The 72,089-nt window shown below is 43.4% G+C and overlaps 1 protein-coding gene, 1 non-coding gene and 1 pseudogene across 2 annotated transcripts; all 3 read right to left on the bottom strand.

The window, feature by feature from the left end:
• Positions 1 to 14,983: 14,983 nt before the first annotated feature.
• On the bottom strand, positions 14,984 to 21,458 carry LOC134452326 (heat shock cognate 71 kDa protein-like; annotated as a pseudogene).
• LOC134453369 (small nucleolar RNA SNORD14) lies at positions 18,078 to 18,173 on the bottom strand. The gene has a single exon (XR_010035570.1). It is a non-coding gene; the product is annotated as a small nucleolar RNA SNORD14 (small nucleolar RNA).
• A 9,898-nt stretch (positions 21,459 to 31,356) lies between the features above and the next one.
• Positions 31,357 to 38,772, bottom strand: LOC134452327 (cell adhesion molecule 3). The gene is made up of 6 exons (XM_063202675.1): positions 38,698 to 38,772; positions 35,261 to 35,407; positions 34,159 to 34,314; positions 33,258 to 33,377; positions 32,183 to 32,341; positions 31,357 to 31,494 (listed from the first exon to the last, which is right to left on the bottom strand). Exons 1-6 carry the CDS (start codon positions 38,741 to 38,743, stop codon positions 31,379 to 31,381), a joined length of 744 nt encoding a protein of 247 aa, XP_063058745.1. The 5' UTR covers positions 38,744 to 38,772; the 3' UTR covers positions 31,357 to 31,378.
• Positions 38,773 to 72,089: the final 33,317 nt, after the last annotated feature.

The following is a 72,089-nucleotide window of genomic DNA, read 5'->3' as shown; positions in this document are numbered from 1 at the left end:
TGGATGTATTGGAAAGTGCAGTGCCACTGCCACCCTCTTCGCCTGAAATCAGCTGTTTCTCCATGACATTCACGTCATTCAGTTATTGATTAGTTCAAATAATGAATGTGATTGAATAGAAATAAAAATGTAAACAATGTGTGTGAGGTCATCATATTCCCATACTGAAACATGTGCCCATTTAAAAAATATTTGCTCTACTGTGTTGTTTCTTTCGATGTTGTGTGAGAATTGGACCATGATTATGTCCTTGATTGTAATTCGCTTTGGTTAACAACTCTTTAAAGTGCTGCTTTCGGTGCATATTCAAAAGGAAAGTTTTACAGTTGGCATGATTTAAGATAAGAGATAAGAGATGACTAAAGGTGTCAAAAGTAGACGGAAAAATGCATGTTGCAAGCACAACACCAGCACATGATATTACATAGCTGTTACACCATTTACTCCATTGTACCTAATGAGGTGGATAGATTGTGTTATTACTGAAACTCTAAAAACCTAAACAAGAGCCCACCATCCTCCTCCTAGCAGCTGCTACCATCTCATCTTATTATATCATTATAAACCTCTGCCTATGGGGCACCTAAGTCACGCCCTTCTACTTCCGATCTGTGGGGCTGGAGCGCTCAAAATTTTGAATTGAAGTTAATGGAGCGAGTCAAGCTAAATCCTCATCCCGTTTGGCATGTGCTCCGGATTTCACATATGATGGCAGTGAATTTGAAAGGTTTGGATTTGCGTCGTAAGACCACTCATTTTCGACACGCAAGAAACGTTATTTTAGCTTTTGTGCAAAACTGTGTTAGAGACTACACGTGCGCCTCGCATATTTGGCGTGAACCGAGGCACAGCCAACCCTACCGCTGCACCATGGCTTAAGTGGCTGCACGTCGGACATGCAACGTCTGTTTTGTAGGCCAAATAATTGCACATTTTTGCATGCACACAACTAAAGAATCGCTTGCCAAGTGAGGTCAACAAGCACACCATTGGTTGTTATTAATTCTGAGGTACAGCACAGCATATGTGTGATCGACGGGGTGGATCAGAAAATAGCTTTGATCACTCCGTTACAGCCCAGTCAAAAGTTTTTGCGTTCCCAGCCCCATGAGGTGCCCGGAAGGGGTGGAGACTTAGGTGCCCCATACCCTCCTCCTCCTCCTCCTGTGGTTGTTCTCTCCTCCTGCTATGCCTCCTGAGGTATGACCCCTGCTACTGCTAACTGCCATAATAAACCATAATAAACCTCATCTCATACCCACCTCCTCCTCTTCCTCCTCCTCCTCCTCCTCCTCCTCCTGTGGTTGTTCTCTCCTCCTGCAGTGCCTCCTCAGGTAGGACCCCTGCTACTGCTAACTGCCATAATAAACCATAATAAACCTCATCTCATACCCACCTCCTCCTCCACCTCCTCCTCCCTCTGCTCCTCCTCTTCCTCTTCCTCTACCTCCACCTCCTCCTCCTCCTCCGTCTCCTCCTCCTTCTGCTCCTCCCCCTCCTCCTCCTCCTGTGGTTGTTCTCTCCTCCTGCAGTGCCTCCTCAGCTATGACCCCTGCTACTGCTACCATCTCATCTTATTATAGCATTATAAACCTCATCTTATACCCACCTCCTCCTCTTCCTCCTCCTCCTCCTCCTCCTCCTCCTCCTCCTCCTCCTGTGGTTGTTCTCTCCTCCTGCAGTGCCTCCTCAGGTAGGACCCCTGTTGCTTCTCCTGTTTCCCCAGTGTCACCTTATTCTGCTGCACCAGGTCCCTCTGTGGCCTGGACACACGGCCCTTAGACTGCCTGCACATACACAAGCACAGTAGATGAGGAAAATAATGTCATGTTATGTCTAGAGATGAACCGGATCCTGATTTTTAGGATCCTGCCGGATACCGGATCCAAAGGGCTTTCACTCCGTGCAGCGATTGGGGTTGTGAAAGACTGACTGAAAAGCCTAGGCTACGTAAAAAGTAGAGATGCCCCAGATCCTGATTTTTAGGTAACTGCCAGATACCGGATCCACTGCTTAAGATCTTGCCGGATCCGGATAGTCTGAAAAACCCTATTATCCTGCCGGATCCGGAACCGGATCTTGGATCCTGTACATCTCTAGTTATGTCATACATGTAACATACAGGTAACAGACATGCAGCAATATGTACAGGATCAGTGCCTGTGTACAGTATGCCTCTTTCATACAAATATACAACGTATGAGAAATTCATACACAACCATGTGAAATGACATGGTTGTATAATATATGTAATTCATAATTAAATGGCATATAATATTTAATGTATATTATGATTATTACATGTTAGTGTGTGTGGGTAATATTTAATGTATAGTATGATTACATGTTAGTGTGTGTGGGTAATATTTAATGTATAGTATGATTATTACATGTTAGTGTGTGTGGGTGATATTTAATATACAGTATGATTACATGTTAGTGTGTGTGGGTGATATTTAAAGTATAGTATGATTATTACATGTTAGTGTGTGTGGGTAATATTTCACGTGTAGTATGATTACATGTCAGTGTGTGGGGGTGATATTTAAAGTGTAGTATGATTACATGTCAGTGTGTGTGGGTAATATTTCATGTGTAGTATGATTACATGTTAGTGAGTGTGGGTGATATTTAAAGTATAGTATGATTACATGTTAGTGTGTGGGGGCTGCTGGTTCCTCTGGTCGTGTCGTCGGGGCCTCCGCTTGCCTCGGGTCCTGACCCCACCTCCATCTCCCCTCTCCAGCGAGTCACTGCGTCCTGGGTCGGGGTCGGGGTCGGGGTCGCGAACCTCTGGGATGGGGACTCTGCGATGCGGCCTCTGCCTGGGTGGCCTAGTGTCCCTGGGGTCGAGATCTGATAACCCTCCGGTGTCCGTCGCTGGAGAGGCAAGTGGGGAGTGTGTGATGGTGGTTCTGTGACGTGGCCTAGGTAGCCTAGAGTCCCTGGGTGGCCTAGAGTCCCTGAGCAGCCTAGAGTCCCTGGGGTCGTGATCTGATGCCCTTCTGGTGTCCTCCACAGCAGGAGAGGCCAGGGGTGTGTGTGTGTGTGTGATGGTGACCCTGCGATGCGGCCTCTGCCTGGCTGGCTTGGTGTCTCTGGAGTCGTGAACTGATCTCCCTCCGGTATCCACAGCGGGTGAGGCAGGAGGGGAGTGTGTGCGGCTAGATGTGGACGAGGATCCGAGCACCGCTGCCTCTGCTGCCACCTGGCGGTCAGGAGGGTGCAGGTGGAAAGAAGAGGAGGATTCTGGGAGATCAGCCTGGGCGTCGTCGCTGCCGCCGCCGCTGCTGGTGATGCTGCTGTTGGTATCCATGGTTACCTGCTCCTCGGCGGGCGACTTGCAGGATGGAACGACCCTGTGCCCGATCCCGTTGGCATGACGATGGCCTCCTCTCCTCCTCCTCTTCGTCGTCCTCTCGGTGCGGCGGTGCTCGGGCCCCTCAACGCCGCGGTCGTGCTCCAGAGAGAGACGTGCGTGCAGCTCGTGGACCAGACACGCCTCCTCGTAGTGTTTCCTCCAATCGGGATCGTAACGCAGCTCATGGTACTCATCATCATCGTCATCATCTTCATCATCATCATCATTACTGAGGAGCACAACAATCACACGATTAGATAGATAGATAGATAGATAGATAGATAGATAGATAGATAGATAGATAGATAGACAGACATTTGCCTGATTATCATAGACTTGCAATCGTGATTCGAAGGTGTTGCGTCACTAGGAGGGCGCAGCCTGGCTAGACAGACATAGCCTTTTTTAGATAGATAGATAAGTAAGTGTATACATCTTTTGATTTTATGACAAAAGTAAGGTCAATAGTATAGCATAAATTATATATTTGTCCATTTTGTGAAATTCTGCTGGTGCAATAGTGAGTACACCCCTATGTTAAACTCCCTAGTGTCTGTGCTGGCCCGAAACGTCTTGAAATTGACAGGGATTAAAAGGGGGAGGTCATCGGTGTGTGCATTTCATCCTTGCCTTACATTGAAAATCACATTTTGGGCCAATATGGCCCCTTCTCACACATTATGAGAGTTTAACATTATTTTATTATTACATTATATTGCATTTGGCAGACGCTTTATAACCAAAGCGACTTTCAAAAGAGGACATATTCAAGCCAACATCACAAGCAAATACAATGTGCACAGGAGATATACAGAACAACAAGTGCAGTTGCAGAGGGGTTAGTTTTTTTGTTTGTTTTTTTTAATTAAAGAGTAAATAACGAGTACACACACACAAACTAAACTAAACTAAACATCACGTCAGGAGTCTGCCCTGGGGCAAGGCCAGTTCAAGCATTAGTCTAGTAGATTCTCTCGAAAGAGGAAGGTCTTCAGTTGTTTCTTGAAGGCTGCAAGAGATGTGCTTAGTCTTGCTGCCTCTGGGAGACCGTTCCACCACTTGGGTACCACAACGGAGAACAATCTTGACTGGGAGTACCTAGAGCGACTGGATGGCAGAGCCAGACGGCTTGTGCTGGATGAGCGCAGTTCTCTTCCAGTAACATAGGGCGTTAGTAGGTCCTTCAGATAAGCTGGGGCCGTTCCTGTGATGGTTTTGTAGGCAAGGGTCAATGCCTTGTGCTTGATCCGGGCGGCGATCGGTAACCAGTGCAACTCAATAAATAGAGGAGTAACATGGGTCCTTTTGGGTTGATTGAATATCAACCGTGCCGCCGCATTCTGTATCATCTGCAGAGGTTTTAGCGCACAAGCAGGTAGGCCTGTCATGAGTGAGTTGCAGTAGTCAACGCGGGACAGGACAGTGGCCTGCACCAGTCGTTGTGTAGAATATTATGTCAGCACAGGTCTGATATTCCGTACGTTGGACATCTGGAATCGACAGGTCCGGGTGACTGAGTCGATGTAGTTGGAGCATGACAGCTCATCATCAATCATGACGCCAAGGTTTTTGGCGACTTTGTTTGGGGTCACGATGGTGGAGCCTATCTTGAGGTTGATGTTGTGACTGAGCGACTCTTTAGCTGGGATCACCAGGAGCTCTGTCTTGGCCAGGTTCAGCTGTAGGTGGTGGTCCTTCATCCATGTTGACAAATCGGTGAGGCAGGCAGAGATGCGTTCCGAAACCGTGGTGTCATCTGGACGGAACGACAGGTACATCTGGGTGTCATCAGCATAGCAGTGGTAGGAGAACCCATGTGTTTGAATGACACGTCCCAGGGAGGAGGTGTATATTGCAAACAGAAGGGGTCCCAGCACTGATCCTTGGGGTACGCCTGTGGAGAGAGGGTGTGAGTCGTAGACAGTTTCCCTTGCCATGACACACTGAAGGTGCGTCCAGAGAGGTAGGAGTTGAACCATGAGTGGACAACGCCTGTGATTCCCATGGCTGTGAGTATCCTCAGGAGGATCTTGTGGTTGACTGTGTCAAAGGCTGCAGACAGGTCTAGTAGGATGAGGACCGAGGATAGTCCTTCCGTTCTTGCAGTCCTTAGAGCTTCAGTCACTGAGAGTAACGCAGTTTCAGTTGAATGTCCGCTTCTGAAACCAGATTGTTTTGGGTCCAGTAATCCGTTCTGGTTTAGGAAGTTGGTGACCTGCTTTGCAACTGCCCTTTCTAGCGTCTTGGATAGGAAGGGAAGCAGTGAGACAGGTCTGTAGTTTTCGACATGAGCAGGGTTCAGTGTAGGCTTCTTCAGTAGTGGTGTCACCCTTGCTTGTTTGAAGGCGGAGGGGACAGTGCCGAAGGAGAGTGAGGAGTTCATGATGGATGTGATTGCTGGGACCACTGTTTGGGCAATGTCTTGAAGAAGGTTCGTGGGCACTGGGTCCAGTAGGCAGGTAGTGGGACGGCTTCTTGTGATGAGTTTGGAAACGTCTTCTTCAGAGAGCAGAGTGAATTCTTCAAGTGTTGCAGGAGTCGGCGTGTTTCCCACGGGGGTGTCTTCTGGGCGGAAGGGTGTACATAGGGGTGTCACTTTTCCACCAGCATTATTTCACAAAAATGGACAAATATGTAATTTAAGTTATACTAATGACTTAACTTGTATGTCGTAAACTCAAAAGATGTTGAATTACACTTACTCTATGAGCATTTTGGGAATAACTTGTGCTTTTATTAAAATATTGTTACTTTTCAACAGGGGTGTACTCATTATTGCTGTGCACGGTAGATTCGTTTTCACCACCGTCATAACTTGTCACAGCCAATGTTGATGAAGGCCTGAGCGGCCAAAATGTTGTGCCGTATTTGAAAGCATATGGGTCATTTCACGTGAAATCAGACACTTTGGGACCCGACCGACACAGATCTCAATCATACTTGCTGTGCCTGTTTAGTAGCAAGGTAGCACCCCAGAATTGCATTTGTGTGAATCTGACACTGATATTAAGGGAGAAACAGACTAGCAAATGTTTACATATGAGGGTAGGACACCATACATTCAGCCTTGATTATATCAGTCAGTGTAAGTGACAAAAATATATCTGCGGTGTTGTTTGAAAGCTAATTTCTGGCTCTACAAATTATATAAACATCATGGAATACAACAACCTTCAGAATATGAATTATGATGCATTGAAAAATAAAAAATTGAATATCTTATTTCTAAATGGCTGGTTTCTTACATAGCCTGTAAGGCCATAAACAACACCTGAAATGTGTTTGGTTTGGTTCTTTATTCATTTCAGAAATAATGGGACATAAAGGTTGAAATGAGTTGTAATGAAGTAGTAATAGAGTAGTGTCAGGGACAGGACTGGACTGGCTATCTGGCATAACGGGCATTTTCCCGGTGGGCCCTGCACCCTCGTTGGTCCCTATTCCAGGTACTCAAAAACTACACAACTTTTGCCCATTGTCAATGCACACAGTGGAAGCTAGATCGTTGTCAGCATTCAGAGAAGGCAGGTTTGAAAGAATAAGCTCAGTAAAGGATCTTTTTTAATGTTCAAGCATCAAAGGGTATATTTGTAGCTGTATATGATGGCAAATAGTGTCTAGCACGTGTTGAGGAATGTATACCGAGCACTGGAGAGGTGAAACTGAACTTCCTGCATCCTCGTGGACCATCTCCATTCTTCACATATTCCGATAGACATGCTGTCATGTGATATTACTATGGTATTGCCATATTATTGTTAGGTGATCTGTATGATGCCATATTTTTGAGTCCCATTATCTCTGAAATGAATAAAGAACCAAACATCAGCATTTCAGGTGTCGTTCATGACATCGCAGGCTACGTTTAGACAAGGAACTGGCCATTTTAAAATATACGTTTTTCAATTGATCATAATTCATATTCTGAGGGTTGTTGTATTCCATGCTGTTTGTGTAATTTGTAGAGCCAGAAAAGAGCTTTCAAATAACACCTCAGACATCTGTTTGTGACTTACATTGACTGATATAATCAATTCTGAATGTATGGTGTCCTACCCTCATATGTAAGCCTTTCCAAGTCTGTTTCTCCCTTAATATTGGTGTCAGAGCCACACAAATGCAATTCTGGGGTGCTACCTTGCTACTAAACAGGCACACCAAGTATGATCGAAATCTGTGTCGGTCGGGTCCCAAAGTGTCTGATTACACATGACATGACCCATATAAGTGTTACAGACATTTATTATTCCTTTAAGTTATCTTGTTATCTTGTATCTTGTTATCTTATTCCTTTAAGTTATCTTTAAGCACTTGTGTCACTGATGTGTGCGTATTCTCTGCTTTTATTGCCAGTCCCTCTCTGCTTAGCCTCCAACATCTCCAGACCTGAATAGCAGTTGAGGCAGCACTAGGCTGTTCTCTGTTTCAAAACCAAACTGAAATAGCCCCAGTAATCACCAAGGAGCTCTCCTCCTCCTCCTCCTAAATCCTCTCCATACCACCTCCTCCTCCTCCACCTCCTCCTCCTCCTCTCCATGCCTCCACCTCCTCCTCCTCTCCATACCACCTCCTCCTCCTCCTCTCAATACCTGCGTGATGACGATGGCAATGAGGTGGTCAGGTCACCCACCATGTCCTAAAGCTCAGGCGGTGACGACGAGCAAGGACAGCACAGCTTTCTTTCATAAGTAGGGTCCAATTAGTAAGTAAGTAAGTTTTATTTCTAAAGCACATTTAAAACAGTACAAAACTGACCAAAGTGCTGCTTAGAGGCTGGTTAGAATAAAACTGGCAAGATAAATAAAGAAAAGTAAAACATAGTAGCACATAGCATTTCAATATAAAGGAAATAAAACATCTGCATACAGTGTACAGTTGCAGCACTGGCAGCATTGACTATATAAGACACATAAAATTAGGAGTTAATATTACACAGGGCTATCATCACAGCTATCTACCTATCTATCTATCTATCTATCTATCTACCAGGGCTATTAGCCTACTCCCTCCTCAAGAGCATACGATGAGTAGTGTCTAATTAGGGCCTCGTTTGTCTTGACTGAAAGGCCCAGGGTGCTACTGAGACATCTTTAACATCCCTACGTGCTCTTTGTCAACATCCCTACATGCTCTTTGTCAACATCCCTACGTGCTCTTTGTCAACATCCCTACGTGCTCTTTGTCAACATCCCTACGTGCTCTTTGTCACCCAGATGAATGCAGCTGGTTAGAATAAGCTGGGGGGTCATTATGAATAGAGCTGGTTAGAATAAGCTGGGGGGTCATTAAGAGCTGTGTCAATGTCATTATATGCATAAGTAAGTAATACCATTGAGGCCTGCAGAGGGGCAGGACAAGCTATCTGGAGCATTTCACACCACAGAGAGAGGAGGAAGGGAGAAGAGGAGAGGAGAGGAGAGGAGAGAGGAGGAAGGGAGAAGAGGAGAGGAGAGGAGAGGAGAGAGGAGGAAGGGAGAAGAGAAGAGGAGAGGAGAGGAGAGAGGAGGAAGGGAAAAGAGGAGAAGAGAAGAGAGGATAGGAGAGAGAGGAGAGAACAGGACAGGACAGGAGAGGAGATGAGAGGAGATGAGAGGAGAGAGGAGAGGAGAGAGGAGAGGAGAGGGGAGAGAAGAGGGGAGGAGAGGAGAGGGGAGGAGAGGAGAGAAGAGAAGAGAGGAGAGGAGATGAGAGGAGAGAGGAGAGGAGAGGGGAGAGAAGAGGGGAGGAGAGGAGAGGGGAGGAGAGGAATAATTGGGACAGGTTATGAACAGAGGGGCGCTTCAAAGTTGACACACTAGTGCCAAGTGAAGACCTGACGAGGCCCGCTAGACGAGGACAAAGGAGTCATAGATTCCTAATTACACCTGACAAGGCCTGCTAGATTCCTAATTACACCTGACAAGGCCTTCTAGATTCCTAATTACTTTCTCACCAAATTGTTCTCTATTGCTTGCTCACTCATTCACGCTCTCATCTCTTTCTTGCCCTGCTCTCTCCCTCACTCCTTATCTCAGGTTCTCTCTCTCTCTCTCTTCCTCTTCCTCTCTACATCTTCTCCTCTCTCTCTCTTCCTCTTCCTCTCTACATCTTCTCTCTCTCTCTCTCTTCCTCTCTCTTCCTCTTCCTCTCTACATCTTCTCCTCTCTCTCTCTCTCTCTCTTCCTCTTCCTCTCTACATCTTCTCTCTCTCCCTCTGTCTGCATGCATGTGTAGGCTAGTTCACAGTGCATCCCCAAAGTGTGGCCGATGATATGGGTATCATCCACCCATTCATACGGCTACAGACCAATGATGGAGGATGATGAGACTAGTCAGGTCTATTCTGTGCATTCACACACGAGTGCTTTTGTGGGGGTCTCGCCCCGTGTGTGTGTGCGTGTGTGTGTGAGAGAGTGGTTGTGTGGGGGTTTGCTCAGCAACAATATGGGTGAAGTGGCACTCTAGAGCAGCCTCATCAGCGGACACAACAACACAAGAGGACACAACACATGTCTGTCTGTCTGTCTGTTTTTAAAGCCATAACAACACAAGAGAACACAACACATGTCTGTCTGTCTGTCTGTTTTTAAAGCCACAGCAGCACTGAACTACACTGCAGTGCAGACAGGGCCAGCAGGCAGGCAGGCAGGGAGGGAGGGGCAGGGCCGGGTTAACATGGACTGGGGCCCTAGGCTGCAGGTTGTACCCTTTCCTAGCCTATCTAGCCTTGTCTATGGGGGCCCCTCTCCCTGGCAGGTGGGGGCCCTAGGCTGCAGCCATATCGAGCCTATCTAGCCCTGTCTATGGGGGCCCCTGGCAGGTGGGGGCCCTAGGCTGCAGCCATATCGAGCCTATCTAGCCCTGTCTATGGGGGCCCCTGGTAGGTGGGGGCCCTAGGCTGCAGCCTTATGGAGCTTGTGGGTTACTCCGGCCCTGGTGCTGCAACAGATGCCTGCATTCGAGAGCAGGGGGAGAGATGAGAATAACCGCCCTCTCCAATTGGTGGGTTTTTAATGGTGCACAATAGGTGCTTATTGTAATGACCTTAGACAAAAACCCAAATCTAATTTGTCCAGACGAGGGCAGTTAGATGGAAGGTGAGAACTAAATTGCGGTCTTTAGGCCAAGCAGGCATGAGCACGTCTCGCTCAAAAGGCCTTTCATTTACGCATTTATGGGGAATTATGGGAAAATGACAATGACACCGCACAGCGGAGCACGTTATTACCCTGTGGTGCCCCGACAGAGGACATTCAATAAAACAAACAAAAACTGCTTTCAAATGGGATTAAATAATTATGTAAGCACTTGAAGGCATACGAATACATGATGGTAGCCAAATGATATTATAAGCATCACAAAGCAGACACGTCGAGGGCCTGTTCTTTGTTGGACAAGATCTGCATTTGTCTGTTACTGTGGTGAATGTTGCCAGTAATTTGGTTTTATGTCTTTATGGATTTTCTCATTACTGGGTGTGAGTCAAACGAGTGTGATGACAGCCCATGGGGAGGGAGTGGCCAATGACTGTACCAGAGACAGAACATTCTCTACTTCCTCTATTTACTCTGACAGTACTTTCTAGAATTCACAATCACGGGGTGTTGACACTTCTTGTCTATAATCTAGGCCTGTCTTGGCCTGTAGCTGTTCTGAATAAGTTGACCTTTTAAATGTTCTGTTTGCTTTGGTTTCTATTAAATAATGAGATGGTTGTGAAGGCACTTCTGTGAAGGCCCTTGGAGGCATAGGCCTACTTCTATGGTTGTTTTGCAATAATTGGGCATTTTGCAATTGAGTTTAGCCTAGGCTTTGGGACCAAGAAGACAGGGTGCTCAATGACAGTTAAAGACCAAACCTCAAAGGTTTTCCGTTTCTTGTTTTTATTTTATCCATTTGTTTTGATGGTTTATGCATTTGTTTACTCTGTCCATAGGCCTATCATCTTATTCACATTTTGTGTTTGAATACACCAACCTTTGTTTTTAAGCCTACTGTTGAAAATGAACGAATGTGTCAAATTCTTCATAAACTTGCCTGGCTAGGGGCTGCATATCACTAAGCAGGCTATACTTACTTACCACAATGTGTGCTATATTTCTATTGTTTCAGTTATCTTTCATTCACAAGACATCATAACTAGGCTCTTTTGACTTTGGCAAAGTGTCAAGTGGACATAGCAAACATTGACCAAAGACCTACATGACAAGGCTTTGGTCAATGGCATGCAAAACGCTGTTTAAAAAAACAAGTGTATTACAATCTTAAAACCAGCCAAATAGCCTACCTTGTAAAATCATCTTCTGTCCCAGTTTGCTCGTCTTCGACTGCAACCGGTGTCACCTCCAAGCTATCATAAATTGTATTCAAACCATTCTCCTGGATTTGAACATCACCGTTACTGCCTATGCGTCTTTGAAGCTCCAACTGGTATGCCCTCTCTTGCACCAAGACGTCCGTGTCTGAGTCCAGAGAATCCAGCAAATTCAGGGACATCTTTGCACATTAAATGGTTTCAAAATAGAAAAGTCTGCTTTTCCATACAGTGCCTTCATCTCGGATTGAAGTTAGCATGTTCATCATGGTCGCCAAGCATGTTGGCCTAGGCCGAGTGATTGGCGAATGACCAAACAACTTCTGTCAAAAACACCGATATAGCACTCATCTACATTTTTAAAAGAATGATGTTGATGTAGTAACTCCATAAATCAAAAAACACAAAAGATCAACAAGTTCCTGGCAGGGACAGGCGACAAGGCACTTGACTAGGCTAGCTTCCCCCTCTAGTCTACACAAACGTTGCCATGGCTACCTGGAGGCCTGGGGAGAGGAATGCGCAGCGCACTCACACGCGCCTCTTCAAAGCTCTGCGCGCTTTTCATGAATTATGAAAGCCAATGCGTGCAACATCTTTCCAAAGTAGGTCAAGATATTGTCTGCCAAAGATAGCCAGTAACCTTACAGTATCGGGGGAAACTAAAAACACTGAAGACCCACACCACACGACCAATTACATCTACTGAACAGTAACATCATTTTGAATCAAACGCAGTTGTGCATTTTCCCTTTCCTCTTCATCGCCAGTGGCTGAATGTTCTCAGGTAAAATAGAAAATCACTGCCATATTTAGCAACGCTTACTCCCAAGTGTCAGGCCATGGAATGCAGGCTTTTTAGAGCTGATTTTAGAAACCAAATGGCATTGAGCTAGTAAATACATCAGGCCCGACTTTAATCGGAGTGGGCCACAAGGTGCAGCTGGTTTGCTCTGTCTGCTAATTTTGGAGGGTCTATGAGTGCTTATCATGGCCATCAGTAACTACAGACGAACCCAGTACTGTTTAAAAAGAAAAAGTGCTTATATTTCAAGATGTAGGCTATTTGATTTACAGCCCAGTGAGGTTGGGGTGTGTTGCCCCCGGGCCTCCAGTTGCCCAATCCTTAACTTAGATGACAAGCTCATTCTGCGCCACAACCAGTTCCAATAACCCAGCTTTATCGAAGCCTTAATAAGGGCCCGATCAGTCAAATTCAATATGCTGGTTGTATAGACCGCGGAACGTATTTGAACAAGGGGGGGCCGCAAGGGGGGGGGGACCCATTGTAGGACGGGGGGTTTGGGGGTCCTCCCCCAATAAAAAATGCGTTTCTTGGATGCAATTTCATGCATTTTAATGCATTTTTGCGTGAAATCTCACGCCGGACAAGGCACTGAAAAGACGACGGACGGTCCATCCTACAGAAGGACGTCTAGCCACGCCAGGCCACAATCGCAAGAGGGGGTCTGTGTCACCAAAATGTTAGGTCGGACAAGATGCATAGCCGAGGCTATTCGCGGTATAGCCTACATGGACACGCATACATCACACACAGAACGGTGCAGAATAAAATTTTCTGCACCTCGTTGGTCGCTGGAAACGCAACTGAAAAACGGTGGGCTTGCTTGTACCAGTAGCCTACTTAAGCTATGAGAAACACTGAACACAAAGAAGTGAACCTTCTGTGGTGCTTGGTCAGATGAGTGCATTGGGGATAGGCTATGTTTGCTGTTTTATCGGAGCTGGGCGTGCGCACGAGAGAGAGAGAGCGGATAGCCTAGCCTACATCACATTGCCAGGATGATTTTACTTAGCCTACGTCCAAACAGCCAACAACACTAAAAGAACCAAATCCAAGTGTTTAATAATCACATCAGCATGACTCACCTACACTGCCCCTTACATTGGTGGAGGTTGCAAAGATAACTGTAACTTTCTTGGTAATCCACTATTAAAACCTTTCGATGGATAATGGTTGGCAGTATTCCTTGCTGTGTGTTCTTTTTTTATGGGCGGTGACACTACTTGGCAGCGGTGATTGTCAATAAAAAAAATAAGCAGAGCTTTTGTTAAACTTTCGTGTGTGCTCTACATTCCCGCGGCACGCTGCAGGGAGCACTGAAGCACCATTCTCTGCTGATCGAAGTCGGTGAAAGCGCATGCGACCCTACCCGCGCTTTCAGATGAATAAGTGGCAACGCTTGCTGTAGCCTACGTTCCCGCGGCAACCTGGCTTCTTTGCGTCGCTGTCTGCTCAGCGAAATGATTAAATGATTAACCGTTTTGGACGGTTTGGTGAGACCTTACTCAACCTCGGCTACTTCTTCCGCGCGATTTTCAGTGCTGCGCTGTTGCTTGGAACTCCAGATTTTGCAACATTCACGCGCATGTCAAATATTAATATTGGTCAAGGAAATATTGGTTTAGGGAAACGCTTTATTGCATTATTACAGCAAGGGTTGTGTTTAAGTTTGATATTGTCCACGGGTTTTGACTTGGATTTATTTTTCAAGTCCTTCATTCATTTATTTTTCAAAGTTACCCGGGCCACGGCCCCCCTGGCCCGGCCGTTTCCGCGGTCCATGGCTGGTTGTATTGCTCATGCTACCCTTGACTTGTCAGTACTACCCGGTGATGCCACATTTTTCGGCTCAGCCCTTTCCCCAAGTTATGAGCTATTCTAATGGGGGCAGCATTTGTATACATTTAAAAATGTAACAGACCTTCTCCAAATATTTTCCCAGAATGTAACGCTGTTTGCTAGTCGTCTGCTGATGTATAACCTTTCGGAGGTTTTTGGAAATGTTTTTAAAATGTAAACAAAGCGCTGCCCCCATTATAATGGCTAGGATCTTGGAAAAGGCTGGAAAAAAGAAAGTACTGACAAGTCCAGGGTAGTGTGAGCATTACAACTGCATGTTGAAATTGACTGAACTGGTCCTTTAATTCTACTTTTAAGTGTCACTTTGTACACTGCCTGCAGCCCCCAAAAAGTTGTGGTTTGCATTAAGTTTCGTTTCAAAAAGGTGTAGCTTCCATTTTTGACTTATGCATGTCATTATTGGAAATGACAGCTCAAGTCCCGTCATCGATGTTTGCATTCCTATTCTAATATTGAGAACATACAAAAACTCATTTTGCAATGGAAATGGAATCGTTCAAAATGAATATACACCGGTATGCAATGAAACCTCATTTCCAAGTAAAAAGTTTATTTGTAGAACTCATGTTTCGTTACTGGAAACAGAAAGTTCCCAATGAGAGGTCTTTTACACACACACCTTTCATATAACGACCAATAAATAAAGTGGACAGACAAACAGGTGTAAGAGGCTGAAGGAGTGAAGACTTTTATTCCAAAATGGTTGAGGTATAGCAAAGCAGTATAACCATATAAAGCTTCTTGACATTTAACATCTCGGTGCAACAGCTACAAAACCAGTTGTGAAAATTTCAAGTGATCTGACCCCTTGCAGCCAGGTGGGGGAAGGGGGGGGGTTGGAATCGGCCTTCTAGCGCCAGACGGGCAGACGACGTGCGTAGTAGTGGTAGTAACATTTCAGTCGTAACGCAGGGTGGTGTTGAGCATCTGAAGGCACGGCCAGTTGGTGAGGGGGGCGGGGCGGTGGTTTAGTCGACCTCCTCGATGGTGGGTCCAGAGGATCCTCCGCCTCCGGGGGCGGCTCCAGCTCCAGGGAAGCCTCCTGGCATCCCCCCAGGCATGCCGCCGGGCATCCCCCCTGCACTCTGGTACAGCTTGGTGATGATGGGGTTGCAGACCTTCTCCAGCTCCTTCTGCTGGTGCTCATACTCGTCCTTCTCAGCAGTCTAGAGGGAGGAGAGAGAAATATTCACTTTAATTACAAGCTCAAGCCAGACAGGGTCGCGATCATATCATAGAAATTACTACAGTACACTCAGCTGACTTTGTCCAAAGAGAGTTTTTAACTACAGAGTATTAGTTACAGCCCCTAGAGCAGTGTGGGGTTAGGTGCCTTGCTCAAGGGCACCTCAGCCATGGGCAGTGGAAGGGTGGGACTCTAATCTGCAACCGCTGATCTAAAGCCCGTCTCCTTACCCATTAGGCCACAACTGCCCCAATTCTAAAGCATTGTGACCATTCTGAACAGTTTGGTTTATGGCCGGTCTCTTTACATGTACCAGAGTCTAGACCTCCAAAGGAACTAGGGGTGTAAATATTAAAATGTAGCGATATATCGTGATAGATTCTGATTGAGTCGAATCGCATCGTACCATGGGGCATTCATAAGCATTGAATCACTGGGCCCGGCCCAATAGTTTAATAGAAGTGGAAAAGTAATTGGGAAAATAGCATTGTGGGGCATTTTTAAGTATCGAAAATAACCGAATTGCATCAAATAAGATATCGATATTGAATCGTATCGTTATGTAGGCTGTGATTTACACCCCTAAAAGGAACCTAATGAGTCTTGCTCACCGCCCCATATGGGAAGACTTCATGTAAATCAGGATCCTTCTAATCTCAAGTGGGACATGTCCAAAATAAGACACGTTTCAGTTCTTTGTTTAAATTTTACGCTGACTAAATCCAGTTAGTCTGCTCAACAGTCACAGGCGTGTATTGGTGCGTAGCGTACCTGGTTCTTGTCGAGCCAGCTGATGACCTCGTTGCACTTGTCCAGGATCTTGGTTTTGTCCTCGTCGCTGATCTTGCCCTGCAGCTTCTCGTCCTCCACGGTGGACTTCATGTTGAAGGCGTACGACTCCAGCCCGTTCTTGGACGACACCTTGTCGCGCTGGACGTCGTCCTCAGCCTTGTACTTCTCGGCCTCCTGCACCATGCGCTCGATGTCCTCCTTGGACAGACGGCCTGCAAGCACACACAATCATTAGACTATTCATCACACGAGGACAACAAAATTACTATTGAGACTGCCTAGAAGACATTGACTAGGACCAACTAGATCTTTGATATTCAGTTCTTAAGTTGTGCTAGGCCACCGCTCATCTGTTTAGAAGGTGCAGGATTCAATAGATATTACTGTATAAAAAGACAATCAGCACACTTCAGGTCTAGACGTCTTTGCACAAAAAATCTGCACACTTAAGGGCCGTACACACACGTCGCTGCTAGTTACTCGCTCAGCGGATGAAGTCAATAGAATGTCTACGTGTTCCAGCGAGTCTCGCTGGCGAGTAGGCGAGGAGAGTACAAGCGATGCGATGTGGGCGGGTTCCGAGATAAACTTATTTTATCTTCGAGCGACGCGAGTTAAGCGAGTAACCAATTGGAATGCAGAATACAGATTATTGACAGGTGACGTTGCCCCTGTGGTGTTCTGACCACCCAACTTCTGCACGCCATCACACTTTGGTTAAAAGTGTTGAGGAAAATACATACAGTGTACACCATCAAAGGCTCATATGCATGGTTGTGCACAGCACACGATCAACGTTAAACAGCGTAGACCTACATTTTGTTTCGTACGGACGTTATTGGCGCGGACAGCGGGAACCATGACAACCAGTAAACAAAATCACCCAGAGCGAGTGGCAAGTAGGCGAGTGAGCAAGTAGCGAGTAAATAGCAGCGACGTGTGTGTACGGCCCTTTCAGGTCTATTTTAGTGCATATATTCAGTTCCTAGCGTTTTAATGAGTAGGGTTGTCTTTGAACCCATTTCAGCTGTAAAATGGACTGTCTGCCTCTCCATAGATGCGGTTTTGTTTGCACTTGTCAACCATGACCGCTTGATGGCCGAGGGCCTGAGTGCTCAGCTCACCCTTGTCGTTGGTGATGGTGATCTTGTTCTCCTTGCCGGTGCTCTTGTCCACGGCGGAGACGTTAAGGATGCCGTTGGCGTCGATGTCAAAGGTCACCTCAATCTGAGGAACGCCACGGGGAGCGGGGGGAATGCCGGTCAGCTCGAACTTGCCCAGCAGGTTGTTGTCCTTGGTCATGGCACGCTCACCCTCGAATACCTGCGGACACAACAAAACCATCATGAGAAAACGCCCAAGTATTTGCGGACTAGCCTCTGAATTCAGGAAAAAGGTAAAAATCTCACTGTACTAAGCTCATTTATTGAGACTGCATTTCTACACAGAAGAAAAAACTATCAAAAACCCAAGTGAACGGACCTGGATGAGCACTCCGGGCTGGTTGTCGGAGTAGGTGGTGAATGTCTGGGTCTGCTTGGTTGGAATGGTGGTGTTGCGCTTGATGAGAGCGGTCATGACGCCACCGGCGGTCTCGATACCCAGAGACAGCGGCGTGACATCAAGCAGCAGCAGGTCCTGCACATTCTCTGACTTGTCACCAGAGAGGATGGCGGCCTGCACAGCTGAAGACACAAGGGGACATACAGGGTTAATTACACATCAGCCACCTGCTCAACACCACGGCAAGCTACGCTAAGGGGGAGGGGAGTTTAGTTAGTCGCTCAGACATCCAAGGAAGGTGCTTGGGCCATCTTTGGTCTTTCGACCTCTGGTGGAAACTACGAATGGCAAGGAATACACTTCATCACAGCGACTGGGGGAAAACTCCATGTTATTGTCACGTAACTTAAAATAATCGCCCACGTCTTAGTCATGAAAAAAAAAGTGTTCTTACAAATATCAAGCATCATCTTTGATGCATTCTTCACTATTGATACCATTAAAATCATTTTATAGCATAATTTTAACTGCATTTCCTGGAAAAAAATAAAGACTTGGGGCAATTATTTTAGGAAGACGTCGTAATCATTGAACGCAACACCTACCGGCACCGTAAGCGACGGCCTCGTCGGGGTTGATGCTCTTGTTGAGCTCCTTGCCGTTGAAGAAGTCCTGCAGGAGCTTCTGGATCTTGGGGATACGGGTGGAACCGCCGACGAGGACGATGTCATGGATCGCGGACTTGTCCATCTTGGCGTCGCGGAGTGACTTCTCCACTGGGTCCAAAGTGCCACGGAAGAGGTCAGCGTTGAGCTCCTCGAAACGAGCCCTGGTGATGGAGGTGTAGAAGTCGACGCCCTCGTACAGGGAGTCGATTTCGATGCTGGCCTGAGTGCTTGATGACAGGGTGCGCTTGGCTCTCTCACAGGCGGTGCGGAGACGGCGGACGGCTCTCTTGTTGTCGGTGATGTCCTTCTTAAACTTGCGCTTGAATTCTGCGATGAAGTGGTTGACCATGCGGTTGTCAAAGTCTTCTCCGCCCAAATGGGTGTCTCCGGCGGTGGATTTCACTTCAAAGATTCCGTCCTCGATGGTCAGGATCGACACGTCGAACGTGCCACCACCAAGATCGAAGATGAGGACATTCCTTTCAGCGCCGACCTAGTAATAATAATAAAATGATTAAGATATGCAGGTAGCAGTTTCTCCTCCACAGTACTACATGCCATCCTGTATACCAGAAATGTTATTGGTAAAAGACAAGCCTGTTGTCTTATAAATGTGCCATCAGATGAACAAGTCACCAATGTACCTTCTTGTCAAGGCCGTAGGCACTATAAACTAGTAAATGGCCAGCCAGGGGACTGGGCAATGCATCTGCAGATTAACAGGTCAGCCTGTAATGCCATGTACCTTCTTGTCGAGTCCGTAGGCGATGGCGGCAGCTGTGGGCTCGTTGATGATACGCAGCACGTTGAGGCCGGAGATGGTGCCAGCATCCTTAGTGGCCTGGCGCTGGGAGTCGTTGAAGTAGGCGGGGACGGTGATGACAGCGTTGCTAACAGTCTGCAATCAACACAAATGCAAAGGTTACACATTTCACCCTGGACTGTAAGCAATTAAGACAATAACTTCTAGGAAAAAAGTTTGACTTGTTCTTTTGACTTAACTTTTTTGTTAAGTAAGCTTTTATAACTTTAAAGGCGTTGTGGGACAAAATGGAAAAGTCGAATTCTACAACCAGTGCTCATGTTACATTTAATAGACATTACAGCATCAATACACTACATTTCCAAGAGGGTGGGTGGGTGTCAATTAAGAGCCATGATTGTGTGGATGGGCGCCGGTGGTTAGTGGGGTCAGGGGCCTAATGGAAGGACACCAGTAGTGAAATTGAGAGGTTGCAGGCTCAAGGGACCTGAAAAGCTATTGGTCAATGAGTCAGGCCAGTCCAACGTAATAATATGTACTCACCTTTCCAAGATAGGCTTCGGCGATCTCCTTCATCTTGACAAGCACCATGGAGGAGATCTCTTCTGGGTAGAAGCTCTTGGTCTCACCCTTGTACTCCACCTGCACTTTGGGGCGCGTGGAATCATTGATGACCGTGAATGGCCAGTGCTTCATGTCGGACTGGACAACGCCATCGTCGAATTTGCGTCCAATCAGTCTCTTGGCATCTGGAAACAGAAAAGGATTATGAAAGTTAATTTAAACAATAAGAAATCATTCATATTGAAAGCTTAATAAAACACATTTTTAAAGCAACAATGCATGCCAAACACCCAGTTGTATACGTATTGTATAATGAGGTATGAGTCTGAACATTTAAAACTGAAAAGAATTAGTAATTTCAGAAGGCAATATGAGCAAGGTCTGAAGGCAAAAGTCCCTTACCGAAGACTGTGTTGGTGGGGTTCATGGCGACCTGGTTCTTGGCGGCATCTCCAATGAGACGCTCGGAGTCAGTGAAGGCAACATAGCTGGGGGTGGTCCTGTTACCCTGGTCGTTGGCAATGATTTCTACTTTGCCGTGTTGGAAGACTCCCACACAGGAGTATGTGGTCCCAAGATCAATGCCTACTGCTGGTCCTTTAGACATGGTTCCTGTAAAAAAAACAAATGGGCAAAAAAACAAAAACGATTAAAATGGATCTTTTGGGTAAATAACAAGTTGCCGTTACAATGGTTACTCAACACCGTTCTGCTGAGTATAAGTTGTCATGAGGCAACACCATGCACTGGGCTGGAGGCACATCCTGTGTACGTCAGGGTTCTAGAAGCTTCTTCGTCGACGTCAGGTCTCGAGAACATTCTATTCCTAAACCTCCACTTCCGTTTCAGTTCCCATGAGCCCGGCACGTGCCAATTATAACCCTCAACGAGGTTTCAACGCGTTTAAACGTTTGAAATGCTGAACTTAGAATACAACAAACATCTGAAATTAATGTCCCATCACGAACAAATATTTCGTAAGATTTCGTTAGCAGTTAGTCTTCGTCCATTGTTACAGTACAGCGTGTACTGGTTAGCATGTTAGCAAAATATTTTAACGGTGTTCCCCCATCACTTCATCGTGTTATATGAGCCATTTGACTCCGTACCAAATAAAACAGACACGGAGCCGAGGCGGTTATAAAACAGCATCATCAACTGCAAAGATGGCAGCAGTGGAAACCCGCCAAGCTAATTAGGCCAACACCGGCTTATTAACCCGGATTTTACATTTGACGGTTACGGACATTAAACGACCATTTAATCAGCTACAACGGATCACAAATGACCTACATGACTAAATATCACATATGGGGAATGTAAAAATCCCAAACAAGTTCAACACTTTTGAAGAATAACGTTCGTTCGTTTGTTGCAACTGACATACATGCTAACACAAGCTGGCTAGTATAGCTAACCATCAGTTAACAATGGGCAGCCATAGCACTTGTCAGTCCTCTCAGATACGTCCTTAGTCTCAATTTAACACTTAACGATGTACACAAAAATCGTAGAAACAGCTGAAGAGAAGTCATCATATGATGGCATCGTAAATCTTACCTTCTTAAGTTAGGGTTGGTCTGTGAAAAATGTATGTTCTGGAGCTTTGCCTGTGCCGAATTACACTGCTCCGCCGCGTGAGAGAGAGAGAATACACCAGAAGCTGACGGGAGTCTTTATAACAACCAGGCCAACCAATCAGAATAGACCTCCAGGCCAGCCCAACCAATCAGAATGGACCTTGACCGCGCCAGGCCAACCAACGCGATAGCTGGCATTCAAGTCTCTCTCATTCATGTCAATGGGCCTACGACTTGGTTATTTATTACACTTAAGCAAGAGATAAAGGATCACATGTTGAAGAAAGAGGTCAGCATGGAAGGAAACTCAAACATGTAAAGGATATATTTCTTGCCCGAAAACCTTTTGTTAAAATGTAAGAAGTTGGGAAGGCTTTTATGTTTACTTTTTAACACATTAGGCTAGCTCCTCTCCACCAATGACGTAGGCCTATAGAGGTCAGTGGTCTCCACAGATGTGTCTGTCAGTCCAACATAGCTTGCCTGTAGTGAAAAAAATCCCACTAGTTTCTCAGAAAAGGAAACTATACAAGCATATGGCTGCGTTCACCAGTAGAACTGAAATAGTACTTACGACTAAGTAGAACTGAGCCTAAAGTAGCTAAGTAGTATAAAAGGCACCCGGCCTAAAGACTTCAAACTTAGCTGTCAACTGAACTGATAGACTTGCTCACCCAAGCATCAAGTATCAAGTGCTGCAAATTCAGATGTCGATCATTAGACTTTAAACGTTTGCCTATAATCTACATATCAGCAACATAATGATATGGTCCTCCATTCTACAAACACTTCACTGGCTGTCATGGCTATTGCAGGATACGATAAACTGCAGCAGGCAGCCTGGCCTATATAGGCCTATTATATACCTGCCATGGCAGATTGGCACCAGCTATGAGGTCAGCTGTGTGTGTGTGCGTGTGTGTGTGTGTGTGTGTGTGTGTGTGTGTGTGTGTGTGTGTGTGTGTGTCTCACGTTGGCACCAGCCATGAGGTCAGGTGTGAGGGGAGCGGAGGACTCAGGTGTGAGGGGAGCGGAGGACTCAGGTGTGAGGGGAGCGGAGGACTCAGGCCTACTGAGTGCCAGGGGGACTTCCTGTCTGCACAGGAAGCTGGCAGGTGGCGGCGAGCTGACCAAGGGGTCAGATGTCCCGGGCCCAGGGAGAGGAGGTGTTGGGGCAAGATTGGGTCCTCATTATTTATTACATTGTACTGTATCTAAATCAGTGTCAAAATCTAAATCTAAGTCAGTCTTTCACAACCCCAATCACTGCATGGAGTGAAAGCCCTTCGGAAGCGGCCGTTGCAGGCAGTTTATCAGTAAGCCAATGAGTCTAAAAAATAGTTTGAGCCAACGTAATAAAATGGGCCCACTTGTGCGAGTAGACTATGTGTTTCAACCCTTTCGTAGGATCCAGTATCCGGTTCCGGATCCGGCAGGATCTTAAGCAGTGGATCCAGTATCCGGCAGGATCCTAAAAATCAGGATCCCGTGCATCTGTAAAATAAATGATGTAATATAATACGTATTTGTCTAAATTGATAAGGTAATGTTAGTCAGTGGAATTTTTCATCTGTCATTTACGCACAATTATAAAATAAAGTAAATATAGGTCGCCCCAGTCAGCTGCAACTTCCAACGTAGGTCGTGTGACGTCTCCAAATGTGTTACTTTTCTAAGCTTGTGTGGTATCGGATGCAATGCCATTTTACGGCTTGTTGGTTTGGGGTGCCTTGAAATTTTTCATGAATTGAAAGGGTGCCTCGCCTAAAAAAAGGTTGAGAAACACTGGCCTATAGTAGGCTAATCTCTTCCCTTTATCACCTCCTCCCTCCCACACACACACACACACACACACACACACACACACACACACACACACACACACACACACACCTGGCCGGCAGGCACCACAGAAACCTGCATACCAGCATGACTAGTCATGGCACGGCTTCTCCCACTTTCATTTCACTACTTTCAAAACCAACTGAGTCACGCAGGCCCGCCCACATTGTCATTTACTCATAATCAGGCCCGCCCACATTGTCATTTACTCATAATCAGCACACACAACACTTTATCATTTACTCATAATCAGGCCGTCCCACATTGTCATTTACACTCATAATCAGGCCCGCCCACATTGTCATTTACGCTCATAATCAGCACATGCAACACGTGCAGATACAAAGTGCACAGGAAATATTCAGAAGTCCACATATTTCCACATATTCCAAGTCCACATATTTCATGTGAAGCTGTATAACAGTAAAACTATATCGGGGGCCGGATAAAACGGCCCTCGAAAAACACAGGCTCCCCACCCCTGGCTTAGAGCGAGCAGGGGTCATGGGTTTATGTTGGTAGAGCGTAGCTCTCTGGCAGGAGCATACGGCCTCAGTATGTGCCTCAGATAAGCTGGAGGGACATAGAGCTGGACAATATGACGATATATTGTTATCGTGATATAATGTACTCCATATCGTGATATAATGTACTCCATATCGTGATATAATGTACTCCATATCGTGATTAAGGGTTTTTTCCATATCGTCCAGCCCTAGCGGGACATACCCATACACAGCCCTGAGGAGCTGCTGTTGGCCTTGTACTTACATACACAGCCCTGAGGAGCCTTGTACTTATACACAACCCTGAGGAGCTGCTGTAGACCTTATATACCCATACACAACCCTGAGGAGGTGCTGTAGGCCTTATATACACAACCCTGATGAGCTGTTAAAGGCCTTATATACCCATACACAACCCTGAGGAGCTGGTGTATTAATTATATACCCATACACAACCCTGAGGAGCTGGTGTATTAATTATATACCCATACACAACCCTGAGGAGGTACTGTAGGCCTTATATACCCATACACAACCCTGAGGAGCTGCTGTAGGCCTTATATACCCATACACAACCCTGAGGAGGTGCTGTAGGCCTTATATACACAACCCTGAGGAGGTGCTGTAGGCCTTATATACACAACCCTGAGGAGGTGCTGTAGGCCTTATATACACAACCCTGAGGAGGTGCTGTAGACCTTATATACCCATACACAGCCCTGAGGAGCTGCTGTACTGTAGGCCTTATATACCCATACCCAACCCTGAGGAGCTGCTGTACTGTAGACCTTATATACCCATACACAACCCTGAGGAGGTACTGTAGGCCTTATATACCCATACACAACCCTGAGGAGGTGCTGTAGGCCTTATATACACAACCCTGAGGAACTGGTGTATTAATTATATACCCATACACAACCCTGAGGAGGTGCTGTAGGCCTTATATACACAACCCTGAGGAGGTGCTGTAGGCCTTATATACACAACCCTGAGGAGGTGCTGTAGACCTTATATACCCATACACAGCCCTGAGGAGCTGCTGTTGGCCTTGTACTTATCTTGCTGACTGTTGACTGCAGGCAGCAGGTGTAAGCAGCACTGTAGCCCTCTGGCAGGAGCAGAAGGCCTCAGTATGTCCCTCAGGATACAGCAGAGCAGGGGTGTCAAACTCAAATGTACCGAGGGCCACAATCTAAATCTGGAGCGAAGTCACGGGCCAAACTCAATTTTTTTATTACAAAAATGGACTAAAGTTAAAACTTTTACATTTCTGTCTAAACAGATTCCCATCACAGTTCAAATGTGCATGCACATTCTGTTGAGTGTGAGTGTGCGGCCCACTCATATTCCTGTGATATACGAATTACATACAGTTATGGTGTATGTGGGCCAACTGTTATACACATTTGAAATGATCTCGCGGGCCAAATAAATTGGCTCCGCCGGCCAAATTTGGCCCCCGGGCCTGAGTTTGACATCCCTGCAGTAGAGCGTGAGCTGGAGCTCTACTGCGGTGGTGCTGTAGCCTTGTGCTGATCTTGCTGAATGTCTACTCTTCCCAGGCTTCCTCGGAGGCCCTAGCACAGTTCTCAACCCCTTGACCTCATCATAAGACTGCCAACACCCCCTTGACCTCATCATAAGACTGCCAACACCCCCTTGTCCTCATCATAAGACTGCCAACGCCCCCTGGACCTCATCTTAAGACTGCCAACGCCCCCTGGACCTCATCATAAGACTGCCAACGCCCCATGGACCTCATCATAAGACTGCCAACACCCCCTTGTCCTCATCATAAGACTGCCAACACCCCCTTGACCTCATCATAAGACTGCCAACACCCCCTTGACCTCATCATAAGACTGCCAACACCCCCTTGACCTCATCATAAGACTGCCAACACCCCCTTAGTATTGAAAAATAAAAATAGACTAATGCTCCCCAATGGCAACTAAGCCCCGCCCCTACTCCGCTGTATCCTTCTCAACACCCACCTAGGGCACCCCAACGCCCCCTGGGGGACTGTAGCGTCCCTGTTGAGAAACCCTGCCCTGCACTAGCAGCTGGTGGATTTAAACCTGTCACACCGCAGTAACAGATTTGTCACCTCACTCAACAGGCATAGCCTCGCGCACCATCCTACGTACTTCCACCAAGAGACTTGGCTCAAATGAAATGGTAGTATTATGGGATGGTCAGGACCAGGCTACGACAGGCAGCAGGTGGATTTCAACTGGCCATACTGCACAGTGAGAGTACTGTATATACAATACCACAGTAAAAGATGTGTAAGCAGCAAGCCATGCAGGTAAAACCATGCCATTTGGAATACATAGAGCTGGACTACTGAATCCAGATTGCCCATCACTGTTATTCAGTATGTTTATAATGTGCTGTATGTGTGTAGGCCAGGGATGTCAAACTCAGGCCAGGGGGCCAGATCTGGGGTCCGTTTCTCGATTCTTGTCGTTGCTAACCGTCTTAAGACCGTCTTACCATTCCCTTGGATTTAGTGGTGAGCGTCGCTGTCGAGAGAGAGTTGAGTCGCTCTTACGAAGGACGTTGCTACCGTCGTTAGCAAAGACGCTTTCTAGATACGGACTCCTGGCCCGCTGGGTCATTTTATTTGGCCCGCAAGATCATTTTTCAAACGTGTTTTACAGATGGCCCACATACACCATTAATAGTCTATATAATATGACTTGAACATGAAATGCGGTGTGTCAGGAGTGGCCTATGCTTGGGCCTCTGTAACATCTCCCAGCATGCAACAGACAGGCACATTTGAGTTGCCATGTGCTGTATGATGGGAAGGAGTGTTTGTGAAATTTAATTTGAGTATTAAGTGAGTGCACAAACAATTTTAGTTTGGCCCACGACGTCATTCCAGATCTTAATTTTGGCCCTCAAAGAATTTGAGTTTGACACTGGTTTAGGCTATTATATGCAGTCTGGAAATATATACATGAGGTTTACTTATTATGTGATATGGCCATCATTTCACACTGACTTGTCAGATAAAAGCAAATTCACTGACTCTGAATCTGAATAAAGTAAGTCACAGTGACTTTATTTCTCTTACATTGTCCACAACGGTAAGAATGGCATTACACAATATAAAAAATATGATAAAAATATAAAATAATACAAAAATATATTTTCTGTGGATAAAGCTAACAAGCCACATACATGTGCACACACAGCATATCTTTAGGATGTTGGCCTGAAGCCTGATGCACATTTCTGCTATTTACAGCCACATATTTTCCTTTAAAAAACAAACAAACAAACAATTTATTTCCATACAGTATGTATTACAACACCTGGTCCAATGGCACTGCTGATATAACCAGTATTAATAGTCCAATGTATATCGACACATGTGGTTCAACCACAATATAACCAGTATTAATAGTCCAATGTATATCGACACATGTGGTTCAACCTCAAATTCAAAGTCATTTAAAGCTTATGTCACATAAACTAAAGCATTACCAGGGGTTACGTTGGGGTGAGGAAGACAAACCCCTCTTTACTCTTTACTCACAGGGCAACATGTCACCGTGTTCCACCATAATAAATACCGTACCAGAGCACCACATACTACAATTACCCCCAGGGGTGTATATCAAGCTCACATCCCCATATAGTGGATCCAGCACCACCGTGGTCATATCAAGCTTACATCCCCATATATATTTAGTAGATACAGCACCAAAAGCAACTCAGCACTGGATTGGATGTTCCTTTCCCAGTTTCGACCCAGAGTAGAACTTCACAGTAGAACTCCAGAGTTCCGTCTCTTTAAACCCAGAATAAAACTTCACAGTAGAACTCCAGAGTTCCGTCTCTTTAAACCCAGAATAAAACTTCAAAGTTCCCTCTCTTTAGACCCAGAGTAGGCCCTCACAGTAGAACGTCAGAGTTCCGTCTCTTTAGTCCCTCACAGTAAAACGTCAGAGTTCCGTCTCTTTAGACCCTCACAGTAGAACCTCAGAGTTCCGTCTCTTTAGTCCCTCACAGTAGAACATCAGAGTTCCGTCTCTTTAACGGGTGCCGCTGGTGCTTCTGTGTGCTGGTGGGCGTTGCTGTTGCTGTTGCTGGAGTGGTTTTCAACTGTCACCTCCACAGTGTGCGATGCTGAGTGCCGTGCTGATGTTGAATGCGATGCTGAGTGTGCTGCTGATGCTGAGTGAGCCTCCAGGTCGGATGCGGATGTGGACGCTGAGGCCTGCGGTGTGCCCAGGCCGCTGTCCTTATCTGCCCTGTATTTCCTGAAGTTGCTCTTCAAGAAGCCTAAAATGCAAAGCAATATACAGCACGTCAAGACAAGGACCCAGTTATACATGTAATTTGTCTTCAATAGCTATTGCAGAGTTCCACTGGCTCATGGGTAGGGAACCTGTGGCCCATGAGCCTGTCTTATCCGGAGTCGGACTCCGTTATCATTTCAATGTTATGCAGTTTCACATGAAATATGACATGTTTTGTAAAGCAATCTTAGAAATTACATTTGTAATACGATTAAGAAATATATTTTCAGGGGACCCAGTGAGGTGGCTGCCTTCAATATACCGTAGGCGTACAGTAGGTCTTAAGTGCAGGGCAAATGAGTACGGGGAGAGTGCATTATTGATGAACTAAAAAGGTAAATCTTTGTGTTCGATATTTTGCTGTCCACTCACCAAGGGAGATTTTAGGCTTGTTGTCCTCCCCGCTTGTCTTGGATTTGCCGCTTTCCACAGACTGATTTGAGTCCTCTTTTTCTACACGGGAAATAAAAAAGACAATTAGTTTGAATACAATGTTATTATCACGGTGTTGTCAAATGTGTTTGGTCTGACTCGCTCTGTACTTTGTACTGTATTGCTGCCTAGTGTTGTCGGTGTATTCTATATAGGGTGCTGCCTAGCTAGTGTACTCAGTGAATGTAGTGTGGCCTACTGGTCTAGTGATGATTTTGACCAAAATAATCGTGATTATGATTTTTTCCATAATCGTGCAGCCCTACCTACTAGTCTAGTGTTGTCAGTGTACGTATATAGTCAACGCTACTAGTGATGTCAGTGAAGTGTGATGCCTTCTCATGTTGTCAGTGTATAAGGTCAACGCTACTAGTGATGTCAGTGAAGTGTGATGCCTTCTCATGTTGTCAGTGAAGTGTGATGCCTTCTCATGTTGTCAGTGTATAAGGTCGATGCTACTGTATGTGATGTGTAGTGTGATGGAGATGTAGTGTGATGTAGTCAGTATAGCTGTTGCCAACCTAGTCTCCACTCGGTGTTGTGTGACGCCTACTTGTGTGATGTCTCCACTCGGTGTTGTGTGATGCCTACTTGTGTGATGTCTCCACTTGATGTGTACTATGTCAGTGTAGTGCGATGGTGTGTACTCGCTGCCTACCTATTCTCCACTTGTATGTAATGTGATGGTGTGTAGTGTGTGTAGTGTGTGTGTGTGTGTGTGTGTAGTGTGTGTAGTGTGTGTAGTGTGTGTGTAGAGTGTGTAGTGTGTGTAGTGTGTGTAGTGTGTAGTGTTTGTGTAGTAGTGTACACTAGGTATGGTGTGTGTTGTGTGTGTGTAGAGTAGACAATGTGTAGTGTGTGTAGTGTGTGTAGTGTGTAGTGTTTGTGTAGTAGTGTACACTAGGTGTAGTGTGTGTAGTGTGTAGTGTGTGTAGTGTGTGTAGTGTGTGTAGTGTGTGTAGTGTGTGTAGTGTGTGTGTGTGTGTGTAGTGTAGTGTGTGTAGTGTGTGTAGTGTGTGTAGTGTGTGTAGTGTGTGTAGTGTGTAGTGTGGTGCCTACCTATTCTCCACTTGATATAATGTGATGGTGTGTAGTGTGTGTAGTGTGTGTGTGTAGTGTGTGTAGTGTGTGTGTAGTGTGTGTAGTGTGTGTAGTGTGTGTAGTGTGTGTGTGTGTGTAGTGTGTGTAGTGTGTGTGTGTGTGTGTGTGTGTGTGTGTGTGTGTAGTGTGTGTGTGTGTGTGTGTGTGTGTGTGTGTGTGTAGTGTGTGTAGTGTGTAGTGTGTATAGTGTGTGTAGTGTGTGTAGTGTGTGTAGTGTGTGTAGTGTGTGTAGTGTGTGTGTGTGTGTGTGTAGTGTGTGTAGTGTGTGTAGTGTGTTGCCGACCTAATTTCCACTTGACCTGCTCCCTCCGCAGCTTGACGACTAGGAAGGTGACGACGATGAGGAGGCAGAGGATGAGGAAGGTGACGGAGGTGATGAAGAGCGAGGCGCTGCCCTGCTGGGCTGATGAGGCCCCCTCGCGAGAACCCTCAGGAACAGCTGATGGACCACAACAGCAGGAAACCATGTCAGTACAGGTCAGCTTATTTAGGACATTTAGTTTGCAATGATTCTGTTCCACAAGATTTTACTGTTCTATTAAATGAGTTTGAACATTTACACAATAGTTTACAAATCTGTGTGTGTGTGTGTGTGTGTGTGTGTGTGTGTGTGTGTGTGTGTGTGTGTGTGTGTGTGTGTGTGTGTGTGTGTGTGTGTGTGCGTGCGTGCGCTCACACATGCATGAGAGAGAGAGAGAGAGAGAGAGAGAGAGAGAGAGAGAGAGAGAGAGAGAGAGAGAGAGAGAGAGAGAGAGAGAGAGAGAGAGTGAGTGAGTGAGTGAGTGAGTGAGTGAGTGAGTGAGTGAGTGAGTGAGTGAGTGAGTGAGTGAGTGAGTGAGTGAGTGAGTGTGTGTGTGTGTGTGTGTGTGTGTGTGTGTGTGTGTGTGTGTGAATATTACCTGTAGTGTCATTCCTAGTGCTGTTGTCTGTTGTGAGGCTGGTATTGGTCAGCGTGGTGTTAGTGTTGTCCAGGGGGGATGTGTTATTGGCTGGCTCTGCTGTTTCAGGATGTGGACTTGTTTCTAGGCCAACTGTTTGTGTGTGGTCTTTTTTGCCTGTTCAAAAAAAAAAAAATCAATTCATGTAGTCAATCAATTAAAAAATCAATTCATCAATGCCATGTAGCCAGTGTTCAATAAAGGCTTTTTAACTTTAGTAGGGAGTGGCTCAAATAGTGTTTTTTTATCTTAAAAAAAAAAATCAATTCATTTCAAACTCCTAAATACGACTCGCATTCAAATAGACAAATTCAACCTAACCAAAATAAATCACTAACTGAAATCTTGTCTAAACTATCTTCGGTTATCTAACTAACTAACAAAGTCTCAAACGTGTATGGTTGTTTCCTTTGCAGTACATCATGAGGGCCACTGGAGGGGGCTCTAACAGATGTAATATGGCCTGCCTCCTAATAACGGCAGTTGAGAGCAGTAGACCATGTGACTTCCAGTAAATGCCCTGGTTTGGTTGTGGCCACCACTACTGAAGCTCTGTGGGCAGACAGATCATACGCCACACCAACTCTCTCTTAACTTTAAATGCCATATTCCCACACGCCCACTCTCACATAACTATTTCAATGCCATATCGGCCAGAATTTCCCACAGAGTCTACATACTTCTCTCTAATGTTGGCGGTAATACTTAACTGAGGTAAATGTGGTTAATAAGGTAGTTTACAGCTTTATAGGCCTACTGTTTATACTTGCAGTCTGAAAGCCTCATTATGGGGAAGTCATGTTGGACGTTGCAGAGTAAGTTAAACGTTGATTGTAAACAGTCGCTCATCAATATTAGCCACTGATAATCAGTGTTGTAGGCTACCTGTCGAAGCTGTAGTCTTGGATACGCTTGGGATGTCAGTTGGGGTCTGCCATGTTGTGGCCTCTGTTTTGCTCGCTTGTGTGGAGAGCGGCCGAGTTTCTGTGAAATAACAAAATGATAGAGATTGTTAAATCATTTCAGTGAAAAAAAAATTAAACAGTATTTTCAAGACTTCCATAGAATATCTGTGCTGGTGGGGTTTGGTGATTTCTGGGAAATGGAGAGCTGTTTTCTCCTTCCCTCCCCCATACTACGTGCTGACCACTTGATTCTCATGCAGCGTGCTGAAAAAGCACCTAACTCTCCACATTCACCATCATCACAACAACATTTTATTTCCTGTTTTTTTGGAGTATCAGTAGGTCAGACTGGTGTGGAATAGAGAAGCGTGGTCACGCGTCTCTAGCGGCGTCACAAAGGAGAGGGCAGGGCAGGGCTGGCTACAGTTTCCACTTTCATCACTACGTGACGTGTCATCATTACAATAGGAGAATGATCCACCTCCTCTCTATTCCTCAATATCAGAATGATCCACCTCCTCTCTATTCCTCATACGTTTGGGTTTTACATGAAAGACCTTTTTTTTTTTTGGCTCAAACGTCAGGTGGAGTAACGGCATTCAATGCCCATAAATGAATTAGTATTTGGTGGTTGATGTGCTGCAATGAATATGCTTCTGGGATAGTCAACTAAAAACAAACAAACAACAAAAAATCCATACCATAGTGGCACATTAGCTAAATGTGCCATACTGGTGGGTGCGTGTTCAACATGACATGATACTCACTTGTGTTCTCTAAGGTGATGAATCTGACCTCGGCGTGGGGTAGAGTCGGGTTGCGTAGTATGCACTTGACCACCAGTCTCTTCCTGAGGACCTGGATGCTGTGGGATATCTCCGACGTCCATCTGCCGTTACTCTCCTGCCTCGAGTGCTGCGGCTGAGCTGCTGGCGAATACCAAGAGAAAGTTATTTATATATTTATTTATTTTTTATATATATATTTACAGTATATTTATATTTTTCGCCTTTTTTAGGAGTCCTGGGCAGGAATTTCGCAAGGGCCATGAGGACCATGTGACATAAGGCCACAGTGGCCTTGATGCCCTCTCTAATGCCCTCTGAAATGGCCTTGCCCCTAAAATGACAAAAATCCTAATTTAGGACCCATGAGTGAAGAGTGGGACAGGACATGAGTGGGAGAGAGACGGGGGACGTGTAGGAAGTGACCTCAGATGACCTTTGTCTCAGGCCCAGCCAAAGCTGCCAGTGGCCCTGCTAATGTGTGTTTGTGTGTGTGTGTGTGTGTGTGTGTGTGTGTGTGTGTGTGTGTGTGTGTGTGTGTGTTGTGTGTGTGTGTGTGTGTGTTTGTGTGTGTGTGTGTGTGTGTGTGTGTGTGTGTGTGTGTGTGTGTGTGTGTGTGTGTGTGTGTGTGTGTGTGTGTGTGTGTGTGTGTGTGTGTGTGTGTGTGTGTGTGTGTGGGTGGGTGTGTGTGTGTGTGTGTGTGTGTGTTTGTGTGTGTGTGTGTGTGTGTGTGTGTGTGTGTGTGTGTGTGTGTGTGTGTGTGTGTGTGTGTGTGTGTGTGTGTGTGTTTGTGTGTGTGTGTGTGTGTGTGTGTGTGTTGGGTGCGGGTGGGGGGGGGTGGGGGAAATTGTCCCAGGCCCAGGGAGAGAGAGGGCCCAGAATTGTGTCTGCCAAATCTGTTAGCGGCCCTGCTCATGTTTGTAATGTGTTAGCTGTTAGCGGCCCTGCTCATGTCTGTAATGTGTTAGCTGTTAGCGGCCCTGCTCATGTTTGTAATGTGTTAGCTGTTAGCGGTAACGTAACGTGTCTGCTAGTAACGTACAAGGGTGGCACTGACCTTCAAGATGGATGGCGTTGCCAAACTGCCATGAGAGGTCGAGGGCCGGAGTGTTTCCTCTGACGGAGCACTTGACCAGTGTCCTGTCCTGGTGCTTAGTGGAGGAGATCTGGGGCTCTCCTGTAGGGGGCGACATAACACTCCACTTAAAACACTTAAAAATAGTGGCATACCCCTTTAAAACACTCACGAGCAGAGGATGGGGTGCAATGGTTGCCACAGGATTATGTTGATGTTTAGTTGACCCAGAAGTCAGGTGGTGCAACAGCAGCTGATGCCCATAAATTAATTAGCAAATAATTAATGTACTGCAATGAACATGCTTCTTATACACTCTACTAAAAACAAACAAACAAACAAACAAATGTAGTCCATACAATAGTGGCATTAGCTGTGGTTGCACCACCCTGATGTGTGCTAGGCCTACTCAGAGCCGTCTAATAAGAGTTGCGCAAACTGGGGACCAGGAAGTCGGTTGGTGATGTGATTCGCGTAGATTAAAATGTTTCTTAACTGTAAACTTCTGTTCGTTGGAAACTAACACGGAACCATCACATACCAAACAAAGATTAAGTACAAACAAATTACATTACCTTTACCACATTTTCTGTGTTCTACGGCCACCTCCTAGAACTAAGTAACTACTTCTAATAGAACTAAAGTCAATGGGGATTTCCATGTTAACGCTCTGTGAGGCTCCATGAGAGCCGCCATTGCTGTGGAAAGATTGGTCCATAGAGGTCTATGGGAGTGACGTAACTCTGTTATTAGACGGCTCTGGGCCTACTGCTAAAACGTCACTGACCCTTAGCTATACAATATGCACCGAACATGAAAATACTAAAAGGATGACGAGTATCTCAATCTTATATGCTTGTGATTGACAGAGCAACTCACTCACCCAAGACGGTCACATTGTATCTGCGTGTGGTAGTTTTGTCTCCGTAGGTGTGGCATATGTAAATGCCCTCGTCTTTGAACGTGACGGGATACACTGATAGCGTGTACTCTGAACTGGAGAAGTTGTGGAGGTTGTATTTGTTTTCCTTGTCGTAGCCTGCGAAGCGACATAGGAGACAATGTTAAAGAGTTAGGCTTGTTACACACAAGAGCATGACATGGTGGCAGCGAGAAGATGGTGGTCTTTCTGCCGATTATTGGGCGGTGTGTTCTACTCGGCCTCTCACACCAACAACGTCGGCATGCATGGCCAGTCCTGTTCAAAATCCCCCCCACCCGCACAGCCAACCGAGTTTGCTACTTTGCCATTCATTTCAACCGGACACTGCCGACTGCCGCTGTCAAAAATCCACTCAAGTTCTATTTTGCAATAGAAATGGAAAGTAGAACTTGAGTAGAATAAGCAGTGCTATTTGGGACTTCACCGTAGAATCTAAGCAGTATTTGGGACTTCCCAGTAGAATCTAAGCAGTACTATTTGGGACTTCACAGTTGAATGCATTCCAAGCCCTTACTGATGGGCGAGTTAGGCCTACTGTAGGCCTATATATTGGATCATATTGTGTCCAAGTACGTAGACGTCACCTTTTACATTGTGTCCAAGTAGACTCTGAGCTTTGACATTCTATTTAAGTCTATTGTGTCTAAGTAGACGTCACCTTTTACATTGTGTCCAAGTAGACTCTGAGCTTTGACATTCTATTTAAGTCTATTGTGTCTAAGTAGACGTCACCTTTTACATTGTGTCCAAGTAGACTCTGAGCTTTGACATTCTATTTAAGTCTATTGTGTCTAAGTAGACGTCACCTTTTACATTGTGTCCAAGTAGACGTCACCTTTTACATTGTGTCCAAGTCTAATGTGTCCAAGTAGACTCTCACCTTTGACATTGTGTCCAAGTAGACGTCACCTTTTACATTGTGTCCAAGTCTAATGTGTCCAAGTAGACTCTCACCTTTGACATTGTGTCCAAGTCTAATGTGTCCAAGTAGACTCTCACCTTTTACATTGTGTCCAAGTCTAATGTGTCCAAGTACTCTCACCTTTTACGTCGTTAAGGAACAGCACCACGTCGTTGTTGTTTCTCCGCCGCGTCCAGTCCATGGAGCCGGGAGCCTTCAGGCAGGAGAGCAGCAGCCTCTGACCCTCCACCACCGCCACCTGCCGCATGGCTGAACACACGCCCAGACCTACAGGACACAGAGGAGAATAGATTACATTACATTACATCACATCACATTACATTACATTACATTACACTACACTACATTACATTACTTTACATTACACTACATTATATTACGTTACACTACATTACACTACATTACACTACATTACATTACACTTAGATGAGGGTTTCCTACAGTAGGCCTACAACATAGAGAAGAATACATCAACAAATAGGTTACAATTGCCAAAGAACTAGGATACAAATATGAATATTATCAGTGATGGGCAAAATTAATTCATTAGTTACAATCTAGTGCCACATATTCCAAATGATCTTGTTTTACCTGCTCAAATTCAACCAGGTGATCATTAAACCAGCCAATCACATGGCTGACTGGGCAGGTACAACCAAGTCATTTGGAATATGTGGCACTGGACTGTAACTAATGACTCCATTTTCCCATCACTCAATAATATGATCATGCAAAAACTATACAAAACCAAAACTACCAATACTAATATATAACCTTAGAGTTTGTAACATACGCGGGAAACGCACACAGCGCGTCGTAATGATATTAGTTTGAGTATAGTTCAACACAGCGTGTTCGTAACAATATTAGTTTGAGTATAGTTCAACACAGCGTGTGTGTGTGTGTGTGTGTGTGTGTGTGTGTGTGTGTGTGTGTGTGTGTGTGTGTGTGTGTGTGTGTGTGTGTGTGTGTGTGTGTGTGTGTGTGTGTGTTGAGTATAGGTCAGCTGAGGGGAGGGAAGGTGACAGAGGGGGCACTGGAAAGGAGCAATGGTGAAAAAACGACCACTCATTACACACACACACACACACACACACACACACACACACACACACACACACACACACACACACACACACACACACACACACACACACACACACACACACACACACACACACACACACACACACACACACACACACACCCCCTGTGACTCAACTATAGCTGTAGTTTCCGCTACGGGAGGTGGGAGAGGAAAGTGATGGTGGGCAGGTGAGAAAGCAAGTCCTCTCCTCTCAGTGGTGACAACACACACACACACACACGCACGCACACATGCATGCACGCACGCACACTTCAGAAAGCAAGTCTTCTTCTCTCAGTGGTAGTAGCATCCTCCTCACCCCATCCCCCCAAACGGAAACACAAATAAACATACCGGTACACACACACATTCACACACACACACACACACACACACACACACACACACACACACACACACACACACACACACACACACACACACACACACACACACACACACACACACACTCGTCACCCCGACCCCCCCCCCCTCTTCATGCGCCCCCTCATCACCACTTCCTGTCCCATGTGACCTCAGCAGCTCGTCGCGCTGCACTGGCGGACCTTTTTTGGTGTGTGTGTGTCAGGGGGAAGTGTGTGTGTATGTGTGTGTGTGTCGGGGAGAAAGTGTGTGTGTGTGTGTGTGTGTGTGTGTGTGTGTGTGTGTCGGGGGGAAAGTGTGTGCGTGTGTGTGTGTGTGTGTGTGTGTGTGTGTATGTATGTGTGTGTGTGTCTGTGTGTCTGTGTGTGTTGTGTGTGTGTGTGTGTGTGTATGTGTGTGTGTGTGGTAATGCAGTAGAGTGAAAGGCAGACCAGTTGACATCCTCTGCTTTCACACACTCCTCCATGTTGACATCCTCTGCTCTGCTTTCACACACTCCTCCATGATGTATGTATAGGCCTCTAGCCAAGCGCTCGACCACCACTATGATGTAGAGTCTGGTGCGGCCCACCAGCTACATATGAGACACTTACAGTATAGTGCTCCAGAACACCCCCAGGGGAGTCATGGTTAAAGGGGTATGCCACTATTTTGGGGCTTAATACAGTTACAATCGTTGGCCAGGGTTTATAAAGGTGGTAAAGTGTCTTATTTTTCATGTTAAGCCGTTGTCTTGCTTTAAGACAAGTTAAAAGAGGGAGTATGTAGCTAAGCTAGTGAAAGTCAATGGATCACTGTAGCATGTAGCATGCTACACGGATAGCCAATACTGTTGAACTGTAACAGGTTAGACGACAATTATTCAACAATAGAGTTGAAATACAACGAGCTAGATGGCAATACAATACAATATACAACACGTAGGCCTATTTATATAGCACATTATCACAACTATGAAGTTAAATTCACAAATTCAAAGCGCTTTCAAAATACACGTACACACACATACACATATATACACATTCCCAATTTCACACACACGAAACCAATAATGGGTCAACAGTGTAACCAGCTATATGGTCTCCATAATCAGATGATTATATAGCATGAAGCCATACACACAGCAGTATGTATATGGTCTCCATAATCAGATGATTATATAGCATGAAGCCATACACACAGCAGTGGCTGGCATGACTACACACACAAACACACAAGCGTGCGCCACACTAACTCATGCAGCTGTCTCCTGATAGACTACATGCCATGATTTTGTTCTGTTTAATCACATACTGTAGCCTGGCAATTCTCTAACACATACTGTAGCCTCTAAATACCATATCTGGCAATTCTCTAACACAGTAAGTGCCATATGTAGCAATTCTCTAACACAGTAAGTGCCATATGTAGCAGCTCTAAGCTCTAAAGTCTGTCTGCTGTCGTACCACTGGCCTGGAGAGGAGAACATGCAGGGGGTGTGGATGAGAGCTGAGGAGAGAGCAGAGGTGTGTGTGTGTGTGTGTGTGTGTGTGTGTGTGTGTGTGTGTGTGTGTGTGTGTGTGTGTGTGTGTGTGTGTGTGTGTGTGTGTGTGTGTGTGTGTGTGTGTGTGCGTGTGCGTGCGTGCATGAGAGCAGAGGGCTACTGAGAGCATTGAGCATCTCATCCATAACACCTGACCTGCTAAATGCCTATAAGCGATTCCAACAATCTTATTGATTAACTTCAGACTACAAAATCATTGTTTAATTTTTCAAAATTAAATAAAACACCTCCACATCAGTATATTTTAGAAACATTGTCTTACTACAAACACCTGAATGTTTTCTTTTTGAAAAATAAATGTGATGCACTAACATTATAGACCCTCACAAAACATTGAAGGCACAACAAATTTAAAATAAACATCTTGACTTGAAACTCGGAATACTCTTTTTGAGGTATGATCATAACATTCTTGTTTGTCGTCATATTTAGGTTACTGTGAACATGCTGTACACTGTATGCAGAGATTGCCACTTGAACTGAACACACGTTTAGATGGAAATCAAAGTATTAAATGTTGAAAGGAGATGTACGTTAACTCACCACAGAGCATCAAAACAAGGAAGTGTAAGTGAGTGGCGCCTGTCATCTTGATACGTCTCTTGATCTCTCTCTTGATGTCTGATGACTTCCTCTCTCGTCTCTTCAGTATTATAGCAGTCTAACGCTTCACACCTCCCGCCCACCCCTGACCTCATCATCACCAAGCCCGTGGGTCCCGCCCACCCCTGACCTCAGCATCACCAAGCCCGTGGGTTTAGGGCTGTGGGATTTCCACTCGCCGCTCTACTACTTAAATATAAAACTTCTCACAGGGGAATCCTGCTGCTGCCGCTGCCCCATGCCACTTCTGCTTTTATATTTTTAGGTGACGGCCACTGTTGACCAGCCCACTGGCAGCACACATGCTTACTAATTATTGTGAAATCAAAATAAAGATAAATGTGTTTGCTACTGGCCTATAGTGTACTTTGAGGGTCCTCCGTCACATGTACATTTTTTCTTGTGGTGTCAGATCTTTTGTTGTTGTTGTTGCATTCTTAATACTAATGTCAATTATTGTATTCATTCATTTTTAGTTGTTACCTTCGTATGTATGTTTATATCTTATGTATGTTGGTAACTTCATGTTTGTGTCCGTTTTCACCAAAGGAGGTCTGTCTAATGAAGGACCGAAAGCCCACTCGTCAAGTAAAGCTTTGCACACAAAAATACCTGAAGTGTGCGCACAGTCTCAGGGCTCCATTTCAACCAAAGGCTGCTTCATCTCCACCTCTTGGGTTTTGAAGGTTTTTTTTATAGTTTCAAGGCTTCAACGTGTGATGGCTTCCGCCTGTAGCTGCTGCCTGTGACATCTAACACCCACAGTAGACACAGGAGCTCTGCTCTTCAACAAACAGAGTTGAAAAAGTTTCCAATCTGGAGAGTTTAGCAATCAGTTTCTCATCTGTATTAATGCACAATGAGTGCCGTATGTCTGCATAATGGCCTAACTTTATCATTCTACTGATATTTCTACCATGAGGACTCGAGAGGCAAAATTGAAGATATTGACCCTATATTGATTTATTAACCTTTTGTACATCAGGTTAGTAAACATGGCATATGAATCTCTTTGGCGTTGTGCATCAGGTTAGTAAACATGGCATATGAATCCCTTTGGCGTAGGCTCCTGTGTTCTCGTGGAAGGAGCGCATATAATCCCACCATTATATTAGCCTATATTGTATTACATTCCATTACAATATTACATTACAGTCAACATTTGCCCCACTGCTACCATAAACATCTACCAGATGTTGCAACTGAACGTTGACAGGGATGAGTGATACACATGACTATGTTTTCAGATGACTGCCTCATAGTTCCCTATTTTAATATGACCTTGTGGTGCTCTCAACAATGGCATAATTCACCTATGTGTTCTGTTAAATGTTATGTTGTTATGTTGTGTGGTCCGTCATCTTCACTGTTGTGTGATACGTGTTATTGTTGCAGCCCCTTGTGGAGCTTCCACAACCTTTCATTAGCAGCCTCTACTAACCTAACTTTGGGGTAACAGTGCCTGTATTTGCCCATAGTGTGTGTGTGTGTGTGTGTGTGTGTGTGTGTGTGTGTGTGTGTGTGTGTGTGTGTGTGTGTGTGTGTGTGTGTGTGTGTGTGTGTGTGTGTGTGTGTGTGTGTGTGTGTGTGTGTGTGTGTATACATGTGCTTTTCTGTGTGTAAACAGTGTGTGTTGTTCTACAATTCCGGCGTACTACTGGCCAGAGACAGTGACCTCACACCAGAAACCCGCGCTTCACTTCCCCAGAAACATGGGGCTGGAATTCCTGGCCTTCTCCTCTCGTACTAGCTCCGCTCCTCTCCTCTCCTCTCCTCTCCTCTCTTCTCCTCTCCTCTCTTCTCCACTCCTCTCCTCTCCTCTCCTCTCTTCTCCTCTCCTCTCTTCTCCACTCCTCTCCGTTCCTCCTCTCCTCTCCTCTCCCCTACTTCTCTCCTCTCCACTCCTCTCCTCTCCTCTCCTCTTCTCTCATCTCCTCTCCTCTTCTCTCTCTTCTCCTCCTCCTCAACTCCTCTCCTCTCCTCTCCTCTCCTCTCCTCTCCTCCTCTGTCCTCTCCTCTCCTGTCCTCCCCTGTCCTCTCCTCTCCTCTCCTCTCCTCATCTCTCCTCTCTTCTCCTCTCCATTCCTCTCCTCCCCTCTCCTCTCCTCTCCTCTCCATTCCTCTCCTCCCCTTTCCTCTGCCCCTACAGGGCGCTTCCCCTTGGTGGCCCAGACAGGGCATTCCCTACAGCCTTCATGATAGGACTGTATAGACTAGACTACTCCAGAGAAGTCCAGATCGAGATCACATTTGCCCCACAGGAAATGTGTCTTGGACACTCACAAAGCTGCTGCAACATACAACACATAACAACAAAAATACCAACAGACAAGCTGGGTCAGTACTGATGCAGGAGAAGTTAACCTTGAGGCTGTGGTAAATCATATAATATAGCTAGCCCATGGGTGTCATTAGCTAAGACAAGGAGGACTCCAGGCTGATTTAGCACAACCTTAAGGTTAATTTAACCTGGTTTACTACTCAACCGGGTTCTTGGACTACTCCTCCGCTCTACTGTGTCTACTGTAAACAACAATTGACACTAATGTCCACCAAGACAACTACAAGGCATGAGTGTTTGGTCAACATGAATATGGCCTCTAGAGACCACATGATGACCACACCACACACCACATATGACTCAGCAGCAGTTTTCACCACCTGGGGGCGATGACTCAGGCCACAGCAGCGCTTCTACCCATCTGGGGGCCCTAGGCAAAATAAAGACATGGGGCCATTTTGAATTACATTCACTGGGCTGACTGTTGGGGCCCCCAGTCTGCTTATTGGTGGGGGGCCCCAGTCTGCTTATTGGTGGGGCCCTCCTCTGCTTATTGGTGGTGGCCTAGGCAGCTTATTGGTGGGGCCCTCGCCTGCTTATTGGTGGGGCCCTCGCCTGCTTATTGGGGGGGCCCTAGGCAGCTTATTGGTGGGGCCTATAGTCTGCTTATTGGTGGGGCCCTAGTCTGCTTATTGGTGGGGACCTATGCAGCTTATTGGTGGGGACCTAGTCTGCTTATTGGTGGGGCCCTCCTCTGCTTATTGGTGGGGCCCTAGTCTGCTTATTGGTGGGGCCCTGGGCAGCTTATTGGTGGGGCCCTGGGCAGCTTATTGGTGGGGCCCTCCTCTGCTTATTGGTGGGGCCCTCCTCTGCTTATTGGTGGGGCCCTAGTCTGCTTATTGGTGGGGCCCTAGTCTGCTTATTGGTGGGGCCCTAGTCTGCTTATTGGTGGGGCCCTAGTCTGCTTATTGGTGGGGCCCTAGTCTGCTTATTGGTGGGGCCCTGGGCAGCTTATTGGTGGGGCCCTAGTCTGCTTATTGGTGTGGCCCTAGGCTACTGCCCAGTCTGCTTATTGGTAAAGCCGTCTCTGTCCAGTCCTCGTGCTGCTTTGACCTCCATGAGGTGTGGTGACTGTAGTAGCTGTTGTACTCTGTGAGTAGAGTTAAGAATAACATTTGTAACTGAAAGTGAAAATAGATCATTAGTGGAGATTGTTTTAGCTGTTGTACTCTGTGAGTCGAGTTAAGCAGAATATTTGTAACTGAAAGTGAAAATAGATAATGATCTGCTCATGAGTCCATTTCGTCAGTATTTGTGATTCATAACTGCCCTTTGACTTCTTACCCTCAACGTACAAGATGTAGGCTACATGTACTATAGGAACCAGCCAGGTACTCGACGTAGTTGATACGATGCAGTCCATCTTTATTTCGACCAGGTATTTGAAGGCGGTGTAAATGTAAATTTCATATGTGACAACAGAACAGCAGTGATGGGTATGCAGTTCAATGGGCATCAGACTTGTATCCCAAAGGTTGCCAGTTCGACTCCCGACCTGCCAGGTTGGTGGGGGGAGTAATTAGCCAGTGCTCTCCCCCATCCTCCTCCATGACTGAGGTACCCTGAGCACTGCTCCCTTGGGGTACTATTGAGGGCTGCCCCCTTTGCACGGGTGAGGCATAAATGCAATTTTGTTGTGTGCTGTGGAGTGCTGTGTCACAATGAAAATGGGAGTTGGAGTTTCCCCGGTGGGATTTCTCTTTCACTTTAACTAGTTGAGTTTCAGCTCAATATCAAGCGCTGGAGCATATGCAAATGTACAAATATGATTTTGTTTAATTTCTGTCTTGTAAATATCTGCTTCTGGAACAGCCTATTTTATTTTTCTCAGAATAGCGTTACAATTGTACTTTTAGGATCTCCTTTTTTTTATAAGCCCCTTGGGGACCCGGACCTGGCTTGGCCTAGGGACTATAACAGTTCATTGTACACTATATTGGCTGGTACATGAAGCACCTTGGAAAGATTATTATTGCAAAGGTGGTTTTGAAGGCCGGTTTGGGTCGTGGCCGTGGGGCCAAGTTGGCCTGGCCCCTTGGAGCCTCTGGCCCCCTGGGCCTGTATTAATCCACCCCTGCCTGTCATGAGTGATTTGCAGTAGTCAACGCGGGACATGACCGTGGCCTGGACCAATCGTTGTGTAGAATATACAAAACACGACCAGGCAGACTATGGCATACAGGATTACACGACCAGGCAGACTATGGCCCACAGGATTACATGACCAGGCAGACTATGGTATATACAGGTAGCGGGGTAAACCAGACCATGTACAGGCTTACACTACCAGAAAACCTGTGTGAAGATTATACCGCCATCTTGTGGTACCACACTGCTCCAGTATCTCAGCAGTAGGCACTGCAGAGGCACTTATTTGAAGCTTTTGTGATTTGTTGGTTATGGACGCAGAGTACAAAGTTGCATTGTTTTAACCTTTTATCAAAAGCCGTGTTTAACTCCTTGTCAGAATTGTCAAATTCTGTCACGGCAGGCTAAGAAGGAGTTTTCTTATGTTAGGGTGGTCAGTGTTTAACAGAACTAATATGTCATACATATGTCATACAATCTTCAACACAACCACCGTGTTCAATTTCAAAGTCAAATCTGTTTTTACAGTGTTTTGTTTTCCTTTTTGACCTTTTGTGTATGGTTATGTTGAAATCTCGTCCTGCTGTTATCCCTGTTCTGATCATGGCCTGTCTGATGACATGACACCCATTTGCAAACAGACTTCCTTATTGGCAGACAGAAATTTTCACTTTGGCGAGGTGCTATCAAATTACAGGTATGTATGTACATGTGATGTCACTCTTGAAAAGAAAACAAGTCTTACCAGTCAACACAACACACTTTTTCAACTGGAATGGGAGCACACCTATATTGAGTATACTTTCCATTAGGAGACACAGCTATCACAGTGAGTATGCCCTACATGTCCATTAGTTGTTTTTTAAAAAAAAAAAAATTCTCCCAAAATGACATTGTTGGTGGTATTTTTTAATCTCTGTAGTTGTCTAGTAGTGCCAGCACTGTACATTCATGTACTAGCAAATAAAGCAGCTTTTCAGCTAATGTAATCTTTTTTTTTTTTTTTTTTTACAAATAAAGCAGCTTTTCAGCTAATGTTATCCTTTTTACAAATGATCTATAGGGACACCATAATTACTATGGCAAAGAATTTATACACAATATTTATTTGATTTCCGTTTGTGTAATTTGTGTAATTTGTGTAATTTATACGATGGCACTTGGTATACACTGCCTGTCCATGTGTGAAGATGACGTATCATTCTCCCTGGCCCACTCTGGTGCAGTGACTTACTTCTCTTTTAGAAGCCCCTTAATGCACAAACTGGCGTCTGACCGACCAGCTGATGAAGCGGTTCATAGTCACATGCATGCAGGGGTGTCGTTCAGGGGGGTAAAGTGTGAATGAGTCACCAGGGCCCCTTGTATATAGGGGGCCCACACACATTTATGTAGATATATGGGAGGGGGGCCATTGGAGCTGATAGTACACAGGGCCCACCATTTGCTGCTATGCCCCTGCATGCATGCCACCACCACTGGCCATGGAATCACCTGGAGTAGCCTACTAATGCACCATATGGTGGTATCAGGTGTGCTACACATTTATTTTGTGGTTATAATGTATATTACGCTGCAACTATATAGGATTATTTACCAAGTCACAGAACATTTTTCCTTGGCCAAATGCAATATGAATACTATGTAACTGACAATAGGTCATCACTTACAGCTGTGTCAAGACAGCATAATGCATGCGCTCTGAACAGGCTGGTTTAGACTCTTAAATGTCCAAAAGACAGAATGATTTTTTCTTTGTCTTTCTTTCTTTCTTTCTTTCTTTCTTTCTTTCTTTCTTTCTTTCTTTCTTTCTTTCTTTCTTTCTTTCTTTTTTCTTTCTTTCTTTTTTCTTTCTTTCTTTCTTTCTTTCTTTCTTTCTTTTTTTCTTTGTTTTGATTAGGATACACATTAATCAATGCGTGAGTAGTAGTTCATTTTATTGTACAATTTCATTTTGCACACATACACTTACAAAAGCAGATTGGCTATCATGACTGCCAGTGTGAAGTTTCTCATAGGGCAGGCTGTCACATTTTCAGTCAGACGGGCCACAATCAGATATAGGCCACCGGGGGCTGACGTGGACTGGAAAGCCAGATTGGCTGGACTGCTGTGTGGTCACACATTGTTGTGCACAGTCACAGGAAATATGCCCTTATTGCAGGCTATTAGCCTGATTATCATCGACGTTCAAATCTCTTCAAGACTTGGTCTGACCAAGAGCATAGCAATTAACATTTCCCAAACGGCATGGTTGACCCGCCTTCCTTGGTTTGCTTATGGTTGTTTGCTTAACGACAAAGTGGGAGGAGCTCCCGTATTTTTCGGGAACTCAGAAAGTACTTGTATTGCTCTTGACCTGACTAGTTGCAACGCTGAAAATGTTGCGTCACTAGAAGGGCACAGCCTGGCTAGCAGCCTATGCCCCATGCTCAGGAACTCACAACATTTTAACCAGTGTGTGCACAGGTCATTGAGTTTGCACCACCATTTGAACACATGTCCTGGGAAGAGTTATATAGTTTTATAGTTGTGCGTATCATCTAACATTTTAAAGTGCTCATTGGAAAAAGGAACTTACTACATTTAAGATGGACAGGCAACTTTCGTTTGCATTGAAGAAAATAATATTGTCAATGTAAATTGTAGTCGTGGGAGGAGCAGACAAAAATTGTAAAAAAAAGATATAAATATAGTAAATAATAATAAACACATGTAATCCAATACTTTCAGTTTTCAACTTTACAGCCTTCAAGCATCGGATCATGTGCAGACTGAAACCCGAAGCCACATTTTTTGTTGTTTCTGTTACGATACCTCGTCTACTTGTACATACTGTATTTTCTCAAATGTGAGATACCATCAGTTACACGGTACACTGGCGAACAACTAAAAGGTGTGGCGCCTGTGTGTCCTCACTGACAAACTGGTTTACGGTGATTCTTATCTTCATGGTTCTAGGGTCTTGGGTCACTATTTTGCTTTCACCATGAGACGCTTGTAGAGACCTTTCCCATTGTCTTGAAGTTTGCTTTCCATCTCCACCACTCAAAGTAAAAATTATTAATAATAAAAATAATAATAATACCTTTATATAATAATAATAATAATAATAATAATAATAATAATAATAATAATAATAATAACTGGAAGCACTCAGGAAGCCGCCAAGGAAGCTGCTTGATAGAACATTTGACTACGTTACGCCCTGTCTTTCTACCTTCTCTTCGTTGAGTTAAGAGTTGTGAAGTTTTCCAGTTCTGGAGTTTTCCAGTTGAGGAGTTCGCCCTGTTCCGCAGTTTGTGGTCTCTAGGGGCGTCTAGATTTATAGGCCAACAATGGTGAGGAATCTTCAAAAAGGTCCCTTTTCCGGTTCGTGATCTGGATCACCACCAGGGTCACTTGTTCAGGCAGACAAACCAACGCGGCCGAAAACATAACCTCCTTGGCAGAAGTAATAATAATGTAAAAAACGTTGTGGGAGGCATTGGGAAATAATGTAAGGGTCCCAACCTGCTAGCCCCTTTGTCTCCATCTACTGGACATTTTTCGATACTTACCTTCCTTTTACTTACCTGAACCAGAGAATTTCTAACAGGGAGAAGGTTCAGTCTCATTGGTTCCCATTGTAGCCAGTTAGCTTTGCATGCATACTGCAGTAACTATGGAGTGTCCACTAGTTGGCGAGCGTAGTTCAGTCCTTCATGTGGGAAAATATATGGAATGGAAAGGGGAACCCATGTGCTAAATACATTGCTACTGCGATTTCCAGTCACAAATATTATCAACAAAACATTCCTGGTAAGCACTATGACTGTTGTTTAACAATAGGCTGTATTGACAAATCGTTCAGGTGTGTAGTTTTACAGCAGGTTAGAAGATTTCAACCTGTACTCGCTAGCATCGCGCTAATGTTTATGAGTTTGGCCCCATACAAATTGAGCTTTGTGACCCAGTATATAATAATCTAGTGACGCAAAATAATCGAAACGCTACTCAAATGGGGTCTTATTATTTCTAGCTTCGAACTTAATATTAATATTTCAGTACAAAAAATTATTAAAAAATCACAAAAATTATAATGGTAGAAAACTCCATTGACACCCATTCATTTTGCACTGGCCCGTGGTTAGGGTTAGCCAGTTGTGGCTAGTAGCTAGTTCCGTGAGTGAACTCTGTCGTTGTCTGTGATGCCATTCACCTGTGTTCGTTTGACCTTGTTGTCTCTCTGCCCCTCTATTGGTTCTCGTTCCGCCTTCCTACTTTATTTAAACCCCTGATTTTGTGTGTTCTTTCTCCGATTGTCTTGCCGTGATCTGCCATGTTTTGTAAGTGTTGCTGTTTCCTCCTTGAAAGCGTTGTGCTGTTTTTGTATGTACATTTGAATGAGAAGATTTTTTTGTTGGACATTTCATGCATAGCTAAGAAGATTTTTGTTGGACTTTTCATGCATTGCTAAGACTTTTTTTGTTGGAATTTTGATGCACCATTGACTGGCCTTTTTGTTGAAGATATTTTCCCTGGTGCTTAACAGTTGGACTTTGCGTTTTTGCCCTGTCAAGAGGATTTGTGTTTTTTACATTGCTTGAACATCTTTTTCCTGTGACCAAAATAAATATTCAGTTTTTTTTTGTCTGCTTTTGGGTCCCTTTTTAGTATCCCTGACAAATAATCTTGGATGGGACTCAAACCCAGGTTCCCGAATTCATGGTATTGAGCTTAGCTCACTGAGCCACAGCATCCCAAACACATCTGCTGTGAATAACTGTTTTCGTAGTTGAGTATGTCCTTAGTCACATCAAATGGCAGACATTTGGATTTTTTGTCACATAATGGTGTGAGTGCTTGAAGAACAGAGTAAACTCGTGCTCCTTATTGTCAACAGGTATGGCTGTAAATTAAACTCGTGCTCCTTATTGTCAACAGGTATGGCAGCTTTGAGGATAGACTCCATCCTCGTTTTAATCCTCTGCTGCGTTGTGGACACAGGGGCTGTATGTGAAGACTTCTCTTCTGTTCGGATAGGGGTAAGCACACTGCAAGACCATTGTCAAATTAAGGAACTAATTGGTGCTGCCTCCTACCTTTATTCACATGACACATATTATTCTTGCATAATATTTACTATGAGGAGGAGGATATGCATTAGAATCCGTTTTAAAGAGTTCAGATGTAAATTCACTTCCTCTACGAGCCTGAATACTGAATACATTTAGCCTGACATTTCAAATCTGGTCCTTGATTAAATGCATCACTTCAAATGTGTCACTTCACAGACATTTTTTGACAGAGATGGGCGTGTTCTCCAATAATTTGCAGCATTGATTGAATACATGGGTTCACCATGTTTATAAAGACGATATTATGAGGAGGGGATAGACACTGGCTTGTGAGCTAATTTTTTGAACTACAGCGGTTTCCATGAATCAGAGGTTGAGTTGTGCGCAGCTAAGCTAGTGTCATACAGCCAGGAGAAAACAAACATTTAGAATGTATAGAACAGGTCTACCTTCACAAGATGGACATTGCCCTTGCCATTTTCCACCACCACCATAATCAGTTAAACTTCCTGGGATAGGACATCATGCCAGAATCTGGTTTGTTACGGATGGTTAATATCAGCAAGCTGGTAACGCTTTAGAATAAGGTTCTTCTAATAAGCGTTAATAGTCACGAGTAAGCAGATAGTAATACCCTTACAAGTGCCCAATAACATGCTTATTAACTTTGTTAACATCTTATAAGCTGCTTATTCTGTATTTATAGTGGTTCATTTTTTTTGTCTTATTATTTACATCGGCACACATATCCATCTTGATATGCTGACTAATACTAGATATGGAGGCGTCGCAAAAAACCCTAAATTTTCAAGATGGCTGCCATGTGTACCGATTTTCATGCTTTTACTCAAATAAAGTTACTCATCAGAGGTTTACAACGTTAATAAGCATTTTAACAAAGTTAATAAGCATGTTATTGTGCACTTTTAAGGGTATTACTACCTGTTTACTAGTGATTATAAACGCTTATTAGAAGAACCTTATTCTAAAGCGTTACCAGCAAGCCCAGTTGCTTTGCATGTCCTGGATGAATGTGAATACCAAAGATATATTCAGAAGTCTGTAATTTAGTCACAACATTGTGTTTCTTTGCAGTTCGGAGATGACGTCCAGTATAGAATGGAGGGACCTGGTATGTAGAAATATCCACTCATTTATTTCAAATTAAACTGTTGTATGTGTTTAGTTCAATTATGCAGGCAAAGCATAATAATAAAATGTTTTCATGTTTTAGAGGAGTCAAGTCTTCTACTTTCCACAAGTAGCCTTTATAGTAAATGCATTACGAATGACTCTACTGTACACATACGATGCCTATTGGCAAAGTCCCTCTCCGATTCATACTTTATCCATCAAAGACGACATTCAATCTCTGGGTGGTTGACGTTTAAGGCTTTGTTCACACAGTGTACCAGGAGCTAATACACATTGTTACTAATAAATAGAAATCTAGGCCTACAAGTTCATTACTAAGATTATATTGGTAATAAATCCCCAATATTGTATGGACAATACATTTGCAAATACATGCCTAACAAAATTTTTGAATTTGCTTAGTGCATGCCTTACACGTTACGTACACAGGCATTAATATTGTAGGCTATGTATTAGTGCTAAAAATGTAAAGCTAAAATAAAGTGTTACCATTTTATGCTCAATTCTGTTAAAAACAAAAGTCTGCCACAGTCACGACTGGTGGACTGTAATCCCTTCTCTTGGCCAAGGTATGCATTTCCACAAATGTCATATCATGCAGGTTTGTTCAGATGGGTTTTATTTGATATGTTATTTGCTATCTACTGTATACATAACAGCTGTGAGTAAATATACAACATGTTTTCCACGCCAAGAAAAAAATGGTGTTGCAGAAGTTTAAATATGGGTGGTTGACATTTAAGGGCGTAACGGCAAAAAAAAAAGTTTTTCCAATTCCTGAAAAAAATGATGGAAAAAATTGGAAAAATTAGAAAAAAACAAAGCACTTAGTGGTCCGTGGAATTTCGCCTAATTTTTGCCATTTTTGGGAAAACGTGTCCTGCATCAACACATTGTATGTCACACCGTAGGAAAATGAAATCACACCACAGGAAATTCACTGCATTATGGCCATTTTAATCCTTTTGTATACATGACTGACATCTGAGCTCATGCTAACTTGATAATGATATTGTGTTTAATCTTAATATGTGTTTTCATTTACTAAAAAAAACTTTTTTTCCTTCTATAAGAGCGGTCACACCACAGGACACCATACAATGAACATAAGCATTGCGTGACAGAAACATTGCAATATGACGACATATTAAGAGGTTAATAGTAACCTTAAGCTTCCACAGTACTCTCCAATAACTGAGGTACTGACTGGTTAGGAGCCAGTCTTTAAGACACTTGTAGTTGGCCTTGCAGCTGCCCGTTCACAAACATTGACATACATGTCATCCCACAGGATGCAATTTGTGATAATATTACTGTGTTGAGTTTTTTTCACATTCACATATCTTAATATAAAGTTAATATTTATGCAATCATGCCAAATGCTTCATACATTATTCATAATATTGTTGGTTAATTTATATATATATATATATTATATTCCTGGTTTCATTAATGTTAGTCACACCGCAGGATATTTGACATACCGGTATAAACCTTTACATAAATCTTAACAAAAATGTTTCTTCTCATCTAAGACTGATATGAAACATAATGTACCACATCTTCTTCTTTGACATTTGTTTTTAAGAGGAAAAATAACAGTTTTGTAGGTTTTTAAACAATGTTACGAAAAAACAAGGCGTCACGTCTCCCACCCATATACAAAGTGAAAATTGAAGTATTCCCAGGCCCTAACATAACCTCAATAGATATTGAGATGCAGACTTGAGTTGTCAAGCCTATTGACGCAACACCTTCGGCGGCGTTGCTACAGATCGAATCGGGATTGCAAGCCTATGATAATCAGGCAACAAAACCACTACCACCAACAGCAACAACAAGAATAACAACAAGAACACCTTCAGCAGTTGGGAGCAGTAATAGAAAGTTCTGATGTCTGGTTGATGTTAAAGATTCAAGATGTTTGGCTTCTTATGAAAGGCAAAGCAGGCCTACTTCCCTAATCTCTCTTAACTCTTTTCCACCTGCAGGAGATACCATAACTTTCTCTCTGATCATTGACTTTCGCTTCAATGATGAAACCCCTGAATCATACCTAACATATATACCGGACATTGAACAGGCAGTGAGTATATTTAAATACATAACAAAAAAACAAACAATCAAACACAAACAAACAAACAATACACTCAGAAACCCTAGAAAGAAATGTCAAATTCAGAAAGAAATTATTATTTTTTGTCTTTATGATACTTTAATACTTTAACATTGAATATCACGTATAGGTAAATTGGAACTTGGATGTCAATACAGCACGTGTGTCTGGTTTCAGGTATACTTTTTTTTGCTATTTTATTTTGCTTATGCATAATTTGCATACTCTTTAATCTATTCTAAAGGAACAACATACTTCTTGGTTTCAAATGACTTAAAAATAACTGTCCTTCAGGTTTGACGGTGTCATTGTAGATTGCTCCGTTGTGACTAATCCAAATACCAAACCTGAGGATGTAAGGAATGGTATCATAAACGACCTCAGGAGTAGAGGATACCCAATTCCTGACAATTCTTTCACTGTAACTGCTGTAACTGGTAAGTGAGTTGATGATTAACTGTACTTACACACCAGGCCTGGACTGGGAGAACAAAATGGCCCGGGCATTTTTGGCCCAGACCGGCCCCTCATAATCAGCGGAGCACATGCGATTACTTATTGACCAAGCGGACTATGCGAAAAGGCGCAATATTCATGCATGAATCTCTCTTTCAGCTACAAGAAAACAAGAAAAATGTGTGCTGACTATATCAACTATTTATTTAAAATTAATCTTAGTTTGGGCAGTGGTTTAGAAATGCAATAGATGACCACACTCACAGCAAAAGTAATCTAGGCCTACTCTACTTCTCTCTCTAACTCAACCTCATCCTGGCCTGGTTTGAGTAGATGAGAAGAGGGAGATAGATTATTTATCACAATGTATGCAGCACTTGCAAAATATTCAAATTAATATAGTATTCAGTGTATTGTTTGTCTAGTAATTTATACAAGAAAGATGTTTGTGTCACAAGTCTTATTTTCTCTTGCTGACCCATGGGCACCAGAGGAGGTGCAACAGGCAGCAATGCCCAGCAGGTATTAACAGCTACCTGTACAATCCTGAGTGTATAGCCTACTCATAAATTGACCTAGATTAATGTTAAATTGAGGGTTTCTTCTAACAGGTGCATTAGAAGAGGGGTTAATTTCCTGTTATCAAAATGCATCTCTCATTGCATAAGGAAGCTACTTTAATAGCTTGAATGATGAAAGAAAATCATGAACTGCCTATCACCACAATGCTTTAGTGTGTCGAATATGTTAAGAAAGCATTAACATACTGAAGTTTCAAAATGAGCAGTGCTGAAAGTGGTAGGCTACATAAAATAGTCTACAGATAAAACTGTATCAAAAGCTTATTCAAAAGAAATTCTTCAATCATTTATCATTTCTGATTGTCCTGGATAAAATAACAGCTGAGAGAGATAAAGAGATGCTAGGTATTTACCTACAGAATATGGTTTGATTGTGCTCCAAGAATTAAAAAAAAAAATCCGTTTGGCAAACCTTTTCCACACGCGAGACGCGACAACCGTTACACGACATATGGACATTTTCACTGCGTGGTAAATGTGATTACGCAAACGATCGCTGAATATTTAGTGAGAGTAGGCATGAGTTTGACAGTCTTCGAAACGCATTTGGTACACGGAATGCTTTAGAACAACACCACTGGTGTTCCATTTAATGCTATAGCCTACATTTGGCACACTGCCGTGGCTACTTTATTGTTAATATTATTCACGTCAGTGGTTTGGTGTATGGAATGTTTGTCTTCTCAAATGTCCGTGAGTCGTGCGACCGGTTCAAAGCACTCAAGCACACTTATAGTGGTGGGAATTAATGGCCTATTTAATATTAATGTTTAATGCTGAAGTGAGAGTTGGGGAGAGGCACGGAGTATCCTAAAGTTTGAAAGACTTGACTCATACCTGTCAGGGCTCGTAGAGGCTACTACTGCCGCTTCACCTGCTGTCTCCTAGCGTGCTCCTTCACTTCCAACATGCAGAAGTTGTTGTCCCTCTCCTGCTGCTACAACACTACATGCGTGAACACATTATCTTGCCTCTGCTGCAAGTTTTTTTTTATCCCTTTTCCGCAAGCTTTTCCACTCCACCTTTTAGTTTTAGTCTCTCCATCGCTCAAATTTGCGCGCGTAATGCATGGTAGGGGTGGGGCCGCAATGAATTTAAGTCCGACTCAGATGCACCAATGGGACACCCCCTCCCTCTAGCCCCTTTATGTGTGGGCTGATGTCATTGGAGGAGGGCCGAGGGCCGTCAGCACGAAATTGTGGGCCGCCGGTCAATTAAAAAAAAAAAAACATTAATAACAATTATTTTTAAAAACCGACATCACCGGCCCTCTAGGGGCGTCGGCCCACCGGGATTTTGCCCGGTTTGCCAGATTGCCAGTCCACCCCTGGACACACACATTCAGTAAGTATTCATGGGGCACTTAAAGGAACATTCCACCTCATTTCAAGAAATTGCTCATATGTAAGTAAGTCCCTTATGGGTCTAATAGTATATCCAAATTAAGCGAAGCAATGCAAGTCTATGGGAGCAAACAAAACAATCAAATGCACTTATAAACTACTTTAACCCTATCCAGACCGGGGGGGGGGGGGGGGGGGGGGGGGTTGGGGGGGGTCTAAAAGTGCCCGCACCAACTTTGATGTCGTATAACTCCTGAATGACTAAAGCTATGACTACGAAACTTAGTGACCAAAAGATTAGGTTTATCATTTTTGTTGTTGCCATGGCAACGGTTTTCTGACAGGTATGCCTGACCAAAAATCACTGATCTAAGTCTCATCATCATCACTTTTGAATTTTTTTTTACATTCCCATTAGCATCAGACACCCTTGTGAACATTTGAAGTGGTCTGATTCACATAATAACCAAAATTGATGTGCATTACCCAAGTTAGATGGAAAATACATTAAGATGACATTTTGGGCAACAAAATCAGGAAATGACTTCATAATGACGCCATAATATCCAATAATGACACCAAACTGATGTCATTCATAGTTCTTTGGCTGAAGATCATCCCTTCCAAGTTTGGTGGTCATACGCCATTCGGTTCCTAAGTTATGGGGGGGCCTAGGAATGCCAAAAAAGCCCGGTCTGGATAGGGTTAAAATGAATGTAAAATTCTCCTCAGTGCAAAATAGCTATTTAACCCATTTTGTCCTAAGCCCTTTTTGGGAAAGGGTGCCCTCTGCCTATTTAATCTTAAATATCTCAGCCTTGGAAGCACATACAAACATGACATGAGTTACATTTAAAAGCTAAGACCCTTGTTTTGCCTTAGAATGTACAGTGAGTCAAATAAGTATTTGATCCCTTGCTGATTTTGTTGGTTTGCCTACTAACAAAGACATGATCAGTCAATAAATGTTATGATAATATGTATTCTAATATGGAGAGACAGAATATTAAAAAGAAAATCCAGAAATTAACTCAAGAGAATATATATTAATTTATTTCCATTTCATCGAGCAAAATAAGTATTTGATCCCCTGCCAACTGATTACAGTTCCGGGCCCACAGACCAGATGGGCACTTCCGATCAACTTGTCATCTGAATTAAAGACACCTGTACATACTAACATGCATAAAAGACACATTGAATCAGCAGAATCAGTCCATAGTATGAGTAAATCAGTCACACTCCAACCTCACCAGCATGGGAAAGACCAAAGAGCGGTCAAATGATATCAGGGACAAGATTTTAGACCTGAACAAAGATTAAATGGGCTGCAAAGCCACAAGAAAGAGACTGGGTATTAATGACCCAGTTGTTGATGCATTTCTTCCAAAATGTGAGGAATACAAAATGACTATCCATCAGCCTGTCTGGGGCTCTATACAAGATTTGACCTTTTGTAGGGATTTGATAATCATGAGAACAGAAAGAAAGCACCCTAGACCTGTACGGGATGAACTAGGCAATGATATCAAAGCTAGTGGGACCAAAATCACTGAGAAAACTACTGGTAGCACTTAATGCCACAGAGGTTTAAAATCCTGTAGTGCACACATGGTACCTCTACTTCAGAAGGAACCTGTGCAGTCCCACCTGAGGTTTGCCAACGGATATCAGACTGGTTTAGGATATGATAAGGAGGTGCTGTAGTCAGATGAAACCAAAATCAAGCTGTTTGGCATTAACACAATTCAATGTGTTTTGAGAAAGAGTACTGCTGTCTATGATCCCAAGAACACCCTCCTCACCATCATGCATGAAAGTGGTATCATTATGGTTTGAGGGTGTTTGTCTGGCCAAGGCACAGGACAACTTCACATCGTCAATGAATGGATGGAGGGAGACATGTAATGTGCAATCCTGAGTGCAAACGTCCTTCCCTCCACCACTACACTGAAGGGTGGGCCATTTTTGGGTCTCCCAACATGACAATAATACACAACATACAGTCAAAGCAACGAAGGAGTGGCTCAATAAGAAGCATATTAAAGTCGTGGAGTGGCCTACAGTCTCCAAATATTAACCCTATAGTAATTCTATGGAGAGAACTGAACCTCCCATTTACCAAGCTACAGACCACAAACTGTTCATGTTTTAGAGATAATATGCAAAGACAAATGTGCAAAAATATGTTCTACTATATGCACAAACACTGTCATCAACTAAAAGAAGCATCTGACCTCAGTGCTAGACAACTAGGGTTTTGCCACAAAGCACTTTATCTTCTATAGCTAGAGGGGTCAAATACTTATTTGCCTAAATTAAATACAAATAAATTAAAATATATTATTTTAAGTTATTTTCTGGAATTTCTTTTTGATATTCTGTCTCTCCATGTTTGAATACATATTATCATAAATTTATAGACTGATCATGTCTTTATTAGTGGGCAAACCGGCAAAATCAGAAAGGGATCAAATACATATTGGACTCACTGTATTCATTCAGCTCTAACTTACCCACATTGGAAAAAAAACAGCTCAAATCTCAAAATCCTTGATACCAATAAATCTAAGTACTGAAAACACTGAGAAGAGAATGATATGCACATACATGAATAATGCTTGAAAATATGCAAATATGTGAAAATAAAAAAGGGTGAACAGTTCAAGTCAAGTCGGCTTTATTGTCAATTTCTTTACATGCGCTGGTCATACAAAGAATTTGTCAGTGAGCCAGCTTGTTATATGGCATGTTAGGCCTCAGTGATGCGCGGGTCGACGAAAAAACAAGACACACCCGACCGCTTTTTTCCCTAGTCCGCCCGCTTGCCCTGCCCGCAAGAAATATTCATGAAAAATATTGACCCGGCCCGCTTCCCGACCCGCTTTTGAAAATAGTAGCCGTGCGTCTTTATGAACACCCTAGCGTCATTGGCAAAGCACAATCACGTCAATAAAGGTCTTAAAAAAAGGAATTTGCATGAAGAACAAGACAGCTGTGCATTTCAACAGGACATGTTGGATTTTTGAACCGAGGCCATGCAATGACGACTGCCGACTGTCACCTGTTTATTTCGGTAACATCGTCGTTTTGGATACATGGAGAACATTAATCTGTAGGTTGGTGAGCAGACGGAGCCAGCCGTCAAGTGGATTGCCTCGTAGTCATGGTACGACACAGGAAATGAAAACAAACTCTGTAAGCAACACATGAGTGCGAAACCATTACAATTGTATAAGAAAATATGTAGGCTATATCCATCACTGCACTGTTTAGAGAGCACCCTCTGTGTTCTTCAAAATGCACTCGATGGTTGCACCTGCTGCACCAGTTGCGCGCAGAAGATATTCGGCCGACGCAGGAGCCTCATTAAGTCTCCTGCAGAGCGCGTGGCACCATCATAGTTATTCAGCCATATAAACTTTGATCTATTTCGCAAAAAATGTCCCTGTCTGCTAAAGTAAACTATAGCCTATTGGCTATAGGCTATTGGCTATAGCCTACTATAAAATTCGGCATCATTTCAAAGGTCCTGACCGACTGCAACCGTGTCGAATACCATTAATAATAGTATTTCATAACCTGTGCCTGCGGTCGACCATGGTTCTGCAAGCACCTGCTGACTTCGGGTCAGCCCGCGCATCACTGTTAGGCCTACAGTAACACGCGCCCCCTTTCCAAAGGCGCAGTTTGTAGTTGTCTAGGCATAAACTGTGTGTTGTTTGAGACTCATCAGAAGAACCTAGGATTCTAGGAGTGGGGTAGCCTATTGTTTTCGGACACTTGCCATTTTTTTACCACACCAAAACCAAGTTACTGCTTCGTATTGCTTAGGCTTCCAACATACTGCCAACAACAAGCTACCATGTTTCACAGCAGGTTATGTAAAGTGAGCGAGTAGCTATCAGCAATTCTTAAAGAGTGGCACGCGGCGGCTTCTTACTTATCCATCTACCATGCAAAGAGGCAGGTAATACTGAGATGTCTTGATAATGACGTGACATGCCATTGCAGAAGCAACAGATTACAAAAACATTTTGTTTAAACAAATCATAGTTGCACAATCATTAGAGTGAAAAAATTTGTTGGATAGGCGAAAGGGATAGGGGGAATGCCGTAACTAACACGCAATTACAAGACACAGCACTGGTCGTCCTTGTGACTGACACGTCAAGAGAAATAGAAGATGTTAACGCAACAATACAAGTAAAGTTTATGAAAACAAAGCAAATGCGTAGCCTACATACTGTATTTGTGACTGATATGAGCGAGTAGGGAGGGACGAAAACTTTATTGTCGGGCAATAAACGGGGGAAAACGCCGAAGTGATAGCTAAAGTAATCTGGTAGCGCTCTATACTCATGAACGGCGTGACGTTTTCCATGTGCGGTACTGCCATTTGTGGGGGAAAACAACCTATGCAAGTCAATTGGTGATGTTGGGGTTTAATAAACGAAAGATACGGACCTGTAGACTAGCGTTGTTCACGCGCAACGCCGAATGCCGAAAACTTTTTGTGTTGCCGGCTGTTCAAATAATATACCCAAAAAGCCGTGACTGAAACCATGAAATGTGTTCATTTAGGCTAGCCCATGTTGCATGTAAGTCAATGAGACATTCGGTTTGTTTTCACCCATAAAGGGGCGTAACGCAAATTTAATAGCAAAGTACCCGGATGGCCGTTCATGAGTATACCTAGCCAGCTTGGGTACCGGTAGTTCTAGAGAGGACAGGGAGAGCACAGGCAGCACATCACCACTTTGTTGCAGCTCAAGACAAATGAAAGGGTTAAATGCTGGCGCAACATTACAAGAGAAGGGCATGGAAATGTTAGCCTGGTAAACCAGCACCACCCGCTGGACGCCAAAATTGTTCAGCTAGCGAGTGGGTCTGGCCTCGGATCTGAGAACGTTTTGAACGCTGTGCCCTGAGTCTGGCAAAACCAATCACAACGCAGCGATTTGTTTTGAATTAAAGCGTGCAGGGTTTCGAGGGAGTGACGACGAACTTCGCAACACCGTTGGGAAAGCACATCAACCGCAAAGATCACTGATTGGTCAGAGTACCGGCACGGTTTGAAAAAACAACAGGTTGTTCTCATCAACAATCTTCGGAGGTATCGTTCATCGGGGCCAGACTAAATTACTCCGGTCTCACATTTAGGCTGGTTTATCAGGCTATGGGAAATGTATCAAAATGGGTACATGTTTGTGACTGATTTTAGGAAATCAGGATGACTCTCAGGCAAAGCAGCGCTACACTGCATTGGCTAGCTAGTGTGTTGGGGTGAATTTCTAACCTCATACAATCTCTCCCTGGGTCACGTCTCGTCTTTCCATCTCATCCTCCTGTCTTCCCCTGATTGTTGGAGCTGTTTTCCTTGACTTTAGAAAAGCCTTTGACACAGTCAACCATCAGATAATGTTACAAAAGCTTACTCACTTCAACTTTTCAGTAGACTCATTGAAATGGATGGAGTCATACCTAGCATCACGGACACAATGTGTTGGAGTGCAACATACTACATCAAACACCTGTTTAAACACTCTTGGAGTTCCACAAGGGTCCATACTAGGTCCACTGTTGTTCAGCCTCTATATTAATGACATGTCATGTTGTTGTCCTGCATCAGTAACCTGCCAGTCATATGCAGATGACGCAGTGTTATATACCCATGCAAAAAAAATAAACGTCTAGCTGCACAACAGTTAACACCAGTCATGCTACATGGCTACAGAACTCACACCTTCATCTTAATGTGTCTGCATGTACTTCACAAAAAGAGGTACCACTGAGCTTGATCCCAGCATCATGGTGCAGGGAGAGAAGCTAGATGTTGTTCAAGAATTTAAATACCTTGGCATAGTTATAGATTCACAACTTCATTTTAAGCAACGCGTTAGAAAAACTATAGGCAAAACAAAATGTAATTTATATAATTTTAGGCACATTAGGAACAATTTAACCCTTGAGTCAGCAACATTGTATTTTATCGCAATGATCATGTTACACATGTCTTACTGCTTAACCAGTTGGGCATCAGCTAATGTCACAACACTAAAAGCCATTACAACATTATACAAACAAGCACTAAAAACTCTAGACAGAAAGCCTAGAACATATCATCATTGTCATATTTTAAAAAAAACATAGATTATTGGACTGGGATAACTATGTTAAATATAATGACTCAGTTTTAATCTACAAAATCTTCCATGGCCTGGCCCCTCCTCCTCTACAGACATTTATCATGAAAAGCATAAACAGGGCTACCAGAGCCAGGGGTGATAGCTCTGTCCCATTTAGAAAGAGCGCTTTTAGTCAGGCTGTTTTCTCTTACAGAGCTTGTCACACCTGGAACACAATTCCCAGTAAAATTAGAGAACTGCCAACATTAAACTCTTTTAGTAAACAGTTAAAATTATGGCTATTGGATTATCAATGCTGTCAACATAATCTTAAATAGTTAGTAGTGGCAGCTGTTTAACTTATTTGGGTATTGTATTTTGCAATTGTATTTTTATTATATATTTTAAAATGTGTGTGTATTTTTGACTCTTTTTACAACCGTGTACAATAACAATAATGTATTTTTAGTTTTATTTTAACTTTGTTTTACTTAAGGAACACCAAACCTGTCAAGGGACAAAAGACGGAAATTAGCCTCTTGGCTACAATCTTGTATATTTAGCATTTTTGTTTAAATGCTAGCAATATATGCTGTCCCTTTTTTGAATAAATAAATAAACAAGCAAATAAAAATAAACAAACCATCTCCTCCTTCGCCTCCTCCTCCAATAATTCCCGCGCCACCTGTGCTCGTTACTGCGCTGGCGAGCTGTCTCGCAGTTCCCCATTTCACACACTCGAACCTGAGCTCGAGTTTGCTTTCAATTTAACAAGTCAGTGATTTTAGCACATTTTGCTGCGTCTTCTTTTAGTTTGGTGCTTTCTCTTTCCTTGTTGTCATAGCCACTCCTTTTCTTTCTCCCTTTTGCGTCCTCTTTATCGTCCACCGGAGTTTTAACCGAATAGCAAAGTCAACTAGGCTACACTTGGGGTGATGATTATGACAGCTTTGTCAAGTGAGGGGGGCCTGTAGGGAGGGGCGGGCCTTCGAGAACCAATGCATTTCATTGGACTAGCCCAATGTCCCTCAGGAGAAGCATCCAATGGGCCCCGATGTGTCATTTTTTACCGTCGCAGACAATAAAAAATAATAAATATCTTTTTTCATTATTATTTCGGGCCCACCGGGATTTGTCTGGTACGCCAGATAGCCAGTCCAGCCCTGGCTTGGTGTATGGAGCTGTTTGCAAGTCTGGTGTTACGAGAACGGAGGCACCTCTTTCCAGAGGGCAGGAGGCTAAAAGTACGTACAAACCCCAACTCCGGTGAAGATGCCCTGATGAAGACAATGGGTCGAAACGCGTAGGCATGTAGCCAGTATTTAATAAAGGCTTTTTAACTTTAGTAAGGAGTGCCTCAAATAGTGTTTTTTTTTTATCTTTTCGAGAAAAAATATTGTTTTAGGGGACATATGTACTCATTTCTAATTTGATAACTGCAACACGTCTCAAATAAGTTGGGACGGGGATCAGTGAAATGTTATAAACATCCAAATAAGATAAAACAAAAAGGAAGAACATTTCAAAATGAATTGCACGGATGTACAATTTGAGTGTCCAGGTATAAGACAATCACAGAGAGGCTGAGTCACTCAGAATTAAAGATGCAGAGGGAACAATTACCATAGTTATAACATAAAGTTTTGAATTCCCTTGATTTACCGTGATTGAGTGTATATAAGACATATTTTTGTCATTAAAATCATTGTATAGGTTCATAAGATCATGAAATATATATTGGTTGTAGTCTCACTCTAGCACTCCGAGAATTACAGCTAAAACTTGACCATATTAAGGACGCTTCATGTGTGCAAATGATAGAGGGGTTTAACATTCCACTAGCCACCCAAGTTCACTTGAAATAGACCCAGAACACATGGGAAACTGTAATTTGCTTACAGAAGTCAGCAAAAGTTGCAGAAGGCAATTCTTTTTGAAAATAATAAAGTCGTGCACATCCTATACTACAGTGAAAATTGACCATGCAACTTGTGTTAGCGCTAACTTCAAAAGGCAGCCTCCATGAAAGCATGGGGGTGCTGTAGTACATTGGTTAAGCTGTTCTAACTCACTTGTAGAATTGAATACAGTACTGAATGAAATAAATGGGTTTTAAACAGCATGAAAAGCCACTCGTGCTTTATATTTTGAAGGGAGATCTTCAATTACTGCCACATAGTAAGGACAAATTGCATTCTCTACTATGTTTTAACAGTTTAACTCCAACATAAGGACCAGCAGGACATAAAATGGCTGGCTTTTGGTCAAGACCTGCCACACTGTAAGCACTACAGAAAGGAAAACATTGCAAAACATGACAAGGAATACACCTACCATTTAAGCTGTTGAAATCATGTCCAAGATAGGAATCAACACTGTTTTTATATAAAATCATCTCATCGGTTAATGCTATTAACTGTTAAGTGTTGTCCTTTGTTTTGTTTTTAGTCTTCCTCGACATTTGCTGCCTTTTATTGTCCCCGTCCCAACTCTTTTGAGACGCGTTGGATTTACATATTCATGAATATCCCCCAAAACAATAATTTTGGTCAGTTTTGATGGCTGATATATTTTCTTTGTACCGTTCTCCAACTAATGTCAGACCCAGACTTTTTGAAAATGGCAGTATTTTGTTATTATTCACAATTAACCTTGCGTCCCATCTTCTATGGAGTTGGGGTTTGTATGTGTGCAGGGTAGTTTGTGTCTTTGAAAATCATCAGTGCTTTGCGGGTTAGGTGGGTGGTGTAAATGTTCTGCAGGGAGTGGAGTGGTGCTCCAATGACCTTCCTCGCTGTATTAACAATGCGGTGGAGCGTCTTCCTGTTGTGCTCAATACAGCTTCCTCCCCACACAGTGATGCAGCTAGACAAGATGGTTCCTCTGCAGGGGCTTAGGCAGAAATAATAAAACAGGTGGGCCCAGAAAAATTCGGACGGGCCCAACCTGAAAGCGTGTAGGTAGATATTATAATACCGCGCTCAAAAATGATACTTTGAAATTGAAATCATAGAAATCACAGACGCAGATTTGGTTTGAATCAAGATGGCTGCCACTGCATGTGCAGGTGCAGCAGGCAGAACCAAAACTCGAACAAAACCTGAAATATACAGCACAGATTAGGGAAAAGTCATTGTTTTTAAACTTTCTTTTCATCAAGCTCAAAACTGTGAAACAGGATGAGATAGTTTTGTTGGCTGTGAACCATTTTGCATCAGAGTGGATTACAAACTCTACCAAACTGCTGTTTGAACTATGCCCTGGTACCACTCGCAAGCTTGTTGCTCATACTGGGCCACAAAAAGACTCAAAGAATGTCAGGAGTTGTCTTAAGCTCCTCAATGAAGCTGGTGAAAATGTTCCTCGGTTTGTTTCCCACAATCTTGATGAACTACCACCTGTGACCTTTAGCAGCTTGGATGTTTCCTGTCTGCTTGGTAAGATTGAACAGCTGGGCGCAGATATCAACACCATGAAACAAGCTGTGTCCATACAGACAAATACCTGCAATGATTTGAGAGTCATCACTGAAGACATAAACCAACGTCTGGGCATTATTGAGCAGCCTAGAGCAAATCAGGAGGGAGGGCCTGCTTCCCAAACAAACAAGCCTGGAAAAAGTCAGGGAAACACCACTCACCAAGCCTGTGAGAAGACCCACGATGGCTTGGAGATTCAGATCACTGAGGAAGACTCAAGCCAGAAGGTGGATAATTCTGCCTCGAGCCTGGATGGATCAACCAGCAGCACAAGAGTAAATCCTAATGTGGCGTGGAGTGAAGTGGCTGCTACCCCACCCTGGATCCTGGCACAGGGCACCCGGAGGATGAACCGCCGTAAACAGATTCCTGAAAATGCTGCTACTAACGCCAAGCCTCGTCTGAATCTTCTCAAAGGGAAGAAGACTGGTGGTATTGTTGGGACTGGTACTGGTGGAGACATTCAAGTCATTAAGTCTAAACTGGTGAGTGTCTTTGCAACAAAATTCTCACCTGATTTAGACTCAGAGACTCTGACTAGTTACATGGAAAACAAACTTGAACGCAAGGTCACCTGTCAAAAGCTAGAGACTGTGCATAGTCGGTTCAGTTCATTTAAAATAACTGCTGAATGCAAAGAAGTGAGTGAGATGTATAATCCAGAGCTGTGGCCAGAGGGTACTTTTGTGCGCCGATTCTATGAGGCACGCAAACCCAAGTCCACTGTGGGGCCATTGGCAATGATGGATGTGCCTTCAGGGGCTGAGGTGCATGAAGCCCAGTGTTAGCCACAGTGATGGGGATTAGAGTGGTGTCTTACAACTCCCGAGGCTTACGCCTAGGACAGTCTGCTGGGGACAGAGCACACCGTGCTGTTGTTGACCAGCTACTGGAGACCACGGACATTCTCTGTTTGCAAGAGACATTTTTAGCCATACAGGACCTGGATAAACTGAACTCTGTACACAGTGACTTTCATGGAGCGGGAGAGTCCACAACAGATCTGAGCAGTCGAGTGCTGCGCGGTAGAATACCTGGAGGTGTGGCCATTTTGTGGCGCAAGAAATATGACCCAATGATTACTGTTATCAGATTAGAGGTGGACTGGTGTATTGCCATTAAAATTGTGTATGATATGAATGTTTTTATAATTTTAAATGTGTATACCCCATATGACAGCTATAAGAATGAAGATGAATACATGAATAGATTGGCTTTTTTAAACTCTTATATTAAGGAATGTATATGTGCAAATGTTTTTGTGATTGGTGATTTGAATGCTGACATTTCTGATGAGAAATCTCTCTTTGGTCAGCACTTGAAGCAGTTCTGTTATGATAGTAAACTGGTTCTCTCTAGTATGAATTTACTTCCTGCAGATAGTTATACTTTTATCAGTGAAGCGTGGCACACAACGTCCTGGCTGGATCATGTAATCTGCACAGCCGATGCACATGAAAGTCTGGAAAAGGTAGACATTTTGTATGAGCTCACCACCACTGATCACTTACCTGTCTCTATGTTGATAAATATTGACAACCTACCCGACTGCAGCAGTTCAGCACAAGATGGCGCCAATGGGCCGAAAGTAAATTGGGCTAAACTATCTAAAGAGGATGTTCTGTATTATTGTGGGAGGTCAGATGTTCTCTTGAGGGAGGTACAGTTGCCAATTAATGCTATTCTATGTCCAGATATTAACTGTGATAATGTTACTCACTGTAATGATCTCTGTGAAATGTATAACAGCATAGTGACAGCTGTACATGAGGCCAGTAAACCTCTACACACTCACCCCAAAAGGGCTAACAACATCAAACCTGGTTGGAACAAGTATGTAGCTGAACATCAAGAAGCTGCTAAGAGGGCTCATAGGGCCTGGGTTGTGGCTGGTCGGCCTAGGCATGGGCCAGACTTGGAGCATAAGAAACGTGCCAATGCAAGATATAAGTATGCTGTGCGCTTTGTTGGGAAGCATGAGCAAGGCTTAAGAGCTCATTCTATGGCCACAAACCTTCTTGATAACAATGTCACTGAGTTCTGGAAAGAGGTAAAGGCTACAAATAGGGCCAAAGCTGTACTACCATGCCACATTGAGGGGGTATCTGGCGCTGACAATATAGCAGAGCTGTGGAGGCAGCACTATGCAGCTTTGTTTAATTGCATCAAAAGTGAACCCTATTGTGTAGGCAATCTAAATGAGGAAGCGATTCATTTTACACCCAATGAGGTTGTGTATGCTATAGAACATCTAGCTGATAATAAATCTAGTGGCAATGATAATATCACTGCTGAGCATCTTAAATTAGCCAGCCCTAGAATTGCAGCTTTGCTGTCTATTTGCTTCACTGGTCTAATGACACATGGGGTGCTACCCGACACTATGCTCACTGTTACATTAGTACCAGTCATTAAGGACAAGACAGGTAAAATAGGGAGCATGGATAATTACAGACCCATTGCCTTAGCCAGTATTCTTTCTAAGGTGTTGGAGAAACTGTTGCTAGATAGGTTGAGTGAGTTTATCTTTACCACAGAAAATCAATTTGGTTTTAAGCCTATGCACAGCACAGACCTATGTATATATGCCTTGAAAGAAACGGTTGAATCCTACAGAAGTCATGGTTCTACAATATTTCTGGGGTTCATTGATGCGTCTAGGGCATTTGACAGAGTGAATCACCATAAGCTCTTCACTAAACTCATGCTTAGGGGTGTGCCTGGATGTATTATACGTATTCTTGCTTACTGGTATGCTAAACAACACATGCAGGTGAAATGGGGAAACAGCCTGTCCTCCCCTTTCAGTGTAGGCAATGGTGTAAGACAAGGGGGGCTTCTATCCCCAGCACTGTTCAACCTATACATGGACAACCTCTCCAAACAACTGGGGAGATGTAAGACAGGATGTCTGATAGGGAACAATGTTTTAAACCATTTGATGTATGCAGACGATCTTGCTATCATGTCCCCTAGTACTGTTGGATTTCAGCAGCTACTCAATGTGTGCTCTGAGTATGGGGTCGAGTTTGATTCCAAGTTCCAAGTAGGTTTTATTGTCAATTTCTTTACATGCACTGGTCATACAAAGAATTTGAAATTACATTTCTTGCTTTCCCATACAGACATAGACTAATTAAGGTAAGGACATAGACAGTATAGACATAGACAGTACTTATACATGGACTTAAGACAGTATGGACATAGACAGTGCTCATACAGACATTTAAAGTGCAAGACTGGACAACAGAAGACTTGTAGAGGACATACATTAAGAGGTATTTGTTGTGTTTTTGTGCTTTTCCTAAAAAAAATAAAAAAAAATAAATAAAAATAAACAAAAAAGATAAAATTGATGTGCAGTACAATGCAAAAAAGAGTGTTGTGTTGATATGTAGAACCAAGGAGGATCATAAAGTGCCTTTTCCAACGTTCTACCTGTCAGGGCAACCAATATGTGTATCAAGCAGTATAAAATATCTTGGGCACATCATCACTGACAAGCTGGAGGATGATGCTGACATGTATAGGCAGAGACGAATGTTGTATGCACAAGCTAACATGTTAGTAAGAAAATTTCATTACTGTCCTGATGATGTGAAAGTAAGCTTGTTTCGTGCCTACTGTAGCCCTATGTATGCAGCTCCATTATGGATCAACTATAAAAAAGAGACAATGCGTAAACTCCAAGTAGCATATAATGACTGCCTAAGGATATTGCTGAAAAAGCCCAGGAGTTGCAGTGCTAGTAAACTATTTTGTGACTCAGGACTATGTACTTTACAGGCTCTCCTGAGGAACCTAATGTTTAAGTTCATGTGCCGTTTGGATAAGTCTGAAAACTGCATTATAATGATGCTCACAAGTGCCAGATATAGCTCTGTCCGTTACCAATCATATATGTGGAAACATTGGTATAGCTGCCTTTTAAGACTGTCATGACATAGTTTGTATATGCTTTGGCATCATTGCTGTTTTTTTTTTTTAATTATTATTATTTCTTCTTTTTCCTGCACATTCTATTTCTATGTATATGTTGTGTGTCTGCCTATTGGGCCCTGAGCCTGTAATAAAGTTTATATATACAGAAGATGAACCAGACTTTTGACAAAATGATTAATTATCGCTCAGTGCCATTAATTATAGTTCAATGAGGCAACAGTTGATTGTCAAGTGTGAATGGGGCGGGCCTGGATGTCAAGTGGGCGGGCCAAGGCCCACCCATGTCTACGCCTATGTTCCTCTGTAGAATGTTGTCCGGAAGGAGGGTGTAGCACTTGCCTTCTTTAGTTTGCACAAGAAGTAGAGGCGCAGTTGGGCCTTCTTCGCCAGTGATTTAATGTTAGTGGTGCAGGATAGGTTGTAGCTGATGTGTGCTCACTCTGTCCACAGCTTCACAGTCGATGGTCAGTGGGGGCAGTTGTTTGATGCCCCTCTGAAAGTTGACAACAATCTTCTTGGTCTTGCTGACATTCAGCAGGAGGTTGTCCTTGCACCATTTAGTCAGCAGGTCTACCTCTTCTCTGTGATGAGTCTCGTCCCCCTCAGTGATGAGGCCCACCACTGTTGAATCGTCCACAAACTTCACCAGATATTTAGTGCTGTGGGTCGTTGTGCAGTCATGTATCAGCAGCGTGAATAGCAGGGGGTTAAGCACACAACCTTGAGGGGCCCCCGTGCTCAGGGTCAGGGTGCTTGAGGTGTTATTTCCTACAGGTACTGCTGGTGGTCTCTGTAACAGGAAGATTCTTCATTTAATTACGAAATTAATAAATTTAATTCCAAATAAAACTTAATTCCGCTTTAAAAATATTGTGTTAACACTTCCCGAATTAAAGGTGCACTGTGTTAGATGGTGGCCAAAGTAGGTATTGCAACTATGCTGCTCATTGAAACTGTGCTGTATACTGCTAAATATGATCTTTTTATGATAACAACCACCACCAACAACAACAAGAAGCACTCAGAGAGCGCAGACCTCCGCCAAGGAAGCTACTTGATAGAACATTTGACTATGTTACAAGTCTGTCTGCCTTCCTTTTGTGGAGTTGCCGCAATTGGATTTCTGGTCACTAGGGGCGTCTAGATTTATAGGCCAGCAATGGTGCAGAATATTTAAAAAGGTCCTGGTTCCGGTTCGTGATCCGGATCACCACCAGAATTTAATCACTTGTTCCTCGGGTCATTGCTAACAACTTCACAAAGTTTCAGCCAAATCCGTTTTTGAGTTATCCTGCTGACAAACAGAGAAACCAACGCGACCGGAAACATTACCTCCTTGGTGGAGGTAACAACAGTAATAACAACACCTTCAGCAGGTAGCCTATGTGGCAATACCAAAGTTGGGAGCAGTAATAGGAAGGCTGATGTCTGGTTGATGTTAAAGACTCAAGATGTTTGGCCTCTTATGAAAGGCAAAGCAGGCCTACTACCTTAATGTCTTAACTCTTTTCCACCTGCAGGAGCTACCATTACTTTCTATCTGATCATTTCACAAGAATTTAACTTTCGCCTCAAGGATGAAACCAGTGAATTATACATAACATATAAACGTGACATTGAACAGGCAGTGAGTATATTCAAATACCTAGCAAACAAACAAAGACATAAATAAACAAACAATACATTCAGAAACCCCAGAAAGAAATTTTGAATTCAGAAAGATTTTTTTTTTGTCTTCATGATACTTTAATACATGTACATTGATTGTCATTTATTGTAGATAAATATCAACTTGGATGTCAATACAGCGCGCGTGTCTGGTTTCAGGTATACATTTTTTTTTGCTATTTTCTTTTGCTTATGCATAATTTGCACACTCCTTAATCTTTTGTAAATGAACAAAATAATTATTGGTTTCAAATGACTTAAAATAATTGTCCTTCAGGGTTGGCAGTGTGATTATAGATTGCTCCGCTACTACTAATCCAAATACCAAACCTGAGGATGTAAGGAATGGTATCATAAACGACCTCAGGAGTAAAGGACACCCAGTTCCTGACAATTCTTTCACTGTAACCGTTGTAACTGGTAAGTGAGTTGATGATGAAATGTACTTACACACACATTCAGTAAGTATTCATGGAACATTTAAATTAAGTGTAGCAATGCAAGTCTATGGGAGCAAACAAAACAATCGGATGTAGAAACAAAACTACTTTAAAATGAATGTAAAATCCACCAGAGTACAAAACAGCTATTTAATCACGTCTTGTGATCACTTGTGGCTTGACGCTAATAGACAGGTCATCAGCTGGGAAAATTAGGCCTTTCGTCCTACCGCACTTTTCTCTGTGGATTACTGACCAGAAGGCCTATTGGAAGAAATTAAAACATGGGGCCACCTCAGTTTTTGCTCAGAATTCAATATGGCCGCCATTTTCCAAAATGACTTGTTTTCATGCATTATTACACTGTACTTACTATAAGTTGATATTCATGAAAGATTAACTATTTTCAGCACTATTCTATCCTATTTCCTTACATATATGTTTACAAAGGTTGACGTAACTAAAACAAAAATGAAAATAAAGTTGGCCACCTTGCAATACCCAAAGGAAAGAAAGACAGAATTTAACTGAAAATAGGTCATCTTTATTGATAATTATGGCCTTAAAGTATTGAGAAAAATGTATGAAAGTCTGCCACTCTGAAAACAGAGAACATTCTGAATTTTCAAACACATTTGAGATGGCCCCAAGTTCTCATCTGGTCTGTAATCCACTGTGAAAACCCTGACAGGACAAAAGGACCTTATTGTCCCAGCCATAGACTCTCTATGTGCATTTCAATCATTATTTGCAGCACTTTCCTTTGGATTTTGCAAGGCGGCCAACTTTATTTTCATTATTTTAAGCTATCCAGCTATCCCGGTAGTACAGGGAGTTCCGAGCTTGGTTACCATGCCTCTATGTCAAATTTTGGTCGCCCTTGGTATCCTCTGATGCTCTAAATGCTTTCTTGTCCCCAGACGTTTATCCAGAATGAAATGAAATTGCAATGTTAACACAATGCAAAATAATTTCCATTTCTGACCTATTTTATTCAGAATTAACAAAGCGGAATTAAAACCATCATGTACATGTAGCCACTGTGTTTTATCTAATATCAATGTTTTGCTTAAACGTCCATTGTGTAATCTTTAGTAGTTGATTACAATAGTTTATACTACCCATTATGGACATAAACTACTAAAATTACTCAGTGTAGCTCTAAAATTGTTTAATTTTCCACAGAGAGGATAAACATGACAGACAGAAGTGGAGATTTGTTTCCTTTAGAGGACCTGAAGTTGAGCTGCAAGGGAGTGACCAGCGTAGATAAGTGGACATTTAACGGAGGGTCATTTAACGATCGGTCCATTCCAAACTTCGAAGGTCAAGTAGATGTCACTATACAGAATATCGATGACACTTACAATGGTAAGATGAGTAAAAATGGTTGTTGAATTAGTCACATTTAACCTTGTATTGTTTGTTACCTCCGACAGCCTGTCTGCTCCAGTCACTTGATTTTCAGGTGGAGAAATGCAATGTTTGTGTCTTACAAATATTACTACTGCTGTTATATTTTTTATTTTTTGAAATAACATTCAAGGGGTAATATCTTCCAACATGCAATAACCATCATACTCTACAGGTATTGGAATTCATGTGTTTCAATATTTGATTAACAGGTTGTTATGAGTGCACATCAACGACAGGCACGTTGACATTGATCAAGTGGGACATCATTAGTGTTAAGAAATTCCCACTCATTAAAACGAGTACAGACACAAATGTTAAATGTGGACAACAGTTTTACCTGCAGTGTTGCGGAGAGACAAGTGGCTACAAAGTTGAGCTAAGACGGGAAGACGGGACACTTCAAGGTATTTAGTCAATTAGATATATTGAAGAAATTGTTATTTATTTGTATTCAGTGAGTAAACAACACTAGTAATACATTTTAGATAATTGTAATATAAACTTCAATGCAATATGTTGGTGAGATATTAACACAACAATTATTGGAAAGAAATCATTGTAACAATGTCACAACAACTTTAGTGCCTGTGGCTCCAAAGGACTTAGAGCCTGAGGAGCCAGAGAACTGCCTGTACAGATACAAGGAGGACTGTGAAGACGGTGATGAGAAAATCACACTGAGATGCCAAGTAGAAGATCCAAGAGTGGCAGACTTTTCTTACAGTTCAAAGTCCATAACATTGACCTTCAAAGATGATTGTACGTTTTTTTTTCCCTTTACGTTTTTATTTTTAGTGTGCACGTACACAATCTGCGTTAGAAGGATAGTAAGTTATATATATATAAATATGTATATATACTGTATTTCAGTGTTCGATTGTACTGATGTGTTGTATGGAGCTGGATATGATGGAGACCAAATTACGGGACAATGTGCAGGTGACTCAGTTGGTGGCCGTATAGTGGAATGTCGGAGAAATGAATGGGCCATAATAAAAAACAACTGTGTTTGGAAAAGGATAGTCGATATGGCACATTACTCTGAGGTAATGTATTTTTTCTGTTTTGCATTGTGTCTACCAATAATAATATATTTTAAAAAATCTTTCTGCTGTAATA

Source organism: Engraulis encrasicolus, chromosome 7 (assembly GCF_034702125.1).
Source record: "Engraulis encrasicolus isolate BLACKSEA-1 chromosome 7, IST_EnEncr_1.0, whole genome shotgun sequence".
In the NCBI taxonomy this organism is placed as follows: domain Eukaryota; kingdom Metazoa; phylum Chordata; class Actinopteri; order Clupeiformes; family Engraulidae; genus Engraulis; species Engraulis encrasicolus.
The sequence above is the reverse complement of the archived record's forward strand: the minus strand, read 5'-3'. Positions and strand labels throughout refer to the sequence as shown.

Excerpts from the sequence above, each read along its gene's own strand:
- LOC134452327 (XM_063202675.1), bottom strand. The coding sequence starts at position 38,743 with ATGACAGGCGCCACTCACTTACACTTCCTTGTTTTGATGCTCTGTG. Across the intron at positions 35,408-38,697 it reads CCTTGTTTTGATGCTCTGTG|GTCTGGGCGTGTGTTCAGCC; the intron begins GTGAGTTAACGT and ends TGTGTCCTGTAG. Across the intron at positions 34,315-35,260 it reads GTTCCTTAACGACGTAAAAG|GCTACGACAAGGAAAACAAA; the intron begins GTGAGAGTACTT and ends GTCGCTTCGCAG.